At 34.0% G+C, this 70,359-nt stretch overlaps 10 protein-coding genes and 1 long non-coding RNA gene across 14 annotated transcripts in view; 6 read left to right on the top strand and 5 right to left on the bottom strand.

Moving 5' to 3' along the window:
• The first annotated feature begins 554 nt into the window (after positions 1–554).
• Positions 555–9,382, top strand: LOC125209916 (nuclear pore complex protein NUP98A-like). Its single transcript, XM_089068263.1, has 12 exons — positions 555–800; positions 1,467–1,769; positions 2,488–3,072; positions 3,445–3,672; positions 3,752–4,380; positions 4,939–5,020; positions 5,138–5,198; positions 5,749–5,887; positions 5,980–6,096; positions 6,218–6,386; positions 7,419–7,478; positions 8,497–9,382. Exons 1-12 carry the CDS (start codon positions 785–787, stop codon positions 9,198–9,200), a joined length of 3,093 nt encoding a protein of 1,030 aa, XP_088924389.1. The 5' UTR covers positions 555–784; the 3' UTR covers positions 9,201–9,382.
• A 6,858-nt stretch (positions 9,383–16,240) lies between these two features.
• Positions 16,241–17,199, top strand: LOC125210720 (umecyanin-like). Its single transcript, XM_048110299.2, has 2 exons — positions 16,241–16,484; positions 16,567–17,199. Exons 1-2 carry the CDS (start codon positions 16,304–16,306, stop codon positions 17,010–17,012), a joined length of 627 nt encoding a protein of 208 aa, XP_047966256.1. The 5' UTR covers positions 16,241–16,303; the 3' UTR covers positions 17,013–17,199.
• A 2,219-nt stretch (positions 17,200–19,418) lies between these two features.
• LOC125217141 (cucumber peeling cupredoxin-like) lies at positions 19,419–20,405 on the top strand. Its single transcript, XM_048118975.2, has 2 exons — positions 19,419–19,693; positions 19,777–20,405. Exons 1-2 carry the CDS (start codon positions 19,513–19,515, stop codon positions 20,220–20,222), a joined length of 627 nt encoding a protein of 208 aa, XP_047974932.1. The 5' UTR covers positions 19,419–19,512; the 3' UTR covers positions 20,223–20,405.
• A 7,184-nt stretch (positions 20,406–27,589) lies between these two features.
• Positions 27,590–28,902, top strand: LOC125211704 (protein LURP-one-related 5-like). The gene is made up of 2 exons (XM_048111610.2): positions 27,590–27,947; positions 28,342–28,902. The coding sequence occupies exons 1-2, from the start codon at positions 27,681–27,683 to the stop codon at positions 28,765–28,767; spliced, it is 693 nt and encodes a 230-aa protein (XP_047967567.1). The 5' UTR covers positions 27,590–27,680; the 3' UTR covers positions 28,768–28,902.
• A 3,890-nt stretch (positions 28,903–32,792) lies between these two features.
• LOC125209918 (pseudo histidine-containing phosphotransfer protein 6-like) lies at positions 32,793–33,899 on the bottom strand. Its single transcript, XM_048109494.2, has 4 exons — positions 33,588–33,899; positions 33,396–33,530; positions 33,245–33,317; positions 32,793–33,159 (listed from the first exon to the last, which is right to left on the bottom strand). Exons 1-4 carry the CDS (start codon positions 33,749–33,751, stop codon positions 33,082–33,084), a joined length of 450 nt encoding a protein of 149 aa, XP_047965451.2. The 5' UTR covers positions 33,752–33,899; the 3' UTR covers positions 32,793–33,081.
• A 2,748-nt stretch (positions 33,900–36,647) lies between these two features.
• LOC125209046 (uncharacterized) lies at positions 36,648–38,913 on the bottom strand. Of its 3 annotated transcripts, XR_007174293.2 has the most exons (8): positions 38,655–38,912; positions 38,177–38,232; positions 37,885–37,901; positions 37,663–37,720; positions 37,522–37,590; positions 37,405–37,445; positions 37,107–37,162; positions 36,648–36,865 (listed from the first exon to the last, which is right to left on the bottom strand). It is a non-coding gene; the product is annotated as an uncharacterized LOC125209046 (long non-coding RNA). The 3 variants fall into 3 exon arrangements; XR_007174291.2 differs by lacking the exon at positions 37,885–37,901 and having other exon boundaries at positions 37,663–37,750; positions 38,655–38,913; XR_007174290.2 differs by lacking the exon at positions 37,885–37,901 and having other exon boundaries at positions 38,655–38,906.
• A 6,025-nt stretch (positions 38,914–44,938) lies between these two features.
• On the bottom strand, positions 44,939–46,627 carry LOC125211395 (palmitoyl-monogalactosyldiacylglycerol delta-7 desaturase, chloroplastic-like). 2 transcript variants are annotated; one of them, XM_048111163.2, is made up of 5 exons: positions 46,207–46,624; positions 46,012–46,143; positions 45,582–45,722; positions 45,387–45,493; positions 44,939–45,291 (listed from the first exon to the last, which is right to left on the bottom strand). In XM_048111163.2, exons 1-5 carry the CDS (start codon positions 46,504–46,506, stop codon positions 45,078–45,080), a joined length of 894 nt encoding a protein of 297 aa, XP_047967120.1. In that variant the 5' UTR covers positions 46,507–46,624; the 3' UTR covers positions 44,939–45,077. The 2 variants fall into 2 exon arrangements, with proteins under 2 accessions (XP_047967120.1, XP_088923851.1); XM_089067725.1 differs by lacking the exon at positions 46,012–46,143 and having other exon boundaries at positions 46,207–46,627.
• A 2,171-nt stretch (positions 46,628–48,798) lies between these two features.
• LOC125211394 (chalcone synthase-like) lies at positions 48,799–50,486 on the bottom strand. The gene is made up of 2 exons (XM_048111162.2): positions 50,252–50,486; positions 48,799–49,945 (listed from the first exon to the last, which is right to left on the bottom strand). The coding sequence occupies exons 1-2, from the start codon at positions 50,427–50,429 to the stop codon at positions 48,933–48,935; spliced, it is 1,191 nt and encodes a 396-aa protein (XP_047967119.1). The 5' UTR covers positions 50,430–50,486; the 3' UTR covers positions 48,799–48,932.
• A 10,040-nt stretch (positions 50,487–60,526) lies between these two features.
• Positions 60,527–61,697, bottom strand: LOC125208912 (putative H/ACA ribonucleoprotein complex subunit 1-like protein 1). The gene is made up of 4 exons (XM_048108438.2): positions 61,516–61,697; positions 61,296–61,444; positions 61,111–61,226; positions 60,527–60,877 (listed from the first exon to the last, which is right to left on the bottom strand). Exons 1-4 carry the CDS (start codon positions 61,643–61,645, stop codon positions 60,703–60,705), a joined length of 570 nt encoding a protein of 189 aa, XP_047964395.1. The 5' UTR covers positions 61,646–61,697; the 3' UTR covers positions 60,527–60,702.
• Positions 61,698–65,692: 3,995 nt separating this feature from the next.
• Positions 65,693–68,744, top strand: LOC125208924 (PTI1-like tyrosine-protein kinase At3g15890). The gene is made up of 4 exons (XM_048108454.2): positions 65,693–66,030; positions 66,282–66,429; positions 67,626–67,888; positions 67,972–68,744. The coding sequence occupies exons 1-4, from the start codon at positions 65,987–65,989 to the stop codon at positions 68,573–68,575; spliced, it is 1,059 nt and encodes a 352-aa protein (XP_047964411.1). The 5' UTR covers positions 65,693–65,986; the 3' UTR covers positions 68,576–68,744.
• Positions 68,745–69,485: 741 nt separating this feature from the next.
• LOC125209919 (seed dormancy control protein) overlaps positions 69,486–70,359 on the top strand; it is a gene marked incomplete at its 5' end in the record, with an annotated part of 1,167 nt that continues 293 nt past the window's right edge. Inside the window, 3 exons of the mRNA XM_048109495.2 lie at positions 69,486–69,633; positions 69,745–70,267; positions 70,336–70,359. The exon at positions 70,336–70,359 is cut by the window's right edge and continues 293 nt beyond it. Coding sequence (XP_047965452.2) covers positions 69,486–69,633; positions 69,745–70,267; positions 70,336–70,359 — 695 coding nt within the window. The remainder of the gene's footprint in view (positions 69,634–69,744; positions 70,268–70,335) is intronic.

Consider the following 70,359-nt stretch of genomic DNA (forward strand, 5'->3'; position numbering starts at 1 on the left):
TTTTTTTAGTGTTGCTGACGTGGCAGAGTAGAGAATGGCTGGCCTATGGCTGGCCTAAGCACCATTGCGGTTATCTACAATTATAAGGTAATAAATTATCGCATGTTGTTTCATTTATATTTTATGAGAACTGAGACACATCACACTTGGAGATATACATTCTCAAATTATAGAAATTTAAATACAACTCATTTTTTAGTCGAGAGTAAATAAAATCTAATTTTACATGATCCATGATCAATATTAAAATCTTATCACAATAATCGATGATTAAATAAAATATTTCATATAATTACGGTATACCTCTTAGTAATCGAACATAACTGATGTACCTAGCAATCTTTCATCTTTTATAGAAATGACACCTAAATTCCATCTCTTCAAAAACATACCTATTAGGAATTACGTTATTAAATATTAAGTGTGATAAAATTTATAAATTGCATTGCTAGAATATTAAATAAGAAATTTTGATTATGATGTGAATCCACCAACTAATAGCCTTATTAGAATTTTGGCCCATCAACTATAAACCACTCTAAATTGAATTAAGCCCAAAAAAAAATGAAAAGAAAAAGCAATCGTCTTCAATCTTAGCCTTCGTTTCTCTCCCAAATCGGCACCGCCACGACCACCGTCTTCCCCGCCGCGATACCCCGTTTCCTCCTCATCTCCGGCTTCTCTCTCCATCCCTCAATTTCTCTCTGTCGCTCCGGATCCCTCACTTTCTCTCTGCCGGCCGCCGTTTTGCCGTCACTACTGGTTTTCTTTTTTCTGAAGAATAATGTTCGGAAGCAACCGTAATTGCTTTATCCCCTAACTTACTCACTCTTGTATTTGATTATTTTGTATTGCCACATTGGTTATTCTACTCTCGTATCTAACTCTGCTTAAGAAGTCTGTCTGTCTCCTCTTTACACCTTTGAATCCATATATCAACAACAACAAATTCCTAACGTGAGTTTGTCGAGTATTGGTTAGGTAATGATAATGTATTGGTTATTTGCATGATTGCGGATGGTAATGAATTTATTTTGCTGCTTAGGGCTTCCTATTCTCTTCATTTATATGATGAATAAGGAGCGGATGTTTAGGTCAGGGAGAATGATAAAGACATGTAGCCAAGAGTCTTGTTTTGAGGGAAATTTTTGAGGAACACTTACGATAAGGATCTACATTTGCTAAGGACTTATATCCTTTAGAGTCTGTACATTAAATCTAGTGAGCCATTCTCCAACTTGTCATCTGTGTAAGGCCTGCACTAAACCTTTGTACTAACTTCTTTATGAACTACCATGCCATCATTTAACTGTTCAATGTGATCTATTTGTGTTCCCGAGCCCTCAAAAGTATTACTTATGAAGTCATATGTGAGATCAAATGTTTCATTTTGTATTTGAAGATCTTTTATACAGTATGTTCTTGCTTATGCTTTTACATCCTGACTTCTCCTTGTTCTTTTGCAGCTTTTGGGCAGTCGTCTAGTAGCCCATTCGGGTCTCAACCTGTTTTTGGGCAAACTAGTAGCGCTACTAACAACCCTTTTGCCCCTAAACCTTTTGGTGGAAATACCAGCCCTTTTGGCTCACAGACAGGGGGTTCTATTTTCGGCGGCATGTCTACTGGTGTTTTTGGTGCCCCATCTTCTTCTCCTTTTGGATCCACTTCTGTTTTTGGTGCATCATCATCACCTGCTTTTGGAAGTGCAACCCCAACCTTTGGAGCTTCCACAGGTTCTGCATTTGGAAACACATCTTCAGCATTTGGGGGTGAGTAGTTGTAATGATGAAATGAACTAGGTGTAAAATATGGTTGGCGCAGTATCCGTAATTCGCTTGAAGCAAGTGTTTTTGCATTTAATTTTTTGTATTATACTATGTTTCTGTCTATACACCCTGGTTTTAGAATTGTGCGTATACATATGCGTTTCAAAATCAGAAAATCCAGCATATTGCCTTCTCATATGATGGTTTTGTGAGAACGGAGCGAGGCAAAAAATTTAGGATGTTTTTCTCTTTCATATAAAGGGCTTAGATGTCCTTAAGACTAACCCTAAAATGTACTAATATTTGTCTTCTTTAGAGAATTTTGGCCCTCCATTTTAAACACTTCATTTTTTCTCCTTCTCCCTCTTTTTATCAACATTAAACTTTAAAGTAATGATACTTTTACTCAGTTAATTTCTTCATTCTTCATAACTGCTATCATGTTCTCAAACAATATAAAGCATATTGACCTTAAAATTCATTATGTGGTTCACTGGTGGAGTTCTGAAGTTCAAGACAATTTCAACAAATGGAAAACTTAAACGAATAATATTTTTAGCTGATGAAGTTCATGATATAAAACCAAAAGCATGTACTTATTTATCCTTAAATCCACTAAAGTTTCACTTATCAGACATGTTTCATGAATAATCATCATCTTTTAATTCCTTTATTATTCTTCAAACATTTTTGTGTTGAGTCAATTTTTTTTGAATTATAGGGTCCTCTGTATTTGGACAGAAGCCCACATTTGGTGGTTTTGGATCTAATACTACTCAATCAAGTCCCTTTGGAGGTTCATTTCAGCAATCACAGCCTGCCTCCGGGAGCAATTTATTTGGCTCATCTACACCTTTTGGTGCTCCTAGTCAACCTGCCTTTGGTGCGTCAAGTAGTCCTGCATTTGGGGCACCCAGCACTCCAGCTTTTGGTGCAACCAGCACCCCTGCCTTTGGTTCAACTGCAAGCCCAACATTTGGCAGCACAAGTGGTGGCTTTGGTGTGTCAAGTTCTCCTTTTGGATCAAGCACTCCAGCATTTGGTGCTTCTTCCACTCCAGCATTTGGGGCTTCTAGCACGCCAGCTTTTGGTGCCACAGCTGCTCCTGCTTTTGGTGCAACAAGCAGTCCGGCGTTTGGTGCCACAACCTCTTCCGCATTTGGTGCTTCAAGTACTCCGTCGTTTAACTTCGGATCAAGTCCTGCATTTGGCCAATCAACATCCGCATTTGGACAATCAACTTCTGCATTTGGAAGTAGTCCATTTGGTGCAACATCATCCTTTGGAGCTCAAAGTACTTCGTTTGGTAAGCTTGCTTTCCACGACTGATGTATCATTCTAAAGTCAAGTCGTATTCATGAATGTATCTTTACACTGAGCAGATTGTCTTACCTTGTTTTGGTTGAGCAGCAAAAAACATATTTTAATGAATAAATTTGAGAATTACATGCCATATACTGGTTATATTAGTTTCTGTGGCGATCAATTCCATTTAAGCCAGTGTAAGGGACTTGCACTTGCTTTCCATACATGCAACTGACTGAACTTAGTATGTTCATTTTCCGTAGCAAAAAGTCCTAAATTTTTGCTACTTGTATGGGAACAATATCAAGTAGGGCAGGTCAAAACAATGTCTGCAACTGCTGCTTTGACTATTTGCTTGAATAATTTGTTACAGGAGCTCAGACTACAACGCCTGCATTTGGTAACTCAGGATTTGGCCAGACTGCTTTTGGAGGGCAACGGGGTGGGAGTAGAGTAACTCCATACTCAGCAACATCCGAGACAGATGGCGCCACAGGTACACAGCCTGCTGGAAAGCTAGAATCTATCTCAGCCATGCCGGTCTATAAAGATAAAAGCCATGAAGAACTTAGATGGGAGGACTACCAGTTAGGAGATAAAGGTGCTCTTCTAATTTATGATTCTTGCCTGAAAAGAATTTATTATCCAGCTGAACGTTTTGTTTTCTGTTAAAAAATCAGGAGGCCCAGCTCCTGTCGGTCAGGCTACTGCTGCTTCTGGCTTTGTTAGTCCATTTTCAGCCACACCCACTCCTTCATTCGGGCAGTCATCCGCAAATCCCTTTTCATCTTCAACACCTTCCAATCTATTCGCTCCAAAAACACCAGCGTTTAACAATTCAGGCTTTGCACCTTCAACTGGTTCTGCCTTTAGTTCTTCACCTTTTCCTACAGCAAATACAGCTAGCCCTTTTGGCTCCACATCATCAACAACAACCTCCTTATTTGGTGCTGCACCTCAACCATTTGGAGCCAATACCTCTCCTTCTCTTTTTAACTCTTCAAGCCCATCTCCTTTCGGATCACCATCTATTTTTGGGTCTTCATCGTCACAGGGGACTGGAACTACATTTGGTACCAGCTTGGGGTTTGGTAACACTCAGTCTTCCCCATTATTCCAGTCAACGACGCCTACACTTGGACAGAGCAGTTCACCTTTTGGACAAACATCTGCATTTGGTCAAACATCAACTTTTGGACAGTCAAATCTTTTTTCTACACCCTCTACGGGTTTTAGTGGAAATCTGTTTTCCAGCAGTTCATCACTTCCAAGCAGCACTGGCGGCGCCTTGGGATTTGGTCAAACAACTGTAAGTTCTTTATGACTTCTCTTCTTGTCTTGTTTGTTGTTATATATTTTAAGCAAACTTAGCCAATGCTTTTAAATAGTGAACTCAAAATGAACAGGATGATAGCTGATCTCATAAAGCCATATGCTTTGTCAAAAAGCAATTTAAGTGTCTCTCTTTGTGCACATGTATATGTGCAAAGCTTGGGATCTCTTTGTCGAAGGAAATGAATTAACTACATAAAATATTTAGATATTCAGTTGAATTGTAGGAGTTCGGTATGGACATTTAATAAAATTTTCTATGTAAGCATATGGAGACGTGAGAATCCATAAATTGAAAGGTATTCCTTTGCCATGTATGAATTGTGTGTTCCACGTCAATCTGAATCGTAGCTACTAAAAAAATAAACATCTGCTAAATGAGAATGATAGAGATTTTTTGTTGCCATTTTGTGTCAGAGATTATTTTTATTGATATCCAGAAATTTATTTGGTCTGGTCTCTCTGTTGCTTCTCTTTCTCTCTCTCTCTCTCTCCCCGTCATTTCTGATATACTCTTCCTTTCATTTCTTTGAAGCCTTCTCTTTCTACTCCATTTCAATCGGGGCAGCCGGCTCCTGGGAGCTTCAACTTCAGCAATTTTGGCCAGTCACAACCAGGTAATCATTGTTGTGAATTTTCAGTTTGGCCTGATAATGTCACTTGCAAGTGCTCTCTCTCTCTGTGTAGCCTTGGCAATGTAGCATCTTATTATTTTAATGATCCTGTCTATGCAGCTGCTCCAAGTGGCTTTACTGGCACCCCTGGCATGTTCAGCAATACTTCTTTTGGACAAGCGTATGTCACTTTTTTCTTATCTGATACACTAGTCACGAAAACTAGTAATATTGGATGCATACTCATTGCGTGATTGATCTCTCTTTTTTGATTAGTTTGGGTAGCTCATTTATTCACCGGACGTGCTCTTGCTCTTTCTTTTAGTTGTTGCGGAGGGGTTTGTTGAAGGGTGAATCTGGTTGAAGTTGCATTTTATTTGCTGAGCCATTATGGCCTATTACTTATCTAACATGCCAGTCTGTCTACAATTAGGTTCAGTTATTTAGAATGGCGCCTAAGTTCTGGTTGTTTTTATGGTCAATCATGTCAGTGGACTGACTATCTTATGTCTCATGACCTAGCTCTATCCCTCGGCCCTTCCCATCTTACTTCTAAATTTTGTTGACTTTGAAGCCATTATGGATTTCTCTTTGATCGTATGATGAGCTTGAAATTGTATTGGAGGGTTTTTGTGTCATATAAATTACTGTAAAACCAGCTTCAGTGTGGCCAGACCTTAATCTCCTCCCTCTTGTACTGTGATATGACTTGCTTTGCTTCCATTTTACAGGCCAGGCACACAAACCACAGTTGCTGCACAAGCAGCTCCTATTACAAATCCCTTTGGAACTTTACCTACAGTGCCTCAGGTGTCAATTGGTCGCGCAGGGATTTCCCCTTCTGTTCAGTATGGTATTTCTAGCCTGCCAGTAAGTATTATTTCATAGAACTTGAGCGGATTACGGAGCTTGCATGATGTCTTGGGGCACATTTGTGTGAATACATCTTTTTTTACTAACAGGTTGTTGAAAAACCAGTTCCTGTAAGAATATCATCTCTTTTAACATCTCGACACCTCTCCCAAAGGCGTGTAAAGCTTCCAGTTAGGAAATATCACCCTAAATCCAATGGCCCAAAGGTAAGATTACTCCTAAATGAAACTCAACATGCATCAAATATGTTATCTGATCTGTTTTGATGCAGCGTAAGGTAATTGGCTTTCTAATAGATGATTTCCTTCTATTTTCAAATCCTTCCAGGTGCCTTTCTTTAATGATGATGAAGAAACAGCAAGCACGCCAAAAGCAGATGCTCTGTTTGTGCCAAGGGAAAATCCAAGAGCTCTAGTGATTCGTCCACTGGAACAGTGGCATTCTAGATCCAGTGCGGAGAAAACAAAGACCACTGGCACTCCCATGCGTGAAAATGGTATATTCCAATATCTTCTTTAACTTATTGCTGTATTGTTTGGTAATCATGTGATTATGCTTGATTTCTAGGTAACTGTACAAGTAGATGTTTTGATATGATGAGTGGGAACATTTTAGTTAAAGTACCTTGGCATAATTTCTTGTTCTTCTTTGAGCTTGCATTGTCCTCTATGCATGTCTGTATGTTTTGGTACATATAGAACAAATCTTTTCACTTGAGTGTTTGATTATGATCTACGTATGAATTCAAAAGAAACTTTCTTGCACAAAGTGCTTTTATTTTTAATTACTTTGATAATCCATTTCTGATTTCTGACATTTGTGAAAGATCCTGTGGTTATAAAGGGCCTGATGTACTCCATGTTATTTCATGAAGTTCAGAAACATGTTAATTTGTCAATGATGATCTTGATTATGTAATGTCTTGTATGCCCCCTATCATGTTGGCAACCCTTTTACTGGAGCGGTGGGAGGATTCATTTATTATTGAAAGACAACATTCTTGTTTGAGCTTTGTTGTTCCTTCCACCCGACCTAAAATTTGCGAGCAATGATTACCGTAATGTAGTATAACCATACATGAGGACGTTGGTATGCCAATAGTAAATATTGTGCTGTTGGTGTGATTCTTTAGAATCAGTATCATATGTGGAGATGATTGATGGATTGATGGTTCATCAGAGCTCACGTAGAGGGTTATTTAAAATTCCAAGTAAATCTATTCCCATCTCAAGGACTGCTGAGACTGTCATTAATGGGGTTTGAATCCCATATCAGAATACTGTTATTGGAGACATACATTTCATTGTTGCTTTACTAATAACATTGTTGAGTTGGATATTGAGATTGTGCCTGCGATACTGTTTAATATATTATCCCCTCTTTATCTTTTCCTCCCTACATGAATTGTTTTCTCTTGGATCTGGCATACCTCATGCTTGATGGCTTAACCGGACTTGTGGCTGTAAGTGTGTTTATCTGTTCACTTTTATAGTTATCTTCATCTCCAATCTTCATTGGTAATGAACAGGTGAGCTTCATCATGATGGCTACAATTCCATAAATGGGAACAGGAACAAGGACAAAGATGGTAATTATGCTCTTTTTCCATTGAGATTTTGCTAATATCATGTACTTCAGATTTTCATTACATAACATTTCTCCTGGTTCTTAAAGCAGGTTTTATTCTGTGTTTGTCTTCACTGTTTTATCTTCTTTGAAAGTTAAATCTAGTAGTTGTATGCCTTTTCTTTTATATTAAAAAAGATAAAATCGTTCAATTGTTGTGGTTGCTCATTGGGTTATGGTGTTGTGCATCATTTAATAAGGGTACTTAAATGTTAATGACCTAATTGTTTTGAATCTTATACTTCCCCAACTCAACAGCATATATATGTAATTTGTGTACTAGACCGAGTAGGAGGAACTTAACTATGATTTGGGCATGCATGTCTATTAGTGCTAAAGTATATTCTTGACAGCATCAATTTAGTTATGAAGTAGAATGTTTAAACTCTCATTTGTGCTGCCAGAATCTGATGCAGATATGCATCTTTGAATATTGTTAGTTATTGTAGTATATTATTTTGTTTAGTTGTTAGAGATGAGTTCAAATCTTAGAGTTTGATTTGGTTTAGGATATTTAGTATTTATCCTTCAGAGTATATTCAAGTTGCAGTTTTTTAGTCTTATAAATAAGGCTTTACTCCCTACTTTTGGAGGGTTCAGCATTTAAGTTTAGTTAAGTTATATTCAAGTTGCACTTTTTTAGTCTTATTTATTTCCTATCTGTTTTTTTTTTCCATTGTTATCATGCCAATTGTGCGATATGCTTCGTATTTTGAGATATTAGCGAATGCATATGATGATATGATATACCCGCCTATTACTCCGTATCAGAATCCTTTATTCTAGATTCATCATGAGTTGCTAAAATTGGCAAACATATGAGAGAAATCATGAGTCAGTTCCACTACCTTGGCTAATTTCACAAAAGAATCTTCATATTATTTTTGTAGTTATGATCTCTTATTTTATGTAACATTATGCACTTAACATTTCTCTTTTAATGAAAAATGTGTGAATCTGATTACTTGTTTGTAATTCAGCTTCCCCAAGAGAAGATTTGGTGGAAAATGGTCTGGCTAAAGAACAAGCTGATCCTGTAAAAGGGAACCAGAAAGCTAATGGTGTCCATGATGGTCTTTCCACAGAGAAAGGTGACTCGTACACAGCTCTTACAGGGCATCGAGCTGGTGAAGCTGCTATAGTTTATGAGCATGGAGCTGGAATTGAGGCGCTGATGCCAAAGCTCCGCCACTCTGACTATTATACCGAGCCACGGATCCAGGAGTTGGCTGCAAAGGAAAGGGCTGAGCCAGGCTATTGTCGCCATGTGAAGGATTTTGTAGTGGGAAGGCATGAATATGGTAGCATCAAGTTCTTTGGGGAAACTGATGTGCGGAGGCTAGATCTCGAGTCTCTGATCCAATTCAACAATCGTGAGGTGATAGTTTACATGGATGAGAGCAAGAAACCTCCCGTTGGACAAGGTCTGAACAAGCCTGCTGAGGTTACACTCCTGAACATAAAATGCTTCGATAAGAAGACAGGTCAGCAATATGTGGAGGGGCCAAGAATTGGCAAGTACAAAGAGATGCTGAAAAGAAAAGCTGAGGATCAAGGTGCTGAGTTTGTTTCTTATGATCCAGTGAAAGGAGAATGGAAGTTCAGAGTCAACCATTTCAGCGCATATAAGCTTGGCGATGACGAAGATGAAAGTTATGAAAACGTGCTTAATTGTTTTAGTTGATGAATGAGTATGTTTGCTTTGTTTGTGAAAATGCTGGTAGTATGTTATTAAGTATTACTGGTAATGTTTCAGTTAAACCTTTGGTTCTTCGTTGTTTAGTTTCTACCATTTTTGGAGAGAGAATTATAAGACACTCTTTCCCATGTCAACTGTATCTGAGATATACAACAAGTTTATGAACACTACCATGGCTGCTATGACTACAACACCTTGATGTGAAGATAACCTTACTTGCATTTGGCCACTTAAAAGACTCCAGATATACATATATATGTATGGATGTGAGGAGAATATGGAAAAAAGTATGAAAACTGATCTAAATTTCATAAAGTTAAATAACAGTGTTACATTACACACATATGAATGGAGTATCTTGTACTCTCTGATCCATTTTCCTTTTTTAGTTTTTCTAAACCAAGATAACTCCTTACTTAAAATAGAAACACATTTATCTCAATTTTATTCCCTCTATCTTTCTTACATGCGGGAATACTTACCACTATACTACAATGACTTAAACGAATGTATTCTTCATGATCTATTTACTAGTGTAAATTTTTATGCTTCTCGCTTTTTTAAACAAACTGACTAACGAGATATTGCATTGTTGCTAAGACTGGTCATTTTAGAACTAACAAGATTTGTCTTTCAAATCAATTTGAGAAATTACTTATAACTCAAAATCACCACACCATTTTTATGTACCCAGAAAATATATGGGTCTATTTTTATTTTTAGATTCTAAAATTATTTGTAATTGGGAATGAGAGAAAACTGGGTCTTCACGACTTACAAACAATCAGCCCAATACAAAGGCTTAATTCGGTTTAATTCTTCGTTCTTATAAGCAAAGTCTTGTGCGTAATAAATGTGCTAGAAAAGTCTCATAATTGATTGTCAATGCACAAATAAAAAGGCTTTCATTGACTCGAAATTCCTTCTTTTTTATTAATGCTAGTGATAAAGATGCAATATTAATCTAATTTCCATGGACTTTTGTACTATATCATAGTAATAAAAAATTATTATTAGGGTAGTGATAAAATTCAAACTTATATATTGTACAAACTCAAAACTTATCAACACAACTTTAATGCAGTTTCAATACAATATCAACTTCATCATGTCAACACGGTATCAACACAATATCAACACAGCATCAATCGTTGACTACCGTTGAAATTCTGTTGACATTTTCTTGTTGATGCTTTTTTTTTTGATCTGTTGATATTTTTTAGAGGGAAAATCTTTTTTAGTCTACGAACTTTGCCAAAGTATCATTTTAGGTCTGTGAACTTTGAAAATATCATTTCAGGTCTATCAACTATGGGTTAATATCATTTGAAGTACTTTTTTACTACTTCCAAGTTTTATAGGACGAAAATACCCTCGATAACTTAAAGGATATATATTTTTAATAAACTTATCATATACTCATTTTTTTAATAAATATCTTTACAATATATTTTTGACAAATTTTTTAAATATAATTTGACCTTCAATATTATCACTTAATTATGTGACATGCAAGTAAAATTGTTTTTCTTCAATTTTTTATATTAAAGAATTTTAAAATTGAATAAAGAACTTTTCTTTAATAATAAAATGGAGTATTAAATAAGGATCTATTCTTGCATGTCACAAAATTAAGTGATAATATTGAAGGTCAAATTATATTTAGAAAATTCATCAAAAATATATAGTAAAGATATTTATAAAAAATATGAGTATAGGATAAATTTATTAAAAATATATACCCTTTAAGGTATCAAGGGTATTTTTGTCCAAAAAAACTTGGAAATAGTAAAAAAGTACTTGAAATGATATTAACCCATAGTTGATGAACCTGAAATGATATTTTCAAAGTTCACGGACCTAAAATGATACTTTGGCAAAGTTCATGGACCAAAAAAGATGTTCCCTCTATTTTTTAATGGTCCAGATCATAATTTTGAGTTTGTACAATATTTAGAGTTTTTACTTGTTCACATCTCATTATTATATAACACAATGAATCCTAATTAATATTATTACAAAAAATCGAAAATTTATTCTTCTCAGATTATCAAAATTAAACGAAAACAAATTAAGGCGATATGCTAAATGCGCTTGGCTTTGTTGATTTTAGTCCAACATTAGAGCATCCCCATCCGTGCCCGAACCCACTTTTATTCCTTGTCCTTAACTAAGAGCACAACACCGATATCCATGTTCTTAGCTAAGGACAAGCTTAAGGGTCCCACCATTCTATAATTCAATTTAAATAAAAATATTTCCACAATATTAAATTGCATTAAAAATTAAAAATTATATAATTGAAATCCTAAAAAATAAAAATTACATAATTAAAATCTTAAAAAATAAAAATACATAATTAAAATACTAGAAAATAAAAATATACATAATTAAAATCCTACAAATTAAAAATTACACACGTGGAAGACTAGTCTTCTATCCCCAATTGCCTCTTGAGACCCCGAATCATTTGCTCATGTGTTGCAAGTTGGTCCGGAGTCATCTTAGACGTATCGTTCAAATAGAGTTGACCCAAGAGGGTCCACAACGTGTTGTTCGGGGGTGGAGGAGGCACAAAGGGAGCGGGGGCGAATGGAGTCGAGGCGCGGCGGCGGGTGGTCGTCGCCTTCTTCATTCCTTGCGGCCGATGGGAACTGCTCGGGCCGGCGTCGGGACTACCCAAGTTAGTTCCGGCAAGTTGGGTAGCCACATCATCAGAGGCGCCGTCGGATAGGGCTACCGACCTCGACCGTTTGCTGGAGGAGCTGGAGGAGGATGCTACTATGCCGGCCCTATACTTCGGATGTAGGCGCCCCTCCTGCCAACAATCGAGGTACTTGAACGCTTTGAACTCCATGCGTTGGTAGGTCGCCAAGGCGGCACTGATGATATCGAGCTCGCTCGTGCCGCTCCCCGCTGACCGCTCTTCCTGGAGGTAATACCCCTGGAACTTACCGATTGCTTCGTTGCATCTGAACATGCAATTGCGCACCATACTATCATTGCGATAGATGGTTCCCCCCGACCGGGTTTCATTGTAAAGACGAGTGATGCACCACCAATACGTTTCTCCGGTTTGGTTCGTGCCAACTTCCGGATCTTCGGAGACTGCCAAGTAGGCTTTGAACATCGCCATCATCTCACCCGGAGTGTACGGTGTGCGGGTGCCACGAACAGGAGGAGTAGGAGTAGGAATAGAAGTAGGAGTAGAGTAGAGCTGCTGCTCCCTCCCGATCCGGGTTCGGGTGCCCACCCGAACCCGGAGGCGTTTTGGTCATGCACCGGGTAAGGACGGTAGCCACCTGGAGCTTGCGAACCTTGGGTTTGAGGAGGGGCCGTAAATTGCGTTTCCGGACTAGGGAATGAGTCAAAGTCGAACCAATCGTGGTTCCAACCGCGATTGCCACAGAGGTGATCGCCGGAGCCGGACATTGTGTAGTGTGGTGGGAATTTAGATGAGAGAATATGAGAAAAAAGATTAGAGAATGTAGATGATAGAATAGATGAGAATGTGATTTTTTTGTGTTGAAGTGAGAGTATTTATAGATGAAAATGTGAATTTTGGGGGAAAAAATTGAAAAATAAATTAAAAGTGGGTAGAAAATGGATATAATTTTTGGGAAGTGGGAAAATATTTTTTTTTATTTAAAAACATTTTTTAAAATAGATTTTGATTTTTTTTAAAAAAATCGAATTTGCCAACGGCTATGCCGTTGGCCAATAAGAAGACGCCACATAGGGCTGCTCAGCGGCACGGACATGCTCTTAGCTAAAAGCAGCGCGGTGCCGCTGGCACGGACGGACGAGCTGCAGCGCCGGGCGAGGTCGTTCTTGCCGCTGGCACGGATGGACGAACGCCGTTTTGAGCACCACTGCGAATGCTCTTCGAAAGTCTCAAATATCTTTAACTTCTTCCCGACGCAGAACATTTGGACCCACTAACTGAAAGGAAATGGGCTAGAATTAGATTAATATGGATTAATTAATTATAGTTGGGCTATAATTATATTAGTCCATAAGCCCAACAATCATGAAACCCTAGCGACTCTTCATCTATATAATGGTTATTTATTATTCATAGTAGAAGATGAGAAATAGGAAACATTAGAGAGAAAATACGTAAAGCTCTGTAGAGAGAATTCCTAGCATTCTTCTACGGAGCAATTGTACCGGGATAGTTCCTGCATCGGATTGGATTGCACGTGGACCTCGATAGTAGTGGATTCAACTTGCAGGATTCAATCGGAGAAGAAAACAACACAACAAGTAAGATTTAGTTCCGTTGTGTTTTACATGCTCAACTTGCAATATAATTATGAATCTAGATATGTTATTCTTGTATGCAAATTTCCGCTGCGCTCATTAGATGAATACAAGAAATCCTAACACTAACATGCCAATATATTCATTTGTGCTTGCTATGAAAATGTAGCTTGTTATTTGATTTTTGTAGCCCTATTTTTTTGTTCTATAAGTGTGTGACCGATTTATATATGTGAAACAGTGAAAGAAATGTCATATTCCAAATTACGTTGATTAAATGGTGCTAACAACCATAATTGAAGTACAACTTATTCAAATATTATTGTAATAAAGTCAAGTAATATAGATGTAAAATCAAATGGACTTGTCAATCCGTACACTTGTAACTGTTTCTTTCTACATTAACCCTTCATGTCTCATAAATTTTTACCGTAGCTATAATAAATTTTTACCGTAGCTATAATACATATCCAAATTTAATGTTGTTTTTTTAAGAATAACACAAAAATAGGTTTGAATTTGTAGTATGATTTAAGAAGTTTTTAACACAAAAATTAGATTTGGTATATAACTGGAGATAACCTTATACTCAGAGTTTTTTTATTAATGTTATACGAACACTCAAGAGTGATTCAGAGTTTTAAGATTTTTCTGTATACAAAATTTTCTTAGATTTTATTATTTTTTTGTTCATTAAAAAAATATACTCTATAAAAATGGATTCATAAAAATCATCAAATTTGCAAAACGCGTATAGTTAGTGAAGGAACTGGCAGCGGAAGCGCGCTACTATTTTCATAATTTAACAATTAATCGAACAAATAAATCACATAATAATCAGATCTATTTAGCAGATTATTCAGACAAAATCTATTCGCGTAATTCTCACATGTATCATGCTCATAACTTGAATTAATCATGCTTTAAGTATATATAAACCTAAAACATGCTTTTCTACGGAGCAGAAATAATACTTTATTAATTCTCCACAGAATTGATGATGGCTAGCGACTTATCCACGTGACGCTTTGAATACTATACCACAGATCTTCTCTCTGGTTCCCGAACTGTATTCCAATATCAGTGTGGACTGATCTCACCGTAATACTAGGACTTAAATAAAGAAAACAGAAGAAATCCTACTCCTAAGAGGAGAGAAATTCGAACTCCTCTCTATAGAGGGGGACGAAATTTTGAGTAATAAAAATTGTGTTTTATGTCTCCTTTATTCTCCTATTTATATTAAGTTCCTTTTGGGCCCACACAGGGATTTATGGAAGATTTTGGATATGTGCTCATCCAATTTACTTTTTACTAATTAAATTGAACCCACTATTTAATATAAGCTTTAATTGGAATATTACAAGCAGCCACTATAGAAGTAATCCGAGTTTTCATTTTAACTTTCGTTTCCCGCGCTTAAGATAAAATGTCCATTAATCAATTAATGTCTGCTATGGACTTAATTAATTAATTTCTTATTAATTCCAAGAGTGGACTTAGCATGAAACGCTTATTTATTATTCATAGAGGGATCAAACTCCAACTAGCTAGGTTTCGAATAATAAAACCTTGTTTCGCGCTCCTCTTGAGGACATTATCAAACGAGACTCACCTCGCGCACGATTCAACATAATAGCAATACTAGCATCGCTAGATATTAATCACCACTACCCAATATATCAGGATTATTGGATTACGAAAAACCCGCACCATTTGATAAGTCGAAGTAATGCATAATCAATACCGTATGCTCAATGCTAACCTACATTGATTAAGAAACAAATATTTATCAAGACCTCGCCTTTCAGTAGATAGCACAAAGACAAGTCTTGCTGTTAGATCCGTTCAGTGCTTTACCACACCAATGACATCTTATTTCAGTAAGGCTTAGAAATATGCGCACTGACATTGCAACCTTTCACGATGGATAGTCTAATTCCATCTAGATCATGAAATTCTTCTTTTTCTTTGTTTAGAACTGACCCTGTTACCTTAAAGTAGACGTCGCCCACAACCGGTCAACTAAAACAAAGACTTAAACTTTGTTAAGTTAACTTATACATTTAAACATGCAATTAACATCCATTAAATGTAAAACATAACAACATTATGACAAAAATAATCTGTTTTATTCCTTGAAAAATAAAATAAGAGTTTTACAGTATTCAATCACTCAAAACGTGATTTCTAGTATACAAACTCTAACAGTTAGCCTGAATGGGAATGAGAGAAATGAAAACTGAGCCTTCTTTGACTCAATTCTACTTCAATTTACTTATTTACACGTATAGTCTTGTCACTTATTAGCTAGAAACTTCCCATAATTAAAACATAATGAAGAAATTCGATAAACCACGACTTGAATTAAAACGGTTGAAGCTTCATAGTCAAATAAGCCTAAAAAAATCAATCGGATCGGATCGGAGTGGAGCAAACCAAAATTAGCTTGATATCAACTAGAGTACGGACGATTCACATCCCTTGAGTAAAATAAGTAATCCACTAGTAACAAGCTCATTTATATTATTAAACTAAATTAGTTAAATGGACTTAGTCATGACACATACGCACAAAATTAGTTGATATATTCCAATAGTGGAAAGTTCAAATATTCACAAGTAGACGTCCGATTTATTCTACAAGCCAGAGTGGACATATCAGCCAATTCCCTCTATGCAACTTCATGATTATTTCCAAACTATTGAACTATATATACCCCTCTCTCAATAAACATTTTGCAAACCACTATAACCATCTCATCATATATTTCTACAAGCTGTTCTTGAATTTCAAGTTTGAGTACACAAGAAATACATAAAAATATGGATAGAGTCTCAATTTTTATGATTTATAGTGCTCTGTTTGGCCTAGTTGCTAACATTGCTTTTGCACAAACTGTGCATATAGTTGGAGATAACATGGGATGGAGAATTCCCACAAGTACTTCTGTCTCTTACTCCAATTGGGCTTCTGGCAAAACATTCATGGTTGGTGATATCCTAGGTACGTCCACAAGACTTATATAGTTGTTCCAGTTCTTTATTTACATTAATGTATAATACTGATTGTTTTTACTTGACAATAGTGTTCAACTTTATGACTAATGAGCACGACGTAGTCCAAGTGCCCAAAGCCTCGTACGATGCTTGCAGTGAAGACAATGCCATCGGCAACATCATCACCACCGGACCGGCCAATATCACCCTTGACACGGCCGGTGAGCGCTACTACATCTGCAGCATAGGCGGCCACTGCGGAGCGGGACAGAAACTATCCATAACAGTAGTCTCATCATCCACCGGTGGTCCCACTCCGCCCCCCGCCACACCGACCACTCCTTCGCCCGCTACTCCTCAGCCGGATGCATGTGCGCCGACGCCCGACGCTGAAACCCCAAGGGCAGGGGGAGCGCCACCGCCAACTGGACAGTCTGGACGTATTCCACCACCACCTCCTAATTCTGCCTCTGTTTCTCTAACCACCAGCTTCTTGCTTGTTATAGCTGTTGCTGCCATAGCCTTCATTTTCTAAACATTTTTATCTTCATTTTCCTATTTTTTCTTGCTCTAATTTTTTTTTTGTTTGAATGTTTTATATTCTCTATTGTGTATTGGATTCAATTCATCTTGATTGGTTATGAACCAATCTTGCTGCATTTTGTATCATTTTTTTGTTCTGAGAGCTATAAAGTCGTTTATATACTACTGTTAATTTGTCATTGATATTTCTAGCAAATTTTCCTTTTTTAAATCATGAATATTTGTCTTGCAATTGTGTTAATTCCACTAGTGGGAGAAGATCATATGAGAATGGAGTTGGTTTTTATGTAAGATATATGAGAATACATATATATACAATAAACTACTGCAACACATGATTAATCGCATTGGTTAATTTGTGTCGTTATATTAAAATTTGTGAATTTGTCTTGCATTCATTAACTTTGGCATGCATTAAATTTATTGTCATGTTTAGTAGGAAGTGTTAATTGATTTGAACTTTACAGCACATTTTGCATTTGTAATTGCTATGTTAATATAAATAGAGGTGGATAGACATTTATGTATATTGGGGTTGTGTTAGGACGATAACCAGTTTAATTTGATAATTTTAATAATTAATCAATATATTATCTTAAAAATGTCACATGAGTATGTTAACATAGATTTAGATTGATATACTTTGTCTTTGTATTGACATTTATATATAAATATTAATCTATATTTGTGTTGACATACACATGTCATTGTATTGACATTTTTTAATATTATGTGTTGATTAGTTAAACTAGTTATTATATTATTAGTTATCATTTGATTATACCTCTGTATATGTGTTTACGTATATATTTTTTTTTCATTTTTAATACCACAGTTCATTAAAAAATATTCACTATTTGATCCGTCACATTCTAAAGTACGAGTCATATTTTCAAAGAAAAAATGATCATTCTTGTTTAAGTCAAATTTTTAAAAATATCAAATATATTAATAAAATAAGTTAGCATGCCAAAAATATTGGAGGCAAATGCGCACGTCATACTATTTTGATATAGTCAATTTCTTGATCGGGACCAAATTCTAGAAACCGGTACGTAATGTACCCTTAAAAATCCATGCACAACCCATTTAATTTATTGCGTGCCTTGGAATAAAATTTAATAATTCACTGGATACAAACTCATCTCATATTGGATAAGTAAGAATTTTTGGAAGGAGTATTGTATAATATGAGGCTTTTTGGGATGACTGAAAAACAAATATGTGCGGACTTGGTTCCACCCGAAGTGGACAATATCAAACTAATATGCTGTCAACAAATGATATCAGAGCCGAGGTGGCTTTGGGTCGAGCCCTGTGAGACCAAAGGGTCGGGACTGGATGACTCTTGTTCGAGTGAGGCCCATGATGACTCAAGTTTGAGTTGGGTCCGTTATGTCTCAATATATCGACTGTGTTCCCGATGTGGTCTCGGTTTAAGGTGAGGTTTTGTTAGGTACAAACCCATCCCACATCGAATGAATAAGGGAAGCTTGAAGCAACATATTGTAAGTGTTGTTCAACACCAATTAGTTTGAAACTTTTTATGGGTAATCTAAAAATAAATCCGTGCGGACTTGGCTCCAGTCAGAATGCAGGACAATATCGAACTAACTAGCAGTCAGCAATCCCAACACACAAGTCATGGTACATGTATATGATTGATATATTAACGTAAAGTGAAAATAAACTTGGAGGCTTTCTTTAAATTTATTAGTAGTATTTTTTATTAATTTGAAAAATATATAAAATGGGTTCATAAAAATCAAACTGTGACAATTAAGTGATCGCTGTCCACAAATTAATAATAATGGGTCCTAACTCCTAACTCTTAAATTTCGAAAATGTTAATTAATCTGAATGGAGATGAGAGTACAGAAAAGTAAAGCCTTTTTGACCTACAAATCATTTGGACGTTCGCAACAAGCTCCGTCTCCAGAATTCTACTTCAATAATACATGCAAAGTCTTGTCACTAATTTGCTTGAAATTTCTTATGAAAAAACAAAAGGAAGAACTACGGTTAAACATACCCTGAATTTGAATAGTTGAAGCTTTATAGCTCATTAAGCCCGGAAAAATATCAATGGGATCGGATTAAATCGAACCATTGAAAATAGCTCGATATCCGTTAGAGTATGCCCGAATCACATCCCTACCACAGTATAACAATGTAGCTAGAATTTACTCATTCTATTATCAAACTATGGAATTAGTAATGGGATCAATATAAATGCACAAAATTGGTTGATATAGTCCAATAGTGGAAAGTTCAAATATTCCCAAGTAGAAGTCCGAATTATTCTACAAGCCAGTGTGGACATTGGATTCAGCCTTTTTCCTCTATGGAGCTTCATGATTATTTCCAAAATATTGCACTATATATACCCCTCTCTCAATAAACATTTTGCAAACCACTATAACCATCTCATCATATATTTGTAGAAGCTGTTCTTGAATTTCAAGTTTAATTACACAAGAAATACATCAAAAATGGACAGCGTCTCCATTTTTATGATTTATAGTGCTCTTTTTGGCCTAGTTGCTAACATTGGTTTTGCACAAACTGTGCATATAGTTGGAGACAACATGGGATGGAGAATTCCCACAAGTACTTCTGTCTCTTACTCCAATTGGGCTTCTGGCAAAACATTCATGGTTGGTGATATCCTAGGTACGTACACCGAGACTTATATAGTTGTTTCAGTTCTTTATTTATACTGATGTATAATACTGATTGTTTTTATTTGACAACAGTGTTCAACTTTATGACTAACGAGCACGACGTAGTCCAAGTGCCCAAAGCCTCGTACGATGCTTGCAGCGAAGACAATGCCATCGGCAACATCATCACCACCGGACCGGCCAATATCACCCTTGACAATGCCGGTGAGCGCTACTACATCTGCAGCATAGGCGGCCACTGCGGAGCGGGACAGAAGCTATCCATAACAGTAGTCTCATCATCCACCGGTGGTCCCAGTCCGCCCGTGACCACTCCTCCCCCGGCCACACCGACCACTCCCCAGCCGGATGCATGTGCGCCCACGCCCGAGGCCGAATCCCCAAGGGCAAGGGGAGCGCCACCGCCAACTGGACAGTCCGGACGTATTCCACCACCACCTCCTAATTCTGCCTCTGTTTCTCTAACTAGTAGCTTCTTGCTTGTTATCGCTTTTGCTGGCTTAGCCTTCATTTTCTAAATATTTTTATCTTCATTTTCATAATTTTTCTTGATCTAGTTTTGCTTGGATATAGTAGTGTATTTTTATACTTGTTTATTGTGTATTGGATTGAATTTATGTTGATTGGTTATGATCCAATCTTAATTGGCGCATTTTGTATTATTTTTTGTTATGAGATCAATAAAATCGTTTATTTATGTATGAGAATTTGATTCATTTGATATTTGTAGCCAATTTTAATGTAATAGTCATGAATGTTTTCTTTGTTGGTGTGTTAATGCTACTATTAGGAGAAGATCATATAATAGACGAGAATCTGACATGAACAAACATATGAAACAATAATAAATAACAACCACATTGGTTCATTTGTGGTGTTAATTAAAATTTTACTATGTACTGCGATCCGTATTATCTTGATTTCATTAATCCCTTTTTATTAATTCCATACTTCATCGGAAATAATCACTAATGTTCCCGCCACCAAAAAAAATAATCTTGTTGCTTTCATTTTGGTTTGTCCATCAAAATATGTTTCTATCGATTTATTGAATTTTTTCATAATTTATTGTCCGTGTATATACATTTACCTATTTTCAAATTATACTTTGGTCCACCACTTATTATCCTCACCGCATCATTATTACTAATAATTTGTGTATCATTTTTAACTAGTACTACTACTTTAGTTATTTTTTTCTCTTTCACATTCGTATTTTAATATTTACGTATTAAAATTTATATTGTCCATTAATATAACCATTTTTCGTGAATAGATGGAGTAGTTTTAAAAAATATGATCGTTATTGTTTAAGACAAATACTTTTCAAAATAAGTATTATACTTAAAATAAATTAACATGCCTAGTATTACTTATAAGTCAAACATCCATTTATGATGATCATCAGAAGTCTACTCTTGTATTTTGATGATTGAACTTTCCTGAGTGGCGATTAATGCACACGGCATACTATTTTGATATAGTCAATTTCTCTTGATAGGGACCAAAGTCTACGAGACCGGTGTGGTATCCTTTAAAATCCATTCCCACTATTGGTCCCATTTATTTTGTGATTATCTAATTTCTTGTTTATGATGAATTATCGTCAATTATTGATCAAGGGTATGTGATTATTATTCGGGTTAATGTCTTAAATATTTCTAAAAGTTTTTATATTTTCTTCCATCAATATGAGTATAAAATGTCATATTATAAGATATTAAAGAATCCGAATCGATAAATATTGGCGTTTAAGACCATTTTGGGTCAAACAAAAAACTCAAAATTTGCGTCTTTTGAACCGTGCGACGGTGCAAGCAATATCACAAAAAGTTTTTTGAAATTGCAGTCAATACATCTCATTTTATTGTATAATTTAAAATTTAAAATAATAAATAAATATAAATATATTTTTTTAATTAAGTTTGAATTTGAGTGTGGTGTGAATAAATGAAATTAAATTAATAGTTTATGTTATACTCCCTCCGTCCACGATTAATAGTCCCATTTCTAAATGGCGCGGGTTTTAAGAAATGTTAAGAAAAGTGGGTGGAAGAAAGTTAGTGCAATGTGGGGTCTCTTTACCATTTATGGTAATTATAAACCGAGACTCTTATTCGTGGACGGACTAAAATGGAAAAACGGGACTTTTATTCGTGGACGGAGGGAGTATTTATTAAAATAGGTTTGTCTATAATTGGCTGAAGATTGCAATTGCATAAGAGTTTAGACTTAAGATGGTCTATGCCTCCATGGAATAAATGAGAGTGATGAATTGCTAACTCACTTTCTAATTGCTATTTACAACTAATTTAAGAGTATAGGATTTTAGAAATTTAGTGGTCTAAAATTTGCCATGTGTAATTTTTTTTTCTATTAATTAAATAAAAAAATAAAAAATAAAACTATCAAATTAGGGTTTTAGATGAAAATGTTAATATAGTGTTTTGAAAAAATCAACACAATGCTTTGAGAATGTCAACACACTTCTTATGTCACAACACATTGCTTTAAGAATGACATTCTACATATTTTATATACTCCCTCCGTCCCACTTTACTACTTTTAGGTGTCCCACTTTAGGAGTCCCGGTTAGAATATTCAATAGTTGGTAATAGGACCCACATTCCACTCACCTTTTTCCACTCACATAGTATTATAAAACTAATATATAAAAGAAGGACCCACATTCCACTATTTTTTTTCACCAACTTTCCTATATATTTCTTAAATCCCGTGTCGAACTCAACCGGGACTCCTAAAGTGAGACGGAGGGAGTACTATGTTGACATCTGTTGCTGTAAAAAAAATATTGAAAATTTTGACATCGGAACATATGCAAGTGAGATTTCGTTAGAATCCTTATGAAATTATCTTTAATTTGATATATGTTGTGTGAAAATAATTTAAATCGGGAAAGTTATATGTGTTTTAAGTTATGAGATATTTTTCAAAAGTTATGTACAACTAATTTATTGTAAATTGACATTAATGCCCTTATTGACTTTTTTTTATAGTATTGACATTCTGAGACTGATGATCTAGGCCCTTAATTTGAATATCTAAGAGTATCCACAGTGGGAGGGCAGCGGCCCTTGGCCCGGAGTCGGCCCAGGCGCGGCCCTCCACAACTGAGGCGAGAGAGGGAGTCGGCCCAGGGGGGTGGACGAGAGAGAGGCGAGCTCTCGGCCTGGCCGAGGCTCTTGGGCGCGAGGCGCGGCTCACCACTGCACGGTCCGAGAGCCGCGTCATGATTTCAAAAAAAAAAATTCAAGTTCTTGTGTTAATTTTAGCATTTTGGAGAAGATGAAGTGGAGAGAGAGAGCGCACGACGGAAAAGAGGACGATAGTTTTCAAAAAATTAATTTAGCATTAATTTAGGAAACAAATCTTCTCTTAAAACTAAATCCCTATTAAATTGGTCAACTTTTTAATCAATGATTGTGATTTCAATTCACACCATAATTACGGAAATAATTAAAATTTAAATTTTCAATAAATATATTTACTTGTAATTGTCAAAAATTTTGAAATTAATTTAGATTTTTTATTTATTATAGTCCAATAATTTTTATTCTAGCTAAATTAAAATATAACAAAAAATGTAAGAAAATAATTTTAATTGGTGGCCGGGTAGCCAAGTTTTCATGAGCAGAGCCAAGTTTGTTGGGCATGCCCAAGAGGGCCACTTGTGGATATCCTAAAGACAATTATTTAATTATAATTAGCAATTAAATAATGAATTAACAATATAACACTAGAATATTTTATTTCTTGATCGAGTAGTTGGGCCTATTTCAAAATATTCAAGATATTTGGGCCTTGTAGTTGAATTGTGTATTCTAAGCTCGGAAATTTTAAAAGTGTTTACTTGTATACATTGAAAGGGAGTAATTTTTATGATACTATACTTGCAAATAAAAATATAAATATCTGATAAGAAGCTACTTACTAGTAGTACTACTATTTATAACAACAATATAAAAATATCAAATTATATTTTTGGAAAAAGAATGTAATTAATGTCATCTATGCAAACACTGTTTACCCTTGAAATGCCAATCATGAGTCCTATCCGAACTTTGGGATTCTAATTTCGGCGAAGAAACTCTAGAGGAAGTCCTAAAAATAAAATAAATAACCCACTTATCAAACTATGAGATAATGAAATCAAGGGTTTCGAATTTTATAAAAATCTATGTGATGCTGAGGTGTCGTAGAAAATATTGTGATATCTCGATCGTAACACTAGATATTATCTATTTGGTAGGTAGTTCTTATCACCAAAGATAGAAATGTTATTGGTAAGAAATGCTAATGTGTGCACTAGCTAAAGATGCATTGATTTTAAGTTTTTAACGTTACTCTGAAAAAAAAAAGAACCCATTTCAAAATAATTATTGAGTATAGCTTACTTAAGCATAAAATGCGAACAATGAGTGTCGCCTATCAAACATAAAATGTGAACAACATATACTAGAGATTATACATTTAAATATATATAATGTGATTTAACGAACATCCTGAGAAACCTGTTACTGTGTTGAGTCAATTGTGGAGATGTATTTGCTATATTTATAATTCAAATTCTCCGAAGTTAAGTAAAGAAACAATAATAGAAGTGTGAAATGGTTTATGTGAAAATAACTCATGTTTGACCAAACGAATCTCGACTTTCCATAATTCAATCCTTCTAGTTTAAGTTGATAGATGATTTATTTTCACTCCATTATTCTTTGTAGTGTGCCATAATTAAGGAAACACGTACGAGTACGACTAAACTTTACTTCAGAAAATAATGTAACTGATATGACATTTTAAATCTATCTTGCCTCATATTTCTTTATTCATTTCATGATGTTTGACTTGTTATCCAAAGTCGGTTGAATTTCAATTTTCCATCGTCATTCACATAATGCTACCATATTCAAAACATCTGTTTCCACCTAACAAAAGCTGTAAAGAGACTTAACCATTCTTTTTGGGGTAATCGATTGTTGGTGACGGTGGAAAATATCGAACCTGATATGGAGTATATATTACGAGCCCAATAATTCTGGAGGGACTAGTTATTAGATCATAGCCAAAAAAGTCTAATTAATCCGTATTCTAATGTAAATTTTAGTTTTTCTTTTGAAATCGGAAATTGCTCTTCTCTTTTCCAAAGAAATTGTGAATTGGTCTTCGTTTGATCTAATTTCATCAAATCCAGGTGACTGGATCAAGATTGTCTAAAATACTATTATTAGAAAAAAAATGCACATCTTGGAGTGGCATTAATTTTAACATAAATTACCATGCTTGTGTTTTGTTAGTGAAAATAGATCATAATTTATTTTTGAAAATATGTGTATAAATTGAGGATAAAGTATAAAGAAAATATGTAGAGAAAAAGAAGAAGTTGTGTAACATCTAAAATATGGAATTATATGATTATATATACAATAATGTCTCTTCGTATATATATATATATATAGTTATTATTCTTTAGGTGGAGGAATGATATGGTACGTACCTTATGTGGACTCCTTATGTGAGCACCACTCTCGTTTGACGCACGTTTAACGTTGTTCGTTTTGATTTATATATTTAGTTTGACTCCAATGCATTAAAAAACGTTATTACATTTTTCAATTTCACAAAATTCATAAAAATGAAAGCTCGATTTGTTTGTTTACTCTATAATTTCAAATAAATGAATAAAATAGCAAATCAAGGTTTGATTTTTATGAATTTTGGGAAATTAAAAATTTCAATAACATTTTTTATTGTATTAAAATCAAACTAAGTATATAAAACGAAATGAACAACGCTAAACGTGCGTCAAACAAGAGTGGTGCTCACATAAGATAGGTAGCATATCATTCCTCCCTTTAAGTGATAGAACTTTATAGTAGTATATAAAATAATATTTTTATATATACTTTTATAATATTACAATAGAACTATCATTATACGTGATAATAATAAACTCTCAAGAGTTCAGATTTGTTCCTAGTTTCTATTTTAGGAAAAGGTTTTTTATTAGATCCACTTCGGTTCTTCGTATATATAGTAATATAGATATTTTCATACTTAGAATTCTCACTGATTTGTGATGTATACGTTACTTAATGCATTATTACATGTCGATACTTCTTAATAATAATATTTTGATCGTCCTAGCTGTGCATGCATAGGATATTTTAGGTAGAAGATCAATCAAAAAATATAGATAAATTAGAAGTGATCATGTTTAGGGCTTGAGATTATTGAGTTACCAACTAAATCGTCGTATACGACGTTGTCATTAGTATGTTCTTATAAATAGTATTTATTTGCTTGAAGTAACGATAAATAATAAATAATAATTTAAGATAGATATTTATGTTTGGACAGTGTCAATATCATACACGTTTTCAATATATACAGAAGATAAATCATTATCTCCAAACACAGCCAAATATATAGTATATACCGAAATCTCAATTTAATTTCGTTTTAAGTTATAATGGATTGGTCGAAAGTGTACATGTTTATGATGTTGCTATTTATTTGAGAGAGCAAATTTTCTGACAATAAGTCCCAAATCTCTCATTTTCTTATCATCTGATGATATTTTTTTCCTTCTTTTTCCAAATTATACATAAATTAAAGGAAATACGAAAAATGAAAATATTACAATTAATTCCAGGAATGGAAAATCTTCAAGATTTTCATTTTTTTCTAACATATTTTTTAATGTCCACATCGGACCCCATCATCTACTCAATAAATTTGTATTGTAGTCACTTAACTCTTTCATTTGTATAAAGCAGTTGATTCCTTTTCATATTAGGCGGTTATTTGACAATAAAAAGATAATTATCTTCGGGATATTGGCACTTAATATCATTAAATTTTAAAAAAAATTAGAATTTTTCCACTAACTTTGAAATTAACAAATAATATTACAAACTTTATTCTGGGTTTGTTATTTCCCACCAATGAAAATATTCTGGCAAATAATTTTATTTTACGATTTTTTTTTCATAATTTCTCGACAACAACTTCAAGAGCTTCAAGTTTTCAATATTTGAAGATAGTTTTTCTTGAAGCATACCCTCCAAAATTGTTCTTCAGTCTATTAATAAAGCCGGAATTTTTTCATTAGCGGAAAATAACAAACTCATGTAAAGTTTATGATATTATTTGTCAATTTCAAAAACTTTTTTGAGAAAAATTTAACTTTTTTAGAGTTACGTTAGATTAGGTACCAATATCCCATTATCTTTTAAAAATATATCCACTTTTTTTGGCAAGGATAAGAACCCCCAACTAAGTAAACCATTTCCGTTGTTGAAATATAAAAATGGATTCATCGATCGTTACTCTTATGCAAATATAGTAGGAGTATGTAAATCAGTGAAAATGGAATATATTCTTAAATGATAATGAAAAGTAATTCCGCCTTGGTTGAATATAAATTTATTTATAATTTAATATTATGAAAATTAATTTAGACATGAAAATTCCCAACGGCTTTAACATTTTCCTTTCTATTTTAAAAAGTAGCATATTAAAATTTAAACTTTTTATACCAACAAAACGTTTTAAATCATCAAACGATATAAAGACAGAACATTAATAAACAAAAAAGAAATGAACTGTAATTAGAAAAATATTCCAGTATATAAACTGGACTACAGTTAAATATAGTAGGAGTAGTATTTCTAAAATAAATTGGCGTACCTTATATTCATAAAAAATCCAATAAACAAAATTATAAAATCCTTTAGTATCGAAAAATTATTTAGTAATTGTATAATACGTGGCGTGGGGTAAAGTATTCCCATTCTTGCTCCTGCAGATAGGGCCCACTGCGCCATTTCCCATATTAATACACTCCACACCTTCACTATTTCCTCACTTCAATTTTCTTTTCCTTTTAATTAATTATCCCCAAATAAATTTATCTGCGCTCTTCCTCCCTCGCAACCACAAATCTCGGTTTTGTTATGCCGTGGCTGTCAACGGCGAAGCGAATGCCCGACGCAGTGATGAAGAGCGGCGCGATTGTGGAGGAACGCTACGTCTACGACGAAGAGGCGCATCTCACTGTGCGGAAAACCTCTCTCTTTTTCGCCGGCGACGGCTTCACTGCTTACGATTGCAAAGGCGAGCTCGTCTTCCGAGTCGACTCGTACGGTCCCGACGCCGGCGATACTGGCGAAGTCGTTCTCATGGACGCTTCCGGAAGATGCATCCTCACCGTCCGCCGCAAGGTATGTATGTATTCTCATTTCTCAGATCGCCGGTTTCCGTCAATTTTCGGTGAAAATCATTAAATCCTCTTTTCCATTGCTTAGCCACGATTCAAATTTTAATTTGACTGTACCGTTGAAACGGAGTCGACTCGGCTAATCTGTAATATTTAATTCCGATTTTAATCTCGAGATTTGTTTAACCGTTTCTTCCGCGCATAAGCACGTGTCCGTTTGCAAAATGCTCACGCGATTAGGTCTCGGATTATGTGTAATTCAATTCAGTGTTGTAGTTGGTGAATTTTTTCACCGAATTCCTGATTTCAATGTTAATTAGTATCGACAGTGATATGTGTGTTGTGTTGGTACCGAGTCAACTCACTGATTTGTTGTTGGTGAATTTGTACTGAAACAGAGGCCGAGCCTGCACCAGCGGTGGGAGGGCTTCGTCGGCGACGGAGCGGACGGGAAGAAGCCGCTGTTCAGCGTGCGGAGATCCTCGATAATCGGACGGTCGAGCATGACGGTGGAGGTGTATTCGAAACCAGGCGAGGAGTACCAGATCGAAGGCTCCTTCGGCTGCCGGAATTGCAACATTTTCAACAACGAAAAAGCGATCGTGGCGGAGGTCCGGCGCAAGGTGGACGCGACCACAAACGTGGTGCTCGGCAAAGACGTGTTCGTGCTGTCGCTGAAGCCAGGGTTCGACGGCGCCTTCGCCATGGGGCTGGTGCTGATACTCGATCAGATCTACGGCTCCGACGAAGACGACGATGCCGACGGAAGCCTCAACGGAAACAAGGTCGGGGTGGAGCCCACCAGTGAGAATCCCTCTCCCTAAGTTTGGAATATTTTTGTTGATACACTTTGCAATGCAACAAAAGCTCCCCTAAATTTCACATAAACAACTCTTTTTAGCCTCTTGTTTGTATCAATGGGGAATTTGTTGGTATATAAGTATTTATTTTCCTTTTAAGTATGAGTTTAGTTCAAAATTGTGAAAAGCTTTGCTTTCGTTCCAATCATTCTCATGACTTCTCTTTACAGTTTTAGATTTATTTTGTTAATCTAGTTAAATTTGCATCACAAAAAAATGAAAATCTATATATCATCCGGAGAAAAAGGATTACTCCATAAGAAGGAAATGTATGATTTCGGCAGAAGAGAACAAAGTTTACTTTTGACTTTATTAATTGTGGAAGGAAGTATCACACCTAATTAAACTATGCAAATTAAATTATAAATATTAATACAATTATATACTAACAATTTTTCTCAATATATTTCTAAAAAAAATTCACATCAATACAGCCGATGCAATTATGCAAAAACATGTAGGGCTATACAGTGATAACGAATTATTAAATATCATTTGAAAAGACTTAAAATCATTGCTTAAGGCAAAAATTTTAAGAGGATACTAACTACTATACCAAAATTGAAACCACACAATTCATTTATGAGTCCCAAAATGCAAAAGGAAAATGATTAATAAATGTATGTAGTCCATCTTCTTACTGAACCACGCCATAGTTCCACTTGAAAAAAATAATCTGAAACCTTACTAAATCCAATCGAACAATGGATAAAAAGTGAAAACGCTCAAGACTTAGTTTATTATTTTATCTTGAGTGGTAAAAAGATGAGGATGATAGAGTACTCTTTAATTGGCTTCATTTTCTATATACAAAAATGTTGTCGTCCGAAAAAATTTGATTCTTACTTTGTCAATAATGTTCAATAGCATACACGCTTAGGAATAAAAGTATATACATTAATTTATGTAAAGAACATTAAAGTAGCACATTCTCTTAATAGTTAATTAAAATATTAACCAAGACCAGATTTGATGCTAAGACTTTAATATAAACAATATGACTATAATCCAAGTGTCCTTTGCATGCATGATTTTATTTCACTATCTTTTATAGTATTTCTTTTTTCAAGATCATTTTTTCATTCACAACGGTATCTAGCTAACTAGCAGAGAACGTCAACGATAAAAAGTTTGTTAAGAATCTCTAATATAGTCGCGCGGTGGTCCATATCTAGAGTGTATACACTACTATTGTGTTTGAAGAAAATGATAAATTTTTGAGCTTCAATCCAAAGTAAAACTAGTCTGTCAAATTCTCATCGACCTATAGATCATATTTTTACGGGTGATTAATGTTTTTTTAATAAAATTTAAGATATTCTAAACCGACCGAAAAAAAAGGAACCCTTATGGAATTATAAAAAAAAAAGACTAAACCTTAATCAATTAATCAGGTAATAAGGATATTAATGAAAATAATGTTGCCATATTATCGACGATGTTTCTTTTACAAAGAAGATAACTTTTTGAAAGAGCTAGCGCACTAATTTATTACCACTTACGTAAAATTGAAAAGCAAAATAAATTGATTTGGCATTGTATTATTTGTTCAAGTGTTCATAAAAATGTCACGTTAAGTTTGACGTGCATATTGTACACCTTTTTATAATCTCTCCGTCCAAAAAATAGGACACATTTATCATTTTTGGCCGTCCAAAAAAAATAAAGCACATTTATTTATGAAAAGTTTTCAATAAATAATAATTCTACACACCATTCCACTAACACTACTTCTCAGTTACTTTTTCTCCTTCTCTCTTATTTTTTTTCCTTCTCTCTTACTTTACCAATTCTACATTAAAATTCGTACCATACACTAATTGCTCTATTTTTTGTGGATGGAGAGAGTATTTTTCACTAAAAGAAATGAATCGACTGTACACTATAAATTATCATCGATTCGTCACTCCACTAGAAATTATTTAGTACTCGTACTATCTTATAGCCATGTGATTGTGGTCATGTGGTGAGTGCTATTTATTTTTAGGAAAGCGATGATTCTATATCTAAGTACTATATTATTTGCTCGTTATAAAGCTATAAATCTACGAGTATGAACATGATATCTCGACATTAAAACTTAAAAAGTATCGGTTGAATTTGAACACTTAATATTTTAATTATATTTTATTTGTCATCCCTCCATTAGTTTTAAAAACAAATAGTTATATTCTATTTTTCCCAAAAAATATGTCACATTATGTTGTTTGTCCAACTAATTTTTTTTTGTTTTTACACACTAGCTAAACAATATCTTCAAACTATATAATTATTTTCTTTGAGTTAAAAAAATTATAATTTCAAAGGATTCGTCTGATTAATTAGTTTCTTTAAGGTAAATAAGAAGTAATCAATTAGGCTCTCGGCTATTTTAGATTCTTATATATGCAAACAAAAATTAAAAGAATAGATATTCGACTCACATGGGACATACATATTTTCTTATTTCACATTTAATTTTGTTTTTTAAGTTGAAAACGGTGGTGGGATTAAACCAATTTATATTTTAAATGGTACTATAATCTAAAGATATATATATATATATAACAATTATGTATTGCATACATACTACTATTAAATACTAGTACTCATGATATAATTTGAAACTAAATGATCAGTGTGATAGAAGTTCGTTTCATATTTATAAATACTCCAGAAATTTTTGAAGATTTTGGCAACACGGTAGTCAAAAGTTTGATGATGAACAATAATACTGATTATATGATTTGCAAAAGTTGTGTAAACCCTTTTTTGAGTCAAGAAATAAAAAGTTGCGTAGTTAAATTTAATGAGATATTAAAAAATTGATGTTGAAATCACGCTATATTTGCTCCTCAATTCTGCAAGTGACAGTGATATGAGGGTACTTAATAAATGGACGTGAGTAAATGGAGTATTATTCAACTATTAGACAATACGACCTTTTCAAATTGAGCAAGATCTTTCGGCAATTATTCATTGCATTTTCCTACTTTTGGGTTGGGGCATTGCTAATTTGCTATAGTATTTGCTGCATCAAAATATTAACGCGAAAATTCACAATTTGATGAAAGATTACGTATATACTTTGAATTCAATTGGTGATAGAGGGCTTTGAGTAATTTTACTTTTTAGTCCTTTGAATGAATATATACAACTTACAAGGTAAAAGGCCAGCCCAATCCCAATCCCAACTCATTTTAAATATATAAGAAATAGCTAAAATGAAATTGATTTAGCCTACTTAAAATACAATTCTTCTTTTGCCTTGTTTGTTGTCAATCTTTAAGTCACTCCAATTTCATTTTCTTTCTGGATGTATAAAATAACAGAAATCCCTTGAACAGAGTTGATTCTTTTTTAGAAACCAATCTGGGCTGATGCCACTGGTTTGGATCGGCCATATCTCAATTTGGGCTGCTAATTTTTTGTACATTTTTGGGCTAAAAAATTCAATTTTTAAAGGGCCACCAAGCTGCATAATTCAATTTCTACACATTTTAAAAAACTCCACTGATATTAATTTTCATATATGTATTCAGTTAATCTGGATGATATATAGTATATCTAGTTTCTCAAATATATTTGTGAGTTCATGGAGTATAATACTATATTATTCCACCTGAACGGCATGAGTTGTCAGAATCTCGTTGTACACTTGAGACTTGAGAGTAATTCTACTAACTTTTCATTGGCATTCTTAATATCGATGTATATATGTAGTCTGATATATGTATATTTCAATGATGATACTTACAAAACATGGTATTATAAATTAATGTACCACATATTTTTACGTAATCACCCATAATGAAAACACATTGAATTCTTCAGCACATTAGGATGTAAAATTTTATCCCAACTTATTTTAAGTAGTATATATAATTGTTTTAAGTATTTGAGTAGTAAAAAATACTACATGTTTTGGTATTCCCTGAACTATCATGTAAACAAAAGCACATTTGTCGTTGTTGACAATACAAATGTGAACATTGATATGAAACATGAAATTCGGGAATGACATAAAATAAATTTGAGTTTGTATTCCCCTAAGCAGTAGAGTAAGGGTGTTATTTTGATAATCTGCAACCAACATTTAGTCCTTGATTGACAACACAATTTGAGTAAAAGGGAAGGGACAGTAGCTAGGTAGATTGGTTTAGACAGTGAAAAGAAGCAGTAGATATATGTTGGTGTTGTAGTAGAAAAAGCTGAACGCCTAGGAATGAGAAGCAGGTGCTGAATTAATTGCATGCAGGTGAGATTCTTGCATTCAACTTTTTAGAGGTAGCTAGGCATTCAGGCTTGAGGATTGTGAAGGTGTTGGTGAGGTGCAGGATATCTGACCGCAGCTGCCAGCATTCTCTGCTGCTCAATCTAAGTAACACAAATGAAATCCGAGTTTTATCATAAATTGCGTGGCATTGTCATAACTCATAATGATGGTAATAGTAGTATGTACCTGGAAGAATTCATGCAGCTTGTTTTTGAGGTAACAGTATTCATATTCCAACAGCTCCAAAGCCCTTAAGCATCTGTTCAATTAATTTATGTTTTGAGAGAGTGTTACGTTGTTGCATATTGGAGTAGTTAGTTAGAGAAATTCCACTCACCCGGGGCGATTGTTGTGGTGGGAAGCAGCGCGAAAGGCGATGCAGACGTTACGGAGGCCAATGCTGGAGCTGCTTCCCACCAACTGATTCAAGTGGATTCCCATCTTGTTGTAGTCACACAGCTCTCTATCCACCCTGCATTTCATTTCATTTATGAATTACGTATATATGATGGATTACTGAAGTACGTACAGCAAGGCTCTGAGGTTTCGGAGGAGCTTCTCGGAGTGGCGGAAATAGATGTTGACAACCTCAGAGACGAAGTTGGGGGAAGATTCATCTTGGAGCTGCTGCAACTGCAAGAACTGCTCGTCCAATACACCCTGGTGGAAGAGAATGGCGAGCAAACGATTCATGTCAGCACGCAGCTGCTCCACACTCACAGCTACACCCGTTTTGTCTTCTTCAACAACAAAATTCCACAGCTACAGTTTGAATGTGTGAATTAGTAGTACTCCTGTTTGGGAATTTAAAGACGCTGGAAATGTGACTAATATTTCTGTGCCTGCACACGCCCCACGCCAAGCCTTTTCCATATATTTTTACTATTCCACATTTTACTATTATTTTACTTAATTTATTATCCAGATACTGCTACAAATTATAATATATGCATAAAGTGTTAACAGCGGCATTACTTTAATTTTTTTTTAAAAACTATTCCCTGTGTCTCATAAAAGTTGAGTCACTTCATTCTATGTCTTTGTTTTGAAAAAATCATAATAAATAGTTAAAGTGAATAAATAATAAAGTAAATTTAAAAATAACGTAGAGAAAGACTCTTATTCAAGCTAATCTCGATTTAATAGAGTAAATAAGAGGGGTGTACTAAGTTAGTTGGGCAGAAAATGAAGTTTCAATTGATATTGATAGGTACAGTAGAATTCACGCCATGGCAGTGAGTGCCAAAAGTTACTGCGAAGAAGGAGGAGGTGGGAATCGAGGTAAATGTGGGGCATCTACCAGACCAACACCCTATCCTTTTTCACCACTTTTTTCTACAAAAGCTGTGAAATAGAAATACTTCACATTAATCACCAGCTCCATGTTTGCTGCTTCCCACTATACATACCTATACACAGCTTTTCCCTTCCCATTTTTGTTAGATTCTTCCATATATAGTTACTGCATTTTTATCATCACTTGTCCCATTGCTAGTTTGATTTTAAAAAATGTACTAAAAAGGTTCAAATGTTAGCTTTGTAAAACCCACTCAAATTAAAGGAACTCTAATTTGTGATAACTTACTTAACGGTTACGCTTTCATTTTCTTCATTACATTTACATTTGAACGACACAATAAATTAGAATTTCTGACATTTTCCTACTATTTACTCATTTACTGTTCTTAATTCTGGAGTATATATATTACTATCTCTGTCCCTAAAAATTTGATACATATTATCATTTCGGTCCGTCCCTGAAAATTTGATACACTTCACTTTTACCATTTTTGATAGTGGACCTCATATTTCACTAACTCATTCCTACTCACATTTTATTATAAATCTAATATTTTAAAAGTAGGACCCACATCCCACCAACTTTTTCAACTCACTTTCCATTACATTTCTTAAAACCCGTGTCGGGTCAAAGTGTAGCAAATATTGGGGGACGGAGGTAGTAGAAAGCAGCTATTTAAGTTGATTATGTATCACCAATTATTTTAGAATAAGATATTTTGTTACAAGGTTTGTATTTTATAATCTGGTGATTATATTGTAAGAAAATATATTCAATTGATTATCATATGTAAACGAAGTCCATTTCCTAAATTGTAGACTATTAATGATGGATACATCATCAAATAAAATTTTAAAATTAAAAAAATCAAAAAATTATACTTTGATTTACTATCCATTTAAATTTTTGGACACTACATTCATCCACGAAATTCAAATATAGGATTAATCATCTTTTAGATATACAATGATAAATATTTCGGGCATATTTTATGTTTCAAAGTTTTTTCTACTCTTTCTTGCTCGAGGTAAAATAGGAAAATAAGGGCCTATTTTGACATTTTTCATTTTCCAAATATATGCGACAACAATTTTCATTAATCTAAAAGATGCAAAATGTTTTTTCCCCCTAGACTAACTTTGAAGCTCACTCTATTATTATTATTAGGTAAATTTACCATTGATTTCTCATTTGTTTGTTTCGTGGCATGTTAATTTATAAATTCCCATGCTTCTGAGTTCTGACCTTCCACTTTGGATTTTGGAACACTTGATATCAAAATTAAGTGACAACTTTCATACAAATTCACATAATAATCCCTAATTACTCAAAAGATCACATTCCCAACCTTAATGTTTTCAATTACGTTAAACTTATATGTGTATGACAGATCAACCGTAAATGCCTTTTTTGCATTTGAGTTTATTTATAGAGTTTGAGCTTCTAAGTTAGATTAAATATTGTATTAGTATTTCTAAAAAAGAAAACGCGCGCATGTGTCTTATATGTTTCACTTTTCACGGTTTTCGTTGTCTCATTAATATTAAATTGTAACAGCTAATTAACAAGTATGTGCAAAATTATTGTTTAACATATAGATTGAGAACTAAGCATTATTTAAAGAAACCTCGATCGACTCACAAGGCATGCTTCCACCCACACACAATAAGACAAACATTATATTTCTTTCTTTTCTTCTTCTAAAATATAGCAGTATGTCATATCAAATTTTATTGGAATAAAGGTACATTAAAGATTGAAATGACAATTCAAGGAAATTCAATTTCCTGACCTTACGTAAATTTGATTGTGCTCGGTTAGGGTTCTTGACACTACAAGAAAAAGAGGCTTTCCCGAGCACCAAGTGGTCGGAAATATAAGGCAAAGTGCTCGGAAAATCGAGATATACCGAGCACTTTCCTAGCACCGAGAGTGCTCGGCTTTCGCTTCGTCGGAATTTTTATACGAGCACCTTAGAGTGCTCGGACATCCGAGCACCCGATTGTGCTCGGAAAATGCCGAGCACATACCCAGGTGCTCGTAATATTCCGAGCACTTACATAATTTTCAGATTTTGGAACATGGCGAGCACATACTAAGGTGCTCGGACATCCGACCACCCGATTGTGCTCGGAAATGCCGAGCACATACCCAGGTTATTGAAATATTTCCATTTTCCAAGCACATATAAGTGCTCGGAACAGGTTATTTCTGTTTCTTTTTAATATATATTTTTTATTATTACTTTTAAATTAATAAAAAATCAAAATTATTTAATGAATAAATAAAGAAAACAAAATTCAAATAACATTAAATTAAATAAAATAGTTTTACAATTGTTTTATTATACTATTCCTCCTACAACATCACAATTTGTTTACCCGGATCCATCTACACTTATGTTAAGCTAATCTAAATCCGCTTGCACTTCTCCAATCTGCAAGTTGTATGAGTTTGCGGCCCCGTTCATCCTCCATAGAGCGTCCTGTCGATGCTCCTTAAGAAATCTACACAATAGACAAAACATTAACATAGATATGAAAAAAGGTTTATATTCTTGCTGGAATTGAATGCAAACAAAGATGACATACTAAACAGATGAAGGCAACAATCCCCTATTATCTCCATGCATCATCAACTTGGAGAAACATATGATTTGACACAAACTTATCATCAAAATCAAGAAAATTTCCACCAGGAGAAAAAAAACGAAAAGAAAATTAAACTGAAAATCAGTGTAGACTATACCTGACAACAGCCAGAAGAACTAGATCGGGCAACCTGATTTTGACACACTTGGCAACCTGAACAAGCAAGGGAAGAGGGATCAGGGCACAATGGTTTGAGAAATGGAAAGGGAAAGCTACTTCTAGAAGAGATCTTGGCATATGCAAATGCTGGTTCAAGAGCTTCTTGGCTAGTTCGAGATATGAAACGGGGACTAGCTCTGTATCCATAACCTAAAGGTGCATTAGCTCTGCATGAATGAGGAACACTGTCTGTATGAAATGAGAAAAACACATTTGGAATTGGAGGAAGTGCATACCCGAATGAGTTTTGTTTGATAGTCAGCAACTCAACGTCCAGCTGCATAAAATTCATAAGTAATATCCTATATTTGGCTGTCTCAAAGATGCAGAGTAATAAAGATACAGAACCTCACCTCAATGGTTGTTGCATTGGGAGGAATTTCCATATGCTACCTCAAGAGGTACAATACAACCAGCAGTCTCTGCATGCAACACAAGCTAGCATTGAGTAATCAAATTTAAAGCATGTGGAAGATTATTGATCTGAGTCTCACCTAGCCCCAGCACTCATGCCTTCAACTCCAAGTCTAATTTTTTAAGAACTGCTCCTCTCTGAAATTAACCAACATCAAATCCACACAGCTACAACAGAACATTTAATAGAATATATTAACAGACATCATAAACTATTATCTGATAAGCTTCTGAGGTTACATCCGCCGTTAGACTTTAAACTTAAATCTTTCGAAATGTATTATCAGGGTAATAATAGCTACCTTTACTCCAATTGATTCTGTAAAACAAATACATTAAATTCAGTGATAATTGACTGTGTCAATTCTGTAAACATTGAGTTTAAGCGTGTTATATACATCACCATAGACCATACTTCCTTCTGTGCATAGCCAAAAGTAGAAAATATGATAAATCATTGAGTGCACATTTATACCACTCTTTAGCAGAGTACATAGGAAAATAATTCCAAGAATAAGCTTATGGACAACCTCACGTGAATAAATTATACACTCTAATGAATACTACTACTAGTACTACATACAAAAGTGTTACCTTAACAACAAGAAGGGGATATATCGCAACTGTAGTTCCAACTTTGGCCAAAGCTCCTACCAAAAATATTTAACCTTAATACTATTTTAAGAACCAATAGCACAATACTGTATGAAAATCTGGAGAAGCCACTTGGATTTGCAAGAGAAGCTACATATTTATACAATAAACAGCTAAAATCATACACAAAACAGTAGGACCACAAAATAGAAAAAAAAATTTTGCATCAATTGTACAAATTATGTACGAATTGCATCAATTACATCAAAATTAGAAAAAGGAAGGTCAATTGCATCAAAATTACGTACGAATTGCATCTGAAATTACAACAATTGCATACAAATTGCATCAAAATTACAACAATACATACAAATTGCATAAAAAATACAACAATTACATAAAATTGCATTTCAAATTACACGAAATCGAACCAAATTCATCAAAGAAAAATTAAAATTAAGAGAGAAAGGGATTGCACCTCAGAAATAGTGTGAGGGAGAGAGACCGGGTGGGCGAGGAGTCTCTCGGTGGAATAATGTGGCTCGCGATGGCGGTAGAGAGATGAGAGGGAAACTGCCGATTGAGCGATGGGAAGAGAAATCGAGAGGGAAACTGCCGATTGAGCGATGGGAAGAGAAATCGAGAGGATAAATATAGGGCGGTTTTCCAGATCGGCGGAGAGAGGAGATATATTTCGCGGTTTTAATTGGCATTCCAAGCACCCTAACGATGCTCGGGAAATTAACTACTTGCAGTGTACCTCAAATTTCTATATGTAATTATTCAAAATAAATCTTAAACGAGCACTTATACGGTACTTGGAATTTACCAAGCACATGTATGGTGCTCGGAACTAATGTTAAAAGTATTGATATTTTATATTCAAAATAAATTTCAATATTTGATAAATAATTTGCAAATTTTTATACATACAAATTTATTGAGATATTTCTATGTACTAGTAAAAAATACTATTAACATGTTTTAAATTATTGTTGTTGTGAAATAATTATTACTTAAGTATTTTTAATAACTTCCGAGCACTTACATGGTGCTCGGCATTTTCCAAGCACATATATGGTGCTCGGCTTTATTACTTAAAAATATTAATATTTTATGTTCAAAATAAATTTTAATGTTTACGGTAAATGATCCACAAATTTTTATATATGCAAATTTTTCGAGATATTTCTATGTACTAATAAGAAATATTGACATGTTTTAATTTATTATTGTTGTTAAATAATTAAAAATTATAGTATATTTTTTTATACTTCCGAGCACTTACATAGTGCTCGGCATTTTCCAAGCACAAGTACGGTAGTCGGAATTATTGCATAAAAATGTTTATATTCTATGTTTAAAATAAATTTTAATATTTATGGTAAATGATCCACGAATTTTCATGTATGCAAATTTTCCGAGATATTTTTATGTACTAATAAAAAATATTGACATGTTTTAATTTATTATCGTTAATCATTAAAAATTAATTTTTTTTTTTAATTTCCGAGCACAAGTACCGCCGTCGGAATTGATGCATAAAAATGTTAATATTATATGTTTAGAATAAATGTCAATTCCGACCACGATAATTGTACTTGCTTTTTGCCGAGCACAAGTAGAAGTGCTTGGTATATTGCGAGCACACGTAGAGGTGGTCGGTATTTTCCGAGCACAAATAAAGGTGCTCGCTAGTTTCATAGATGATTTAATAGGTGATGCGATTGCGTTCGATACCACGAACAATATTTTTTTTAATATAACTAATCGTTCTCAAGAAAATTTGAATCAAATAATTGGTTTATAATCCGTATCAACCGTTCGGACCGGCCACGAGCGAGCGGTTTTGTTGCGCTATTGCACGCAGTTTTAGCTTGGCTATTTTTTTAAAAATAATTTAAATACATTTTTCTATCTTTAAGTATCTTCATTCTCTTCTATACTTGTAGTTTTTGAAATAGTGTTGCCATTTTATTCTATATTACAAATTTCCGAGCACAACTAAATGTGCTTGCTTTGTGCCGAGCACAAGTAGAAGTGCTTGGTAAATTGCGAGCACACGTAGAGGTGGTCGGTATTTTCCGAGCACAAATAAAGGTGCTCGCTAGTTTCATAGATGATTTAATAGGTGATGTGATTGCGTTCGATACCACGAACAATATTTTTTAAATATAACTAATCGTTCTCACAAAAATTTGAATCAAATAATTGGTTTATAATCCGTATCAACCGTTCGGACCGGCCACGAACGGGCGGTTTTGTTGCGCTATTGCACGCAGTTTTAGCTTGGCTATTTTTTTAAAATAATTTAAATACATTTTTCTATCTTTAAGTATCTTCATTCTCTTCTATACTTGTAGTTTTTGAATTAGTGTTGCCATTTTATTCTATATTACAAATTTCCGAGCACAACTAAATGTGTTTGCTTTGTGCCGAGCACAAGTAGAAGTGGTCGGAATATTCCGAGCACAGTTAAAAGTGCTCGCTGGGTTGCCGAGCACAAGTAAGAGCTAATCGTTGGTTTGCCGAGCACAAGCAAATATGCTCGGTAGTTTCCGAGCAATGGTAAAAGTGCTCGGTAGTTTCCGAGCACAAGTAAAGCTAATCGTTGGTTTGCCGAGATTAAGCAAATATGCTCGGTAGTTTTGCGAGCAAAGGTAAAAGTGCTCGGTAGTTTCCGAGCACAAGTAAGAGCTAATCGTTGGTTTGCCGAGCACAAGCAAATATGCTCGGTAGTTTTGCGAGCAAAGGTAAAAGTGCTCGGTATTTTCCGAGCAATGGTAAAAGTGCTCGGTAGTTTCCGAGCACAAGTAAGGTGCTTGTCAAGTGTTGGTCGGGAAACAGTGTTTTTTTTGTAGTGTGACTCCTTGACTACTAAATTGTATATTCCCTCCATCCAAAAATAAATGGCACGCTTGGGTAATGACATGAGATATTGTTTTGCGTGTTAGGTGTAGAGATAAAATTGTACTATATTCATATTAATGTGAGAGTGAGACATTTTTTGTGAAACAAACTAAAAATAAAAATGTAACATCTATTACAAGATGGAGAGAGTAGTACTATACTACCTTGGGCTTGGATCCCCTGCTGTGATTGGAACAACAGCAGAGTGCTGTGGTAGACACAATCAAATTTTTTATTAATAAAAAATAATTTCTTTTTTATATTAGAATAATGGGTATGAGTCTTGCACAGCACCATGTTGTGGTTCCAACCACAGCAGGGGATCCAACCCCATACTACCTTCTTATTATCGAGTATCCTCGGCTAGTAAAATGACTCGAACAACAGTATATTTGAAATTTAAATTTGATGTACTTTGATATAAGGGTTGGTCCAAGTTGAAAAAACGTAAACTCTTTCCAAATTCACCTTAAAATGTTTGACAAAAATATATTGGCAAATTAATAGAATAAACAATATTTATATCAATGATTTGGAAATTGGAATACACAAGTTTATGTACTTTATACTCCCTCTGTTTCATAGTAATAGAGTCATTTTGCTATTTTGGTACGTTCCATAGTAATAGAGTCATTTTTTTTAGTAAAAGTTAATACACTTTCCACACCTACTTTACTCTCTCTCTTACTTTTTTTTCTCTTCATCTCTCTACCTTTTTCATTTTCTCCTTTGTTGTCCCTTTACTTAACTCACCTAACACAATTTTTCTTAATCCCCGTGCCGAAAAGAAACGCCTCCATTACTATGAAACGGAGGGAGTAATGTTTAACAATGATAAAGAAAAACGAACATATACTCCTTTTTATCAAATCAATAAATATATGCAAATGTATATGTTTAAGAGTACACGATAATTATTACTCCCTCCGTCCCGCTTTAGCAGTCCCATTGACTTTTCTACACTCGTTTTGTAAAAATGATAATAAATAGTTAAAGTGGAGAAATAATAAAGTAAAAAAGAGAATAATATAGAGAAAAGTCTTATCTACATTATTCTCTTTTTTACTTTATTATTTCTCCATTTTAACTATTTATTATTATTTTTATAAAACAAGTGCAGAAAAGTCAATGGAACTGCTAAAGCGGGACGGAGGGAGTATAACAAAATATTTTTCTCATATTAATTTTGTTAATTGTACAACTTCGTCTAATAATTTATCAAGAAATACAGTACTTTTGGAAGTTTCGGAACAATGTGAGTAGAATCATAACACAAAGATAATTTACACTGAAATATAAATTGAAGAAAAGTTATACTACGTGTAAATTTTTTCCAAACTTAAAAGATGGAATTATATGCATGCTTGGATGACGTAAGCAGATATCACTATTTTGGACCAAAGCAAGAAACTAAACGACAATTGGAAGATTAACTATGGATTAATGATATAAAATAATGATTACGAAAAGAGTGTTGTAATATTTCTAAGGAACATTTAACAAGAAGTGGCATGAGATGATGATGACAAATGAACCGCAATTATTAAATACTAATTACAATTATAAAACATAAAATTCATAATCACAATCATCATGCTTTCGCTTGTGCTATCTCTCTCCATTTCTTAATCGTTCAAACATAGCAACACACTCAATTTCAGCTTTTAGCTGTGAAATTCTAAATGTTGGATTTATTCTTGTCAACTTTACCTTGTAAATCGCTTCACCTTAATTAACTAATCATTAATAAATCAAAAAATAAGCCGTGTGATATTCGAAAGAGTACGAAAAGCTTTGCTTCAAATTAGTGGAATCGACTCGTTGCTCGATGATGGTCCGTACATAACATTCCCATCTTGTTTATAAGAAAATGTTTAAAATTTAATTCATTGTTGATTAACAAGTGGCAACCCTCGTAGTAACACATGCTAGCTACATTTGATTATAGGGGCACCAAATTATCATTGTTTATGTTGTACTTATTATTAATCTATTCTGAACTTTTTTGAATAAAAAGTACTATGACTTTGAAAATTCTACTTGTAGGGTATTAATTACAAGGGTTTAGTAATCTCGATGGTCTACTAGTGTTGTTTCAAGAGATAAGCCCTAAGTATAAATTAGTATTTTTTTTAGTATAATTTTATGTATATTAATTAATTAGTAAGTACTATATGTATATTTCCTATTGCAGTGCCTCTGAATCAAAGAAACTTTCAAAATTGAAGTGTAACCTATACTATTTGTGGTCATCCAATGTCTCAAGAAAGATTGAATCAACTTTATTTCATATCCATTGAACAATATTTGCTAGAAAAGATTGATTTAAAATATATACTACTCCTACTTGTTAACAAGTTTGCTTCTACATATGCCTGAACATGTATCTTTAATTAATTATACTATTAAAGATTTTAATTATTTAATTCGGCTTTTAATTTTATTTTTGCCCCAATCACAATCCAAGTGAAAAGGTTAATTTTTTAAAAATTAAAATCAAATCGAATTATCCTCATTAAAACTCGACCGTGAAAAACATAAATCCACACTGACAAAACTAAATTTTTCATAAATATACAAAAAAATATCTAAACAATTACAGTGGTCATGTGATTTAAATATCATATCATCCGTTAAAATAAAATATTAATTACTAATATAAGAATTAAATTGTTTTTTTTTTCTATTTTTATGTAAATCCGAACCAAAAAATCAAAATTTCCAATAATTTAAAATGGAAAGGAAATAAAAAAAAATAAAATTTAAGTTTAAATTTGATTCAAATCAAATATTAGAATTTCGAATATTTTGCTCACTGACTTCACCTAAATAAAAAAAATGATGAAGATAATAAATTCATGAAAATGCAAATTTTTTAATCATACTGGACCGACTTGGTCTGCGAGCCCAATTCGCTGTTTTTAAGCAAAGGAATTTGGAACTTTTTAAATATCCGATCAGATCCATGTAATTGAGCTTGATCATGCCATTTTGATCTTTATTAGTACTACTTCTTTTTAATTACATTTTTGTAAGGTGTTTAATATTGTTATAACACCACTAGTCTTTTGTCAATGCAAGAAAATTCTGACGTAAAAACTATCGATCTTTAACGTATATATATAAATAGAAAAAAAAACAAAGAAAAATTCGATGTAAAAAGTTATCAAATGTGAAATGTTTGCTGTTCTTTAAATACATTAATGTTGGTAACGTTAATAATGCTTAAAACCATGAACCAACCAAACCAAAGTTAATAACGCAAACGAAAAGTTTTAAAGAGTCTCTACCAAACTCACCACAAAAGAATTAAATGAAGAGAGAGAAATACTAGTATATGATAAAGAAAACAGACTCGTGTGGATTAATTTCCAATTAATAAGACCAAGTTATTTTTTTATTTTCCATCCAAATAGGTTGGGTAATTTACTATCAACAAACATGTGAATTAATTTCATAGACGAAATCAAATTATTTTCAGCCAAATATGTTGGATTAATAACTTAGCAGAAATTTCGAAATATAGATAATATAGGATACTGAAATTCGAATGCTCATACAATTTTGGGAAATTCGGTTTAAGATTTTACATTATTTGAGAAATTATAGTCTCCTTATTAAGGTCAGGTTGATATACAATTTGGGGGTATATATGTTTAAAAAATTAGTTATTGATATTAGATGTATTCTTTTACACGAAAAAGTGGAAATATGCATGCATCAAATGAGTAGTTTTTAATCTTCAACGCATTAACTTCTACTTGAGAATATAATGATTGATTTTATTCTTCATGATCAATACAAAGGGGGAGAATACCGTAAGATAATAAAATATTCTCCGAGTTAAAATCAAATTAATAATTACATTTATTATTGCTGATTCTTAATTATCATATTAACACTACTGAATTTATTTACAAAATATTTGACCCTTTTATTTGTACAATCAAATTCAGAAAGTAAGGCCCTGTCTCTCCATGTACATACACAACTAATTTAAAGGCTTTGATCTAGCAAAGGCCATCTTTTGCTTTTGTGCTGGTGTAGACAATTTGATATTTGTGGCCAATCCAAGTGCTTCAAGAACCCTAATTGCATACCAAGTCATATCAATTTGCCACCACTCTAACCCATGTCTAGCTGAATGCTCAAAGGCATGGTGGTTGTTATGCCACCCCTCTCCAAATGCAAGCACTGCCACCCACCTTAAACAAACACCATTTCCTAGATTAAAATCCGATACACGTGCAATGAAATTGAATTAAAAAAGTGAGATATAAGTCTCAACGCAATATAGTACCAGTTATTTCGTGATAGGTCACCAGTATTCCATACTTGTTTGCCCCAAAGATGGCACGCGGAATTCACCAGCCAAGTGATATGGTAAACCCACACAGTCCTCACACCCTATCTCATTTTTGGCATTTAGTAGATTAGATTTCACAATTTTTAGCTCATCCTAAATCAAATAGGTGCTAAGTAATGAAATACTTACTACTCCCCAAACAATGTAGGGAAATCCACCCATTGCATAGAGTAAAGCTCCAAGTGCCAATTGATGAAGTATATAGGTCTTCTCAAGGAACTTATAGAAGGGTTGTTTCTCTAAATCTTTTACATTGTTTCTCTCCCTATACTGAAATTTACATGTTCTCCATTATTCAAAAGAAAAAACAAATGCAATAGTAGACAAATCTTGGAAAAATTTGAATTTGGGGTGATTTTAGAAAGTTATATGATCATTTTTCTTTTTTATTCTATAAGGAAAACACGGTAATGTGTTTTATTTAAAAGAAAAGAATTAAACACGCCAATAGCATTGACGTGTTTGTCTTTAAATACGTCAATAATTGGCGTATTTCTCATTCATGGAATATTTAGGGAACCTTTTTTCTAAAGTCACCCCAAATGCAGACAATTCTCACCCTTTGATCAGTGTCAAAGAGCCAACTCATGTGACTAAACCAAAATCCCTCAATTGGGCTGTGTGGATCTTTTTCTGAGTCAACAAACTGATGGTGGTATCTATGTGTGCTCACCCACTCAATTGCATTCCCCTGTTAAACAAAATACATATTCTTAAACTAAGAATTATACAATAATAGAGAGAGGAGAGAGACCTGAAGGGCTAGAGTGCCACAGTAAGCAAAGAAATACTCAAGCCATTTGGGAAGCTTGAAGCTCTTATGAGAAAGATTTCTATGGAAAGAGAGAGTGATGCCAAGAAGGCCAGTGATGACATACAATCCCACAGCAACACCAAATGCACCCCAGTTGAATGTAAAAGGGCCTAAAGCACACAACAAATGAATAGCCCCAAGCCCACAAGCAATCCCAATATCCACAGAATTCCACTTTCTGCCCCAAAACACATTACTCTTCTTCTTCTTCACCTCCACATCTGGAACTGGAAGAGTCATCTTTTTTGGGTTTGGATATGGGGTGCAAGCTAGGCTTATATAAAATTGTGGGATTTTGAAAAGATTGAATTTTTAAGAGAGAGGGGGGATAATTAACTTGTTTGAGTCATGTACTCAACTTAAGATTTAGTTCAAGTGCATGTACAGATGTACTGATTTTAATTTCAAGTTAGGTTGGTTATATGCGAGTGCCCAATTTTAAGGAAGGGGTGAATTAATTTTGAAGACGAAATGACTTTTATTTGTATCGATGTAGGTGTAGCTGGATTTAACTTTCAATGTGAAAATTGGTGATAGGCTTATTAGAGCAATTCTTATACGCAAACAGAATTCGGTTTTTGTTCTTTAAATTTCAGTATTCTATTTCAGTGTTAGTTGTTGGGGGAATTACAATATCCTATCCTAATCCAAGTTGATGCAATTTGGGAAATATTCAAAAACAACTTTCTTAATACTATTTGCATATTATTCAATTTATATTGATGCTAAACTGGAAAATCTGTACAATCATAGTTAGAACGGCATTTAAACTTTGCTCCAAAATTTAATGCAAAAGTCAGTTTATATTCACAATTAATTTAAACTATGCTCCAAAATTTATTTTATAACCCTCCATTATTGAAGATATTTTAAAGAGACCGGCATCATTTGTACTTCATCCTTCCACTGTAAGAAGGCAGTTCCTTTTGAGTACGGAATTTAAAAAAATAATATTTATTGAATTAAATGAAAAGAATAAAATATGAGAGAGGAAAAAATAATATAAATAAAGAGAAAATAAATTAAGAAAGAATAAATAAAGTAAGAGACATGAAATAAAATAACAGAGATAAAAGTGTTGTTTTTTGTCTTAAAAGAAAATCAATCATTTAGAGTGAACTACAAAAATAGTCCCTGGACTATGCATTTATCTTGCCAAGCACTTTAAAAATATCCCCAGACAACCCTGGACTAAGCGTTTATCTCGAAAATGGTCATTTTTCACTGTTTCGTGACGAAAATACCTTTTTAGGCGGTTTGGAGGGTTAGAGCAATTTGATCTTTTTACATTTTAAATCTGGTATTATTTCAGTTATGTACTAAATCTGATATTATTTCAAAATTATCATCCTTCTTACCTTTTGGCATCCTTCACTTTGTTTCTTTATTTCAATATTAGATTTAATTTTATAAAATTAAATTTTAAATTTCGATTTTTAAATATCAATAAAAAAAAATTAATTATTAGAATTACTATTAAATAACAAATTAATAGTTTTAATCAATATTTGATAGTGTCTAATATTTAATCAATAAGGTACGACGACACCTTAGATTTAATCAATATTTAATAGTTTTAATCATAAATAGATCATATAACACGATTTATTCCGAAATAAATATGCATCTAATGTGTAGGAGAATTTGACTAAAAATATTATGAAGTTGACTAAATCATGTTATATGATCTATTTATGATTAAAACTATTAAATATTGATTAGAACTAAGGCGTCGTCGTACCTTATTGATTAAATATTAGACACTATCAAATATGGATTAAAACTATTAATTTGTAATTTAATAGTAATTTTAATAATTAAAAAAAATTATTGATATTTAAAAATCAAAATTTAAAATTTTATAAAATTAAATCTAATATTGAAATAAAGAAACAAAGTGAAGGATGCCAAAAGGGAAGAAGAATGATAATTTTGAAATAATATCAGATTTAAAATGTAAAAAGATCAAATTGTCTAAACCCCCCAAAAGGGTATTTTCGTCACGAAACAGTGAAAAAGGACCATTTTCAAGATAAACGCTTAGTCCAGGGTTGTCTGTGGATATTTTTAAAGTCCAGGGTTCATTGGCGAGATAAACACATAGTCCAGGGACTATGTTTGTAGTTCACTCAATCATTTATAATGGAATAATCCAAAATGAAAAGTTGACGAGAGACAAAGATAATATAACATTTTCAGATGACACTACAACCCAAAACAGACAACGAAAATTTACCATCGAATTAGTTTACCAAACAATGCCACTTTTGATATCAGGACATTTATATAGCCATCCATATACAATCACCGTCAACCGCCTAAATACAAAATTTCCTATCTTATTATGTCTCCTACTTCATTTTTTTTCACTTTAAAAATAAGTATAAAAATAAAGTGATTTGGCTATGAGGGAAGGGATACAATATTAAACAATTTAGTAGTTTAAAATTATTCACATGTTATGTTAATTATTTACTAGTTTGTGGTATTGTGTTATGAGCAGTCCAAAGTAGCCAAAGTAACTACAGTATGTAATTCAACAAAACAAGAGCAGGATATTTATTTCGCTCGCAAATCACAAATTAACAATACAACAACACTCAAATTTAAATGCTAATCATGCTTTATTTAACATAATAAAACCCAAAGTCACACAACAGAATATATCATGATGAAGCTGAAGCAATCGGCATACTACGCAGCACAAGCGTTTCCACTGTGAGACCCGGCCCGAACCCGAACATCACCCCCCAATCGAGCCCCTCGGCGGTGGTGCTCCTCCCCTCCTCCGCCGAGAACTTCCTCATTGCATCCAATACAAGCAGCACGGAAGGACTAGACACATTCCCGTACTCACTCAACACGTGGCGCGAACACCTCATTTTATTGGGCCCTAATCCTAAGCCCATCTCCATCCGACTAAGTATCGCAGGCCCGCCAGGATGTGCAATCCAAAACACCTCATTCCAATCCGATATCCCATACGGCCCAAATGCCTCCTTCAAAATCTCCCCAATACCACCCGAGACGAGCTCAGGGATATCCCTCATCAGATCCACCAGCAGCCCGGCCTCCCGCATGCGCCCCATGATCCTCCCCTCGCTTCCGGGGACACTCCTCTGACCCCCGGAAACCACCTGGAAGAGCGCCCGCTCGCCGGCCCCGACCACCGGATCGGAGCCGACCATCACGGCCGCAGCGGCGTCCCCAAAAAGCGCCTGCCCCACGAGGTCCCCGAGATGGGCCTCGTGGGGGCCGCGGAAGAGCATGGCCGTGATCTCGCAGCACACGATCAGAACCCGAGCGCCGGCGTTGTTCTCGGCCATGTCCTTGGCGAGGCGGAGGGCGGAGGCGCCGCCGTAGCAGCCGTGCTGGCACAGCATGGTGCGGATGACGGAGGGGCGGAGGCCGAGGAGGTTGGAGAGGACGTAGTCGGCGCCGGGCATGTCGACGGAGACGGTGCTCGTGCAGAAGATGAGGTGGGTGATGTTGGACTTGGGCTGGGCCCATTCCGCTATGGCTTTTTCAGCAGCTCGTTGGCCCAGCTTCGGCACCTCCGCCGCCACCATGTCCTGCCGTGCATCAAGCGACGGCTCAGCGTAGGTGGCGATGTTCGGGTTTTGTTTCAGGTGGTCTTCCGTTAGGTGCATGTACCGTTTCTTGATCGTCGTACTCTCGCCTTAATTTGAATTAAAATAGAAATACAAATCAAACGAAAGTTTGAAACAAAGATGATTTAATATATACTACTCCAAGTAATGGAGACGTTTCTTTTCAGCATGGAGATTAAGAAAAATTGTGTTAGGTGAGTTAATAAAGGAAGAAAAATGAAAAAGTTGGAGAGACGAAGAGAGAATAAAGTAAGAGAGAGTAAAGTAAAGGGGGAAAAAGGTGGAAAAATGTCTTGACTTTTAATAAAAGGAAAATGACTCTATTACTATGCAGAAGAGAGTACAAGAGAATGGGAAATAGTAAGAAATCTTACATATACGCTTGAATTTGTTTTTGAGGTCGACCTTATGCTCACTGTTTGTGACGCGGAAGTAGTAATCAGGAAACGTGCTCTGCTCGATGTAATTAGGCGGCGTGGCTGTGCCGATCGCCAACACGGTGGCTGGACCGGAAGCCCGTTGAGTAAGGCGGATCTCCTCCATATTCGCCATTCTTTTGTCGCCGGAAAAGTGTTGCTAGCTCCACTTGCGTTGGACTTGAAGAGTTCCACAAATGTTGTGCTTAATTTAAAAATTGGTGTAATATAGGGGTTATATATATGGATTAGATCACTAGAAAATATTTTGGGTTAGACTACATCTACTCAAGTTTATTTTTTATGTAAATGTAGGGAGTGCTATTAAGTACTACTAGTAATTTTATTTTAATTATTTATATTTCATTTTTTATGTCTTTTTAATCATACTTAGTAGTACTTCTTTCATTTTGATGCGAAAGATTAATAGAATAAAGCATGACAGAGCAAAAATTAGAAGAGATAAAGAGATAATAAAATAAAAAAATAAAATAAAATAAAAAAGAAAATAAAGTAAGAAAAAAATACTTTGTATTACTTTATCAAAAGAAGGAAATCAATCACTTGTGGTGAAACAAGTTGGCATAAACTAATAAGATAATCTTAAATTCTAGTAATCCGTATTACTCGATCGCATAAAATCTAATATTCCATCCGTCCCAAAGTAATTTAGGCGTTTCTTTTTTGCACGTGTTTTAGGAAATGATACTATTAAATAGTATAGTTAAAATGAAAAGAAAGTAAAGTAAGAGAGGATACAATAAGAAGAGTCTTGTCTACTTTATTTTCTTTCTTACTTTACTCTTTTCCACTTTAACTATTTTCCTAAAGCACGATAAAAAAAGAAATGGATCAACTAGTATTAAATACTAGTACTCCTTGACAATGACGGACCCAGGTGGGGTCGGCCGACCCCACCGCCGGTCCGTGAATAGTGAACACCTCCGAGAACCTCCCAAAATCAGCCGTCGACCCACCGTTGCATCAGCTCCGACCCCACGTTTTGGCTGATTCGTCACCATGGAAGATAAATGAGGAAGTGAATTTGAAGAAAACAGATTAGGGGAGAGGTGAAATAGAGAAAAGCTTCAAGAGAAAACTGAAAATGAAAAAAATTGCAGAAGTTTGGAAAAGACAACAATGGAGAAGAAAGCGGCGCATCGCTGTAATTAGGGACTTTTTTATTAAATGACATTATTTTATTTATTTCTTTTAATTATAAACTTAAATACTCCATTTCTTTTAATTATAATCCGTAGTACTAGGGTTAGGGTTTGTTTCTTTTAAAAATAAACTTAAATACTCCATTCTTTTAATTATACTCAGTAGTACTTTTAACATGTGTTTGTTTAATTTAATTAATGTTTAATTAATAGTTAAAGTAAATTCAAAATCTGTAAAATATTAAAAATAATTGTCATTTAGTATAAATCATAAATTTGATTTGATCTGATTTGACTTTTATTTTTATTTGTAGTTAAATAACAGTAATATTTGTAAAATTACAAATAAAATTAAATTATTGTATGGTGATTTTTTTTTTTATATTTTCAAAAATATGGATACTGGAATTAATAAATTATCATGCTTAACAAAAATAATGCAATATTTTATTGTATTAATATATAATAATTATCTAAATATTATACTAGTATATTATTAATTATTTTTCGACCCCACGAGTTCGATTTTCTAGATCCGTCATTGCTCCTTGATATCATATATCAGATTGATCATGAGTAAATTTAATACTCCTTCCGTTCCACTCATGATGTCCACATTATTGAGTGACACAAGATTTTAGGAAGAGTTATTAGGTAAAGTAAGTAAAGAAAAAAAATAGTTGAATGTTTTAATGAAAAGAGATAAGAAAAAGATTTATTTTCAAATAAAGAAAATGAACATTTTAGGTGAGACATGGACGTCTCAAGTGCGACGTAAGGAACACCCAATACCCAATGCATATGTTGGTGTGAGTGGGGCGATACAAACACGTGTTTTCATCATGAAACATATATAGATTTGATAGAGATACGGTACATAACTTGTCGTTTCAAAATTGAAAATAAGGAACACGAAAAAACAATTATTTGGACTTTGGAGAATAGCATACCTAAGGTAAGGCAAGTTCTACTAGGAGGAGTATATAAGGATTGAGACTTATTAAACTAATGCATACTATTGGTAAAGCTGCTCAATCAGGATTCACGTGAAAACATGTTAATTTAAATTCATTACTACCACCCTACCACTATTATTCCAACTAAAAAGGTTGTGATTGATTTGTCCATTTAGAAGCAAATTATTGGATACTAATAATAAACACAAGTTACTCAAACTCTGAGAATGGACAAATTTTAATATACTAAATACTCCTTCCATGTGTAGAGGCATTTCTTTACGACACAACATTTAAGAAATCGTGCTAAAAGTGGGTTAAATGGAAGGAGAATAATAAGAGAAAGTAAAATAAAAGAAAAAAAAATATGTTAGTTTTTTATTAAAAAAAAAAATAATTCAACTACAATGAAACAGAGAAAGTACTATTAATATAGTATTTAATTAGTTGAGCAAGATATTTGTTTGGCATCAATATGTTGGATGGAAAGATTCATTATTGGTAGCTTGACGTTAAAGAGTCACATACACATTTTTCTCCCCAGCCAACTAGAATGACCCCAAAATTTGCATTTAGGAATCTTTCACGAGTCATAAGAGCACTCCCAATGGTGCCGGCTAAAAGTCAGCGTTTTTTCGCCGTCTATCGCCGAGTTATCGCCGACCAATGGGAGAGGTCGGTGATAATTCGGCGATTTTTCCTCTCGTTTTATCGCCAACCGGCGAAAAATCGTCGGATTATCGCCGAATTATCGCCGACCACTGTGGGCGATAATTCGGCGATAAATATATTTTTTGTTTTTTTTTTTATTTCCCCCCTGTAAATACACACCTTCTCTTCATTCTCTCTCCATCCTCATCCATTTTCTCTCTTCATTCTCTCCTCATCCTCATACATTTTCTCTCTTCATTAATTTCACTCAATAAAACCGAAGCTAAGCAAAATTGGAGTGCATTTTGTGTTTTATTGAAACTAACTCTCAGTTCAAAATTTATATAGCCGAAGTAGAAGATGGAGAAGGAGACGCGGTGCGAATTGAGTGAGTAAAAAGTGACATATTACGAATCCCCACGCATCTGGGGCGCGTGTGGCATACGATTACTTAATTTCGCAAATGAGGATAAGTCATGTAGTGAGGTCGGTTAGTTCTGATTTTTTACATTCAAATTCAGTCAAACTTCTCATTACGATAGTTCTAAGTATTATATTAACAATTTAAAATATAAATGAAATTAACAATAATAATAATATAATCATCTTCATAAATAAATGTGATACATTATGGTGTTGTTATATTATCTTGACAATATTATAACAAGGTACAATACGTCACAAATAAAGATTGAATTAGGGGTGCAAATTTAGTTCTAGGATTTCAGGTATATCCGATCTCGACCGATACCCAGTAGATTTTGGGTATCCGAAACCCGAAATAACGGGTTCGGGTAGTTGATGTAAGAATTTTTCGGGTTTTGGGTATCCGAAATCCGTATTCGGGTACTTGATTTATACCCGATTAATATCCGTTTATATATATGATAAATATTTTTATCTAGGACCTTACATTGTTTATGTTCTTTTTTATTATTTTATTATCTCTTCAATATACAATTATGGGGTCATCTTCTAATACTTTTAGCACCATAATCCAAAATTAAGACCAAATCTACACCCTTAAATTTTAAAATGTGTGGATGAGATTAAATCTTACGAATTTCTATAAATAGTAAACTAAATATCAATAAAAGGTGTAAGATCGTCATTCTGTTATCATATCATAATTTTCGTATTTTTTGATTTATATCAACATAGTGTATAACAAATATCAACACAATGACATGAATATTTCAACACAAGTACATGAAAATATCAACACATATTTATTGAGATTTTTACATGGTTTTATTGAGATTTTATATGCATTATATTGAAATTTTTTGATGTATTTGTTGAAAAAATCTTCTTATCAACATTTACGAAAACTGAAATAAAAAATATCAAATTTTTGTTGGGACTACCGCAGCGGAAGACACGGAAAACAAACAAATCCTTAACGGAACTATTTAGGTGATTATGCATTCGATTCCAATTTCATGCAATAAACATAGATCTGTAGATATAACACATCAAAAAACACATAATCATGCATATTTGATGTAGATTCGATTGTTACCTCTTGATCCATCATAGGATCGAAGTTGCTAGTTGCACCACCCGGAGATCCTTGGTTTATCAACCACAAATCTTCCAATCTATTCTCTTATCTTTGATGATTCATCTGTGTGGGCGGATCTTGAATAATCAACAATAGCTTGGTGAGATCTAGGAAGAACACCACACAAAACAATATATCTCGATTCAATTTTATGGATTAGAATGAGTAAGACAAGGCTAAACCAAAACCCTAGATCTCCTTGTTCTATGGCTCAAAAATCGAGACAAAAAGGGAGAGATAGAGGCCGAGTAATCGGCGGCTAGGGTTAGGGTTTGAGGTGTGAATTGTGTCAATAGTGTGCTAGGGTTTCCACATCTCACCACTATTTATAAAAGACTTATTGGGCTAGAATGGGGATCCATGGAATGATTTAGGTGTTGGGCTCACCCATTAGATAATTAACTAATTAAATCAAATGACCCATGATGTAATATATTATCAATGGAATATTATTTTGTTCCACTAAAGAATAATATTGCACTCCCACCTAAATCACCAAATTACAAATAACGTGAGTCCATTTTATTTTATAATATTTTCCGCGTTTAAGATTATCTTGATCCGTCAATTTAATTCTTTTGTCGGCTATGTGACTAGAATTAAATTAATTCTCCAAAAAGTTTTCTAGTTTGAAACATTATTTATTATTCGTGGAATAAATTCCAACTGCGCAGATTTCTGAATAATAAATTCTTTTTTCAAACACCTCATTGGGGATCACCCTTTTAGGGATTTATACCACACTGGGCCCGCGAATTCTATGAAATAATATTTCAATACCTTCATGTTATTCAATTACTACCACCCAAGATATCATGTTTGAGTTACGTACAAACTCTCTCATATTGATAAGTCAAAGTGGCGTTTGATTAAATAAACAATATTGATATTAATATCATAGACTAGAAAATACTAAACTTTCTGAAATATATTCTTACAGTAGATAGCAATAAATAATACATTTCGTATTAGATCCTTTTAATGCTTTACCACACCGGTGTTACCAATCTCTTCTTAGGTAAAAGTGAATTATCACAAACACCGCAATCATACCAATAGGTAGCCAAAGCCTATTAGGTTGTGAATACGTTTTTCTTCTTACTAGATCTGGCCAAGTCCCCTATTGTAAAACTCATGAGGAGATTCATCGAATTTCCCTACTTGACCTTCTCAGTAAAAAGCCTTAGACTTGTTTATCATATTTCAATAATAAACCATTATATTATATTATTTATTCTCATAATTAGGTAAACAAGTGAACGTGGCGTTTCTCGTATACATGCACAAGCTGACTGTACAAAGGCATGTACGCTCGAAGCATCTTTTAGTATACAAACCCCAATAATTTATCATCTGAACGTCGTCGGAACATATGCAATTGAGATCTCGTTAAAATCCTTATAAAATTGCCTTTAATTTGATATATTTTTTGCAAAAATTTATCATCTGAACGTCGTCGGAACATATGCCAAAAATTTCTTTATTTTAGAATTAAATAGTGTCTGATGACTATTATAGTACGGAGTATATGTATAGTCGTAGAATCATAATAATGAGAAACACTAAATTGAAGTTTAAACTTTTAACAATAGTCAATAAGTATATTTAACAACTCTTATTTTCATTGTAATATGCTTTATACAAACAGAATAAATTTGAAATATTATAATTTCGAGATTATTGGTACCCGATTAATCGGGTTCAGGCAACCGCATCAATAGTCAATAAGTATATTTAACAACTCTTATTTTCATTGTAATATGCATTATACAAACAGAATAAATTTGAAATATTATAATTTCGAGATTATTGGTACCCGATTAATCGGGTTCAGGCAACCGCATCAGGTATTAGGGTACCCAAATTCACATACGGGTCAGATATTGGGTAGCATATTTTAGAAATTTCGGATTTGGATATCGATTTTTCGGATTTGGGTACCCACGGGTACCTGAATTTGCAGCCCTAGATTGAATCATGACAAAAACTTATTTGTTCAGTTGATAAGATAACGGTAATATACATATGAACACTAAAATAAAACATTCATTCAATCAGCCCGGGTCCTCTGTTGTGCCATAATCACAGCACAGCATGCTGTGGTAACAAACGAAGCCGTTTTTGTCGTTTTTTTCAAAAATTTATTTTCTTTCCTTCAACTGTTGGAGCAAATTCCAATATTCATAATAACTATAACAAACATGTTGATATATGTTAATGTAACTAATTAATTCAAACTTCGAGGAATCATTAATAACTATTACTCCACCTACTACCAGAATATATTAATCACAAATAATAGAAATATGGAAAAAAAAAAAAAAAAAAAAGGGAGAGCAAACAGGTAAAAACACTTCACTGAAGTCTTATTTATCATTCACTCTTTTCTTTAAAAAAATCACAAACTTGTTTGTTTTATTTAAATAATAAAATTAAGATAAAATAAAATAAATTTCTAAATAAAAATTTTCTAAAAAGAATAAAATAGGAATATCTCTATATTAATTAAAAAAAATTAAACATTTTTGCAAATTAAAAATTTTGCATATACATCTGTATCAATATTAATCAAAAAAAATAGAAATATGAAGAAAAAAAAAGGAAGAACAAAAAGCTAAGAATACTTCACTCAAGTCTTATTTATCATTCACTCTTTCTAAAAAAAAATCACAAACTTGTTTGTTTTATTTAAATAATAAAAAAGATAAAATAAATTAAATTTCTAAATAAAAAATTTCTAAAAAGAATAAAATAGGAATATCTATATATTAATTAAAAAATTTGAAATATTTTTGCAAATTAAAAATTTTGCATATTAATCCATATCAACATCTCCCAGTCAAATTAAAGATCATGTGAGAATCAACATTTAAGAATTAAATATTTAAAAATAAAATATACAAATATTTATTCCATCATTTTCTTTTGAAGTAATAGTTATTCCATCATGTTTACAATTTATAAGCCTTCTTTAGTAGTATAATCTAATAGTAGGTAGAGTAATAAGTTATTAATGATACCTCGAAGTTTGAATTAATTAGTATATTATTTTACATTAACACGTACCAACATACTAGTATTTGTTATAGGGAATAGATTAATTAATAAATCTATTATGCACGTTGGAATTTGCTCCAACAGATGAAGGAAAGAAAAGAAATTTTTTAAAAAACAACAAAAACGGCGTCCACATGGACCCGGGTCCTCTGCTGTGCCATAATCACAGCACAGCATGTTGTGGTAACAAACGAAGCCGTTTTTGTTGTTTTTTTCAAAAATTTATTTTCTTTCCTTCAATTGTTGGAGCAAATTCCAATATTCATAATAGATTTATTAACTAAACTCTTCCCTGTAACAAATATGTTGGTATATGTTAATGTAACTAATAAATTCAAACTTCGAGGAATCATTAATAACTATTACTTCACCTATTATCAGAATATATTAATCACAAATAATAGAATTATGAAAAAAAGGAAGAGCAAAAAGCTAAGAAAACTTCACTCAAGTCTTATTTATCATTCACTCTTTTCTTAAAAAAAATCACAAACTTGTTTGTTTTATTTAAATAATAAAATAAAGATAAAATAAATTAAATTTCTAAATAAAAATTTTCTAAAAAGAATAAAATAGGAATATCTCTATATTAATTAAAAAAATTTAAATATTTTTGCAAATTAAAAATTTTGCATATTCATCCGTATCAACATCTCCAAGTCAAATTAAAGATCATGCGAGAATCAATATTTAAGAATTAAATATTTAAAAATAAAATATACAAATATTTATTCCATCATTTTCTTTTGAAGGAATAGTTATTCCATCATGTTTACAATTTATAAGCCTTCTCTAGTAGTATAATCTAATAGCAGGTGGAGTAATAGTTATTAATGATTCCTCGAAGTTTGAATTAATTAGTGACATTAACATATACCAACATATTTGTTATAGGGAAGAGTTTAATTAATAAATCTATTATGCATGTTGGAATTGGCTCCAACAGTTGAAGGAAAGAAATTTTTTTGAAAAAAACAACAAAAACGGCGTCGTTTGTTGCAACAGCATGCCGTGCTGTGATTATGACACAACAGAGGATACGGGTCCATTTAGGAGCAGGATCCTCTGCCTGCTGTTTCTCTCAATTCAATATAATAATATTTGTTTATTTAATTAAATTAATTTAATTTATTTGATTATTTTAATTATTTGGGTGGAACAGAGGCCCTGCTATGCCTGCGGATCCTGCTCCAAAGTTTGCTGTGCACAAATGCACGGCAGGGCATGCTGTTTCTCTCAATTCAATATAATAATATTTGTTTCTTTAATTTTCCTCATTTTCTTGCTGTGTTAAAGGTTCAGATCTGTATGTACTTCAATATAATCGGTTCAATGTCGATTTCTATTCTTTATTTAAATTCTTGGTTTTGTTTCGATTCTATTATATTGAGAATAAACCCTCAATTCGATTCATTGCTACTGCTGCATACATTATAGAGGCTGTGGAAAATTGGATTTTTTTTTTCTTTGTATATTTTAGAAATAATGATCTTTATCCTTTAATCTTGTATGTGAATTTAATATTGAAGAGCAATTCAAATGTAGTTGCATAAACTTGATTTTCTTCAGGAAAAAACCAAGGGAAAAAGGAGACAACATGGATGATTTTTTCTCTGAAAGAATTGCAATTGGCTACAAACAATTTTAACTATGATAACAAGCTCGGAGAAGGTGGATTCAATAAACCAATATCTAAATATGAATTAGAGTTTTGCCCCAAATTCATACCAACTTAAGTCAAAACCTACCAGCAATAGAAGGTCCCAGAACAACAACACACGCCCCTGTCAGTGTAGCAAGACGAACGATCAGCATATCAAAAAAAGAAGTCTTTCAGAAATCTACTTCAAAGTGACCCAAGAAGCTGTATTTTAGTTTTATTTCCCATGTAAATGGGATATTTGTTCCTTTCCATCCCTATTTCATTCTCATAGCAACAGAATATCATCTTTTCGGATAAAGAAATTGATAAATTTAGCCTTCTTCAAGAATAAATTTCTCAACCAACAAATTATAGACTAGCTAACTTCTGGTTGTCATTTCATGCCTGGGTATTTTTGCTCCTTGAGAACAATGCCCCTCAAAAACTGAAGATGCTAAAGATCATTAAAACTTGGAGAATGTAATTTGTGAAACAGACAGCTCAGCCTACCTTCTCAACTCCCTGATTACAAGCATACACCAACGCATCTGCAAGCGTAAGTCTGCCTTCTGCATCTGTATTGTTTACCTAACATCAAATAACATATGATATCAAGAAAAGGAACAAATATCATTCCATACAAATATATATAATCACACAACACTGACAAATTACAGTCAGACACTACAAACCAACCTGGAGTAAGAGCATTAGCTGGAGCATTTACAAGTTGCTTCCCTAAGATGATGCCGGAACAGACATCTCCAGTATATTTGAGTTTCTTTTCAATCTCAGGCCCAGTAACAAGACCAATGATATCCACCGAATTTGACTCCGACTTGAAACAAGTGAAGTTTTCCTGATGCTATAGCTGAAGCACTGGTGAGCTTAAATTCTGCCAGGATCCCTTCAGGGGAAGCAAGAGTAATGGCAACATTAGTCGAGCTAGCAAACTTGGCGGCCGCAGCAGTGGCCTCTCGCCAAGGCTGCGATACGTTGATGTTGCTGATCCATTCCAAGTAAAATTCAAAGTATACAACAACACTTGATATTCAAACAATAAAGAAGCATAAATAGACTTTTAATTTAAAACACACCAACAAATAAGGATCAAATACATTCAGATTAACTTAGGATATCAAGCTTCTCATAGGCCAAAGCTTTTGCATAGAAGTGAACTTGTAATATGAGAAAACAGAATTGGAAGAGGGAATCAAAGCACAAGTTTTAATATAAAGTAGATATTCGTTTAGAGTACAAAAGCAGATATTAGTGAAACCACCCTATTCCTTTCCACAAAGACTACACCCCATAACCAAACAATAAGCCATGACATGCTTGTTGACTGATAGGGGAAGCATGAAGAGCCATGACATCTAATATCTTCCTCTGCCCCTGAAACTACCGCCACCGCGACTACCACCCCTAAATCCACCACCTCTACCACCTCTGGGAGCACCCCTTCCACGGAAGCCTACTCCACCACCTCTTCCACCTCTTCCACCACCTCTTCCTCCCCCACGTCCACCTCTAGCAGATTGCCCTTGTCCCCTGAAATAGAATAATTCAACACAAATCTCAATCTACCAAACACATTGCTAACATTATGAAATCAGAATAATTCTACTTGCAACAATTTTCAGATATTAAGACAATAGATATCTGTGATGCAAACAAATGAACAAGACTCTGACTGTGTCAGTGGGCAAAACCAAAACACTACTCCATTATATGCATTGGTTAAAAATAGCAAGGCATAGTAAAATAGGGGGGAAACAACATACTTAGGCTGGGGAAGAAATCTGGCGAGTGGCAAAAGCTTAGCTGGATCAATGAAGAATTTATCTCCGGCAGAATACGACGTTGCAACAATGCCCTCCATCATCTTAATCGAAAATAACTACAGCAACAAAGCAGCTCATCAGTATACCAATTTAATTTAACATCCAAAGAAAGTAATCATACTCACAGACTCATTGATGGGACCGAAGATTTCATCTACTTTGCCAATCTGCGTCTTGTTCTCAAGGTAAATTGGAGCATTGAAGTAGGGTATTTTCTCCTGAGACAGCTTCGTCACCGCATCGCCCTCACAAGCATTAACAAATGTTGAAACCTCTGCGCATCAAAATCACAATAAAAATCGGACTGTAATCAAGCATTCATTTTAACACAAGTGAGAGACGGACCAATGACTTCAGAAGGAGGGCCTTCGTCGCGAGGACCAAAACGGCCGCCGCCGCCGCCCCGAAAGCCACGTCCGCCGCCGTCTCGGCCACCCCTAAACCCTCCGCCACCGCGTCCCCTTGGAGGCCTCATGTTGTTGCCGTCGCAAGTTTCTGAGCTTCTGTTGCGAATATGAACGAGGGAGGGAGTAGGGTTTTGGAATTAGGGTTTATATGAACTTGCAGATAAATATTTTGGGCCAAAGGCCCAATGCGTAACTTGGTCATTCATTTTTTCCATACATCAAAATGTAAATACTCAAAATATAGCATGAATTCAATCACATTTGTGTGATAATAATTTTTGTCGAATCACAAATAGTGTGGATATCGAATCATAATTAACCAGCCTTGTTATTAATATACACTAGTGTTAACCCACGTGCGATGCACGATATAATATATTTTTTATCACATATTTTTAAATTGTTATTTGATTAATTAAAATATGAAAATATAACTATATCAAATTTAAAAATAGAAAAATATACATATGATAAAAATTCAATAAATATATGCTCCTCGATGCATTTTACACTTAAAGACATAAAATTAAACATATTTGAAATGGAATCAAGGCAGACATAATTATTTGGACAACGATGAAGAGACTATATCAAGTGTTAGACACATTTAAAAAATATGTTTAAAACAATCCTTCATATTTCTCAACTAAAAATAATGTATATCACACTTTTAACAAAATAATAAATCGATAACTCATAATATTCAAAATGTCAAAACTATGACCATAAAAAAATTCAAATGATAAACTATACAAAAAATATTACATTCATTGGTTGAATTAACATATTATATTATTGAATAATGATAGCCCTTTTGAATGTTGGAATGTTTATCTTTATTTATTGTACTTTTAAACATGGCTGGTTGGAATATGAAAAATCTATATTATTTTTTATGCTACTTCACAATTCTCAATGCTGCAAATTTTCTTTTTGTAAAATATATTTAATATAAGTATATATTTTACTTAGTTGATCACCTATATATAAGATAATTAGATTCTCTATAGAAAATCAGTCGTATCCTGGAACAATTAAGTGTCAAATCCTAATTTCAACAATAGTATTATTGGTAAACCAAAATTTGGTTGTAAACTATTTTATTTTATTTGAACAACTAATTGTTTGATCAACTCTATTTTGAAAGGTTTAATTATCTCATTGCAAATATACATATTATGCACCACTTATTAATTCATCATAAGTCATAAAATATTATTTTTTAGACACCATATAATATAATTACAGCACAAGTTAGAATATAAATATATAAAATAATAAATTGTGTAAATATGAAGATAAACATTATGCTTGTTTGAGTTAAGGATGTCACAATTCTTCCATCTCTAAGAATTGTAAAAAATATTAGCATAGAATTCTGGAACCATATACACGCAGTACTCTAACTATTGCAATAAAAAAATGAAATGAAAATTACAACGAAAATTATAAAATAAACCGAACTATAAGTCTAGTTGAGAAAAACCCTATTTACGCACGACAAAGTACATCACGGTTAGTACTTTCGAATTGACGTATTATCCCCAAAGATGAAACGTCTTCCTCCTAACGTGTATAACTTCTCAAACCCGCTGGCACCGATGAACTTGATGGAGTTCCAAAATTTGAGCAATACTCTAAATGTATAAAATGTTGAGAGCTTGAGAGAGAATGGTGAATGTGTAATTCACCTACAACTCTATGCTTTTTATAGGCATAAAATTAGAATATGAGAAATCATGAAATTAAAACATCATAAATTATAAAATTAAGAGAATAGAGGTTACAAAATTTGTTAAATGCTCATTATCCTATTTAAAGATTAGTCAAAGCATTAAAATATTTAAATAAATATTCACGAGAGTTACATATTTTATAATAATTTAAATTCACCCCATAACTTTCAAATATATCAAATTACGGCAAAAACTCGCCTTTTATATATGTATAGATTCTTTGTCTTATCCATATGCTTTTTTGCAAAAAGAATGCTCCCTCCTTTCTATAGTAGTAGAGTCATTTCATTTTGCGCACTCGTTTTGAAAAAATAATTATAAATAGTTAAAATTAGGAAAAAGTAAAGTAAGAGAGAGAATATGGTAGATAAGACTATTCTCTATATTATTCTCTTTCTTACTTTACTTTTTTTCCACTTTAACTATTTATTATCATTTTTCCAAAACGAGTGCAAAAAATGAAATGATTCTACCTGTGGAACGGAGGGAGTAATTTTTTGTCTTCATTTTACTCCCACCGTATCACATAGTATTTTTTTAGCATGATTCAATGCAAAGCTCATTAATTTAAATGCACGTACTCGGTACTCCCTCCCTCCTATAATAATTGTCACTCTTTTTCATTTTGATTCGTCATATAATAATTGTCACCAGGGGCGGAGGGAGGGTGGGGCCAGGGGGGCCCATGGTCCCCCCACTAATTCTTAAAAAACTTAGGGGTATTTTAGTAATTTCACAGTAATTATAATTTATAATATATATAATATTGGAGATAGGTTTCAGAATCGTTCTTCTTAATTTATATATATAATATTACTATATTAGTGATAGGTTTACCATTCCTTTTAATTTATATATATATACTATTAGTGATGGGTTTCAGCAAATTTATACGAATTGTTCCTCCTAATTTCTCCTTCTGCCGTTCCAAGTTTATAATCTGATTATCTACGATTAGGTATATTTCAAAACTCAATTGATTTTTCTAGATGGTTATTTTTTTTATGGTTGCAATAATAATTCAAAGGGAAGAAAGAAGAAAGCTTATGTAATTCAATTATTTAATGGTATGGCAGTTATGTCGTTGGAATTTTTTAACCCCAATTCTTTATTTTATGTGTATGTGTTAATAGTTTTATACTATTTGATTTGTGAGCGTGAGTCCCATTGTTATTTACTAATTATTGTTTGTAACGACAACTTTTTAGATTTGAGCAAATAGTATATTTTGGTTACTCTTTATTCTTTTAGTTGTAAAGTCAACTTGAGAACTTTATGTTTGATGTGCGCATAGAAGTTTTCAATTAGTGGTCTTGCTCAAAAGATGGTTTCTACAAGGAAACATGAAGTTTTTCCAATGGTTTATTTATTAGTTAATTTGTCATTGATCTTACTAGTTGTCACTGCATCAGTAGAAAGAGTCTTTTCAGTAATGAAGATCATCAAAACTTCTCTACGTAATAGCATGGGAGACCAACTATTGAATGATTGCTTAGTTCCTTACATCGAAAATGATGTGTTTGTTAAAGTTACCAATGAAATTATTATGCAGCGATTTCAGAAGATGAAGAATAGAAGACAAATGTTATGATGTGATTGCATTTAACTTTTATATAATTTAATTTATATAATTTTTTTTGAAGTTTAATTTTGGACCCCCCATTATGAAATCTCTGGCTCCGCCACTGATTGTCACACTTCATTTTTATCATAACTTCACAAACTTATAACTTCACAAACTCATAACTTCACTCACATTTTATTATAAAATAAATATAAGAAACGTGGGTCTCACGTTCTACTAACTTTTTTAATCAACTTTTTATTACATTTCTTAAAACTCGTGCTTATAATAAAAGTGTCAATTAGTGTAGGATGGAAGGAGTATTAGATTCGAAGTTAAATGAAAGTAGTATAAAAATTTACATATACTCTTTTCATATAAGTGACTTGAAGCTTCAAACTATTTTTAGTAAGGATAAATTTAACCAATCAAATTACCTTTTACCGTCAGCGAAAAATTTGTTAGTTTAAAGTAGTACTCCATATCATAATGTGTTCAACCAATAATATTTAGATAATTTAGACTTTTAGTTATATGTAATTTGAAACTAAATACACCTAAAATACACTTTTCTTAACTTTTTGACAATACACTTTTCCTATAGATTCTATTCTAGCTCACCTCTTAGTAAAATATAGATGTAAAAAAAGTAGATGGACAACCTTGACGAATCTTGTATATATATTTGACCTAATCCATTTATTTTTGTCAAACAAAATATCCACTTTATTTAATTATTTTTTCCTAACGAAAGATTCATTGTTTTCCGTTTGAAATAATTATAAAAAAAGGTAGAATAAAAAGTTGGGAAGAAGTGGGAATTTGAATTCCGGAAGAGGAAAGCTCCAACAAATATTCAAACAAAGTTGACAAACCAGAGAATGACATCTCTCTCTCTCTACACATTATTTCCAACTAATCGTTGTCACATTTCAAGCTCCACCACCAAAGCCTCGGCGATTCTCCAACTTTCTTCCCAAACACTTATTTGAATCCTTACAGTTTGCAGCTCTGCTAAGGGGATGGGTTTTCAGTGAGAGAAGGGGTTTCATTACCAAGCTCTGGTGAAAAATCTGCAGAAAAGGGGGGTTTTTGCTGCGTAACGATTTATGGCTATTTCCTCATTTTTATGCTGTGTTAAGGGTTCAGATCGGTAAGTACTTCAATTTAATCGGGTCCATGTCGATTTCTACTGCTTTTTCTTTATTTGAATTTTCAGTTTTTGTTCTGATTCTGTTTTATTGAGAATAAACCCTCAATTCGATTTATTACTGTTTTGTAGTAGTAGTATTTTATTTTCTTCTTTAATCCTCTAATCTTGATGTGTCAATTACATATTTGTGAGGAATTGGAAGGAGTTCTTCTGTATTCAAATGTAGTTGCATAAATTTTATTTTTTTACAGGAAAAAACAAGTGAAGAAGGAGACAACATGGAGGATTTTTTCTCTGAAAGAGTTGCAATTGGCTACAAACAACTTTAACTATGATAACAAGCTCGGAGAAGGTGGATTTGGCAGTGTTTACTGGGGTCAGCTCTGGGATGGTTCTCAAGTAACACCACTTATCCTTTCATCACATTCTTCTAGTTTCTTGAGTTTTCGTAGTCCTCGCATTCTAGTAGTATTTCACTGTTATTGGAAAGAGTTGGCTTATGGTTCAATTTGATTATGATAAGATAAAATAAGTGCCACCACTTTAGCTGTGATAATGGTGTAGCGTGTAGCAATCAATGCTTGTCAAAATACGTGATTGCCAATAGTTGACTGTTCATGGGTTTCTATCCATGGATGGAAAAATTTGTAGTTAGATACTAAGTTTTCATTGAAATGGCCGTGGCATTACTGCCTTTGAGCCACTTTTCTTTTATTTTGCTTTCTCGGTTGAGGGTACTAATCAAAGCCTATTCTTGTTATGGTTGTAACTTGTAACTTGTTACTGTGATGTGCTCATCAGTCAGTCAGGTCGTTCGACTTTCCCTCATGCAGTGTTCAATGCTTTTTTAGAAAGTTATACAAGGGAACTAGTAATAATTAGAGAACAAGGAAATTATTCATCAAATGTGCTTATTGAGTCCAATGATGACATCAATGATAACTGGAAATCAGATGTGCTGAAATTGTTTTCGGGTTCATTGTGTTCAATTTTACTTGGATAGTCTGTTAAGCAGTTTGTGTATATGGCTAACGTTTCCTTCAATGATACTTACTATTCTAGTCTTGATTTGATTTACATATTTGAAAATATTTGTTTCAAATTACTGCCAAGTGGAGATGTTAATATCGACGAGGTAAACCTGACTAAGCAATGACCATATACTGAATGTTTGATGTTTCATGACAAGGGGATGAAATGTTGATTATTCAATCAGCTTCTTAAACTCATTACCTCCCATGCACTTTTTAGGCCTTTATTTAAAGGTAAAATAGTTCATTTAGTGCATGTTGCCACAAAGTTGCTTGCATTTCATAATTTTCATTGAGAATGTTCATGTACAAGGAGTTTGTGCAAATACTCTTGTCTGTCTCAGTAGTTTCAGACTCGATCAATGCATCCATACTCCCAAGTTTCATGCAGTTAGATACAGTTACCAAACGTAGTTTCTCAAAATTGAAAGTGGGATATATCTTTCTTTTTCGTTCCTTTCTTGAGTTACAGAAAACCTTTGTCTGTCATGCTGAGCTAGATGAAACATTGCCCTTCTTCAATATTAGCCGTGCTTGTCTTATCTCGCACTCATTCCCGAACAGATTGCTGTGAAAAGGTTGAAGTCTTGGAGTAACAAGGCAGAGGTTGAGTTTTCTGTTGAAGTTGAGATACTTGCTCGTGTGCGGCACAAAAATTTGCTCACTTTGCGCGGCTATTGTGCTGAAGGGCAAGAGCGTCTGATTGTCTATGACTACATGACCAATCTGAGCTTACTGTCGCATCTTCATGGGCAACACTCTGCAGAAAGTCATCTCGACTGGACAAGGCGGATGTGCATTGCTCTCGGTGCTGCTGAGGGCATCGTGTAAGTACTCAATATGACCTGTGCTCACTCCATTGTTCTCTTACTACTTTTATGCTAATTCTTGTTCCATACCATTATACCAGCTATCTACACCATCATGCAACTCCGCACATAATCCACCGAGACATCAAAGCCAACAACGTGCTCCTAGATTCTGACTTCAAAGCTCAAGTTGCTGATTTTGGATTCGCAAAGTTCATTCCTGATGGTGCAACGCACGTGACCACAAGAGTCAAGGGTACTCTCGGCTACCTTGCCCCAGAGTACGCAATGTTAGGTAAGGCATCCGAGAGCTGTGATGTTTACAGTTTCGGCATCCTCTTGCTCGAGCTTGCTAGTGGGAAGAAGCCACTGGAGAAGCTCAGTTCAACGATGAAACGCCCGATCACAGACTGGGCTCTGCCTCTGGCTTGCGAACGGAAGTTCAGCGAACTTGCAGACGCAAGGCTTGATGGGGTGTACAACGAAGAAGAGCTGAAGAGACTCGTCTTTATCGGACTGATCTGTGCGCATAATCAGCCGGAGAAGAGACCGACAATGCTCGAGGTGGTGGAGCTGATTAAAGGAGACAAGGAGAAGTTCGCTGCATTAGAAAGTGATGAAATGTTCAAGAGCCCTCCTGCTGCAGAAGACAGTTGTGAATCTGTCTCAGATGAGGAGCAGAAACATGAAATCGAAAATGTTTGAGCGTTGGAGATTGAGTTTGATTTGTAAAGAATTGTTTTTTATTCTTTTTGCCTCATTTTTTTTAGAACTGTGGATTGAAAGTTTGAAACATAAGCCTGTAAGCTGAAATTTAGTCAAGCCGTGACCTATTTTCTACTAGTAAAGTGGTATTTTGTTGGCTGTTGACTAAGTGATGGCATTTGGTACTTGGATGTGATCTATTTGGCAATTAAAATTAGTGAAAATTCTCAAATAAATGTCAAATTCTAATTAGTCTAACATTTTTCAAAATCTAAAAATTAAAACATGGAAGATGAAAATCTTGTAATTATCTCAAATGTTTCCTTTTCGGTGAAATATATGATATGATGTATCAGCCGATTTTATACATATCATTCATCACATAAACATGCATATTACCTTAAAAAGAAGTGATAAACATAGTAATATTTTTAGATTTTGAAAAGTATAAGACTGGGCCACATCATTTATCATGATTTATTTGGCAATTCACTCTTAAAATTAGGTGCGCTTTTAATTTTACTGCTAACAAAGGATCTAAGACATGTAAAATTTGATATATAGGAGTAGTAGATCTTAATTCTCAAGTTTTGGAAAATATAAAAATAAAATAACATGCATATTTTTTTAAACGTATAGATAAAAGTGATACTATAAGAAAAAAAATCGTTATAGTAATCATTTTATGAACTACCGACTCAAAAAAAGACAAATAAAGAAAATAAGAACGTAACAGTAAAGAATTGAGGGAGACATGCATTGATGATATAAAGAGGGCGAGGAGATTTGAAAATTGATCAGTTTGTTTGGGTGAAGAAGATAAAGAAAATGAGGAGAACTGCGTCTCAACCCCTGCTGTAAATTTCTCTGCAATTGCTATTGATCTAGTGTTGCAGAGTAATGAATTAATTGGTACCATTGTTTTTCTTTATCGCGCAGGAGGCATTTTGTGGAAGATGATGAATTTGACGAACATCTCAAACCCTTGAGAGATGTTGATCCCTTAACCAAACAACTCTCCTGCATCTCCCTCCCGAAACGCGATTCCAGGAAATCTTGTACGCCTCTCTCTCTGCTTTTCGATTCTGAAACAATTTCTTTAATCTCCAATTTCTTGTTTTTGTGTTGTGCGAATTTGATCAATTTGAATTTGCATTTGCATTTGTTAGGTGAAGAGTTGTGGTGCGAAAAATACGGAGCGTGGAGGCAAGAGCAGAGGAGCGGAGCAGCGAAGCTGAAGAAACAGCTCAAGGCAAGATGGGCCATCCAGAAGCTCATCGACGAGCAGTTGGGCCGGTACAAGGCCCATTACGGGCGCGCCACGGGCCCCACCAAGATGTCCGACGTGGCCGAGCTCCTCATGCCCAAGTGGGCCCCGCCCCACGAGGCCGCCGCCGTGTTCTGGCTCGGGGACTGGCGGCCCTCCACCGCCCTCGAGCTCCTCCGCTCCATCGCCCGCTCCCTCGACGTGTGGGACCCGGTCGGCGTCGAGCGGGCCCTGTCCCACCTCATCAGCGACGTCCGCAACGAGGAGGCCGTCATCGACGAGGAGATGATCGAGGTCCAGTCCAACTGCGTCCTCCACCTCCCTTTCGGCCCGCCCCAGGACAACGCCAACTGGCCCGCCCTGCCCCAACTCCGCTCCGAGTTCAGGAAGCTCCACCGGGTCATAGTCAAGGCCCAAAATCTCAGGTTCGACTCACTTCTTTTTATTCATTCACCACATTAATTTCTTATAGTCTCGTGTTTTGTTTCATCAGGATCAAGGCACTCGAGATGCTAGT

This window comes from Salvia hispanica, chromosome 3 (genome assembly GCF_029641045.1).
Source record: "Salvia hispanica isolate PSC_SH4W2 chromosome 3, Shi_PSC_v1, whole genome shotgun sequence".
In the NCBI taxonomy this organism is placed as follows: Eukaryota; Viridiplantae; Streptophyta; class Magnoliopsida; order Lamiales; family Lamiaceae; genus Salvia; species Salvia hispanica.

Coding starts and splice junctions, on each gene's coding strand:
- LOC125209916 (XM_089068263.1), top strand. Junction 3,073..3,444: donor AGCTCAAAGTACTTCGTTTG/GTAAGCTTGCTT, acceptor AATTTGTTACAG/GAGCTCAGACTACAACGCCT. Junction 4,381..4,938: donor TGGGATTTGGTCAAACAACT/GTAAGTTCTTTA, acceptor ATTTCTTTGAAG/CCTTCTCTTTCTACTCCATT.
- LOC125210720 (XM_048110299.2), top strand. CDS start 16,304: ATGGATAGAGTCTCAATTTTTATGATTTATAGTGCTCTGTTTGGCCTA. Junction 16,485..16,566: donor CATGGTTGGTGATATCCTAG/GTACGTCCACAA, acceptor ACTTGACAATAG/TGTTCAACTTTATGACTAAT.
- LOC125217141 (XM_048118975.2), top strand. CDS start 19,513: ATGGACAGCGTCTCCATTTTTATGATTTATAGTGCTCTTTTTGGCCTA. Junction 19,694..19,776: donor CATGGTTGGTGATATCCTAG/GTACGTACACCG, acceptor ATTTGACAACAG/TGTTCAACTTTATGACTAAC.
- LOC125211704 (XM_048111610.2), top strand. CDS start 27,681: ATGCCGTGGCTGTCAACGGCGAAGCGAATGCCCGACGCAGTGATGAAG. Junction 27,948..28,341: donor TCCTCACCGTCCGCCGCAAG/GTATGTATGTAT, acceptor GTACTGAAACAG/AGGCCGAGCCTGCACCAGCG.
- LOC125209918 (XM_048109494.2), bottom strand. CDS start 33,751: ATGAATCGTTTGCTCGCCATTCTCTTCCACCAGGGTGTATTGGACGAG. Junction 33,531..33,587: donor CGAAACCTCAGAGCCTTGCT/GTACGTACTTCA, acceptor AATGAAATGCAG/GGTGGATAGAGAGCTGTGTG. Junction 33,318..33,395: donor CACCACAACAATCGCCCCGG/GTGAGTGGAATT, acceptor TTAATTGAACAG/ATGCTTAAGGGCTTTGGAGC.
- LOC125211395 (XM_048111163.2), bottom strand. CDS start 46,506: ATGACTCTTCCAGTTCCAGATGTGGAGGTGAAGAAGAAGAAGAGTAAT. Junction 45,494..45,581: donor CCTACATTGTTTGGGGAGTA/GTAAGTATTTCA, acceptor AAAATGAGATAG/GGTGTGAGGACTGTGTGGGT. Junction 45,292..45,386: donor GACCTATCACGAAATAACTG/GTACTATATTGC, acceptor TGTTTGTTTAAG/GTGGGTGGCAGTGCTTGCAT.
- LOC125211394 (XM_048111162.2), bottom strand. CDS start 50,429: ATGGCGAATATGGAGGAGATCCGCCTTACTCAACGGGCTTCCGGTCCA. Junction 49,946..50,251: donor AAACAAATTCAAGCGTATAT/GTAAGATTTCTT, acceptor ATTCAAATTAAG/GCGAGAGTACGACGATCAAG.
- LOC125208912 (XM_048108438.2), bottom strand. CDS start 61,645: ATGAGGCCTCCAAGGGGACGCGGTGGCGGAGGGTTTAGGGGTGGCCGA. Junction 61,445..61,515: donor CCCTCCTTCTGAAGTCATTG/GTCCGTCTCTCA, acceptor TTTGATGCGCAG/AGGTTTCAACATTTGTTAAT. Junction 60,878..61,110: donor AGATTTCTTCCCCAGCCTAA/GTATGTTGTTTC, acceptor ATTCTATTTCAG/GGGACAAGGGCAATCTGCTA.
- LOC125208924 (XM_048108454.2), top strand. CDS start 65,987: ATGGCTATTTCCTCATTTTTATGCTGTGTTAAGGGTTCAGATCG. Junction 66,031..66,281: donor TGTGTTAAGGGTTCAGATCG/GTAAGTACTTCA, acceptor ATTTTTTTACAG/GAAAAAACAAGTGAAGAAGG. Junction 67,889..67,971: donor GGTGCTGCTGAGGGCATCGT/GTAAGTACTCAA, acceptor CCATTATACCAG/CTATCTACACCATCATGCAA.